The sequence below is a fragment of the Myotis brandtii genome, unplaced genomic scaffold (genome assembly GCF_000412655.1).
Source record: "Myotis brandtii unplaced genomic scaffold, ASM41265v1 scaffold185, whole genome shotgun sequence".
Taxonomy (NCBI): Eukaryota; Metazoa; Chordata; class Mammalia; order Chiroptera; family Vespertilionidae; genus Myotis; species Myotis brandtii.
Genome location: NW_005356870.1, coordinates 4,309,194 through 4,374,282, shown reverse-complemented (window position 1 = coordinate 4,374,282; position 65,089 = coordinate 4,309,194). Strand labels below are relative to the sequence as shown.

At 40.5% G+C, this 65,089-nt stretch overlaps 3 protein-coding genes across 3 annotated transcripts; 2 read left to right on the top strand and 1 right to left on the bottom strand.

Moving 5' to 3' along the window:
• Window positions 1–2,342: 2,342 nt before the first annotated feature.
• Window positions 2,343–7,185, top strand: LEPROTL1 (leptin receptor overlapping transcript-like 1). The gene is made up of 3 exons (XM_005864053.2): window positions 2,343–2,439; window positions 3,862–4,048; window positions 4,918–7,185. The coding sequence occupies exons 1-3, from the start codon at window positions 2,402–2,404 to the stop codon at window positions 5,032–5,034; spliced, it is 342 nt and encodes a 113-aa protein (XP_005864115.1). The 5' UTR covers window positions 2,343–2,401; the 3' UTR covers window positions 5,035–7,185.
• A 7,373-nt stretch (window positions 7,186–14,558) lies between these two features.
• On the bottom strand, window positions 14,559–19,561 carry MBOAT4 (membrane bound O-acyltransferase domain containing 4). Its single transcript, XM_005864052.2, has 3 exons — window positions 19,394–19,561; window positions 18,451–18,675; window positions 14,559–15,598 (listed from the first exon to the last, which is right to left on the bottom strand). Exons 1-3 carry the CDS (start codon window positions 19,510–19,512, stop codon window positions 14,635–14,637), a joined length of 1,308 nt encoding a protein of 435 aa, XP_005864114.1. The 5' UTR covers window positions 19,513–19,561; the 3' UTR covers window positions 14,559–14,634.
• Window positions 19,562–23,345: 3,784 nt separating this feature from the next.
• On the top strand, window positions 23,346–45,092 carry DCTN6 (dynactin 6). The gene is made up of 7 exons (XM_005864051.2): window positions 23,346–23,457; window positions 27,409–27,473; window positions 38,211–38,316; window positions 39,676–39,764; window positions 40,932–40,979; window positions 42,811–42,953; window positions 44,618–45,092. Exons 1-7 carry the CDS (start codon window positions 23,435–23,437, stop codon window positions 44,714–44,716), a joined length of 573 nt encoding a protein of 190 aa, XP_005864113.1. The 5' UTR covers window positions 23,346–23,434; the 3' UTR covers window positions 44,717–45,092.
• The last annotated feature ends 19,997 nt before the right edge of the window (window positions 45,093–65,089 follow it).

Genomic DNA, 65,089 nt, shown 5'->3' with positions numbered 1-65,089 from the left:
GGGGCGGGTCCCACGGGATCAACAGGGCGGGGTTAGCAATTATGGCTGCTCTCCTTGCTGCCCTCAGAGACTCTGCTTCTTAGTGTCCCATTAATCGCTGCAAGCCCCTTGGAGAGAAAGCTGCCCTTGGGTTCTGACTGCCAGACAGATTATGGCTGCTCTCAGACTTGCCCTCAGAGACTCTGCTTCTTAGTGTCCCATTAATCGCTGCAAGCCCCTTGGAGAGAAAGCTGCCCTTGGGTTCTGACCGATGCCAGACAGTCCCGCTTCTCCCGTATGAGTCTGGGTCCCTAGAGACTCGCCCGGAACTGGAGCTCAGAGCCTGAGACTCCCTCCCGATTGAAAACGACAACTGCGCCCTTAGCCGCCAGCCCGCTCCGCATGCACCTCCGCACCTTACTATTTCACCTCCGCACTGCGCCTCCTCTGAGTCTCGGTATGCTTTTCTCTTTGCTTCTAGTTGTAGAATTTCCACTCAGCCAGCCTTCCTGTGGTTCTGGATGATGTCCGTTCCATCTTTTAGTTGTATTTTTGAAGTGGTTGTGCGAGGCAGCAATCTCCGGTGTTTACCTATGCCGCCATCTTGGTTTCTCCCCTTATCTCATTTATTAACATATCCCCAGCCCCTGTTACCTATTTGGTGCTCAGTAAATATTTTTTGAATGAAATGAATGAATAAAGCTGTGTCTGAGGTAGGAGAGACAACATGTGCAACGACCACATAGACGAGGGAACCTGCTGATTCCCAGAAAAGGAGAGAGTGCCAGTGTCACTGGAGTGCAGAGGGCAAGGGTGAGCAGCCTGTTGTGATTGATATGTGTTCAGGGGACATACACAGGACAGATTTTGAAGACCTATATTTAACTGAACAAAACAGATGGTAAATTCAGTATTTCCCTAATCATTTACATTGCATTCCCTTGTAAACTTCCTCATTTACTGTAAAATTAAAATGCAAAGTTTTCTTTCAGTCACTGAAAATATTATTGCATTAAGGACTAAGTCAGCGGTTCTCAACCTGTGGGTCATGACCCCTTTGGGGGTCTAACGACCCTTTCACAGGAGTCGCCTCAATACATCCTGCATATCAGATATTTACATTACGATTCATAACAGTAGCAAAATTACAGTTATGAAGTAGCAACGAAAATAATTTTATGGTTGGGGGTCACCACAACATGAGGAACTGTATTAAAGGGTCACGGCATTAGGAAGGTTGAGAACCACTGGACTAAGTAAATGTGTTCAGGGTTGATATGCCCTGCATCAATGATCTAAATGAAAACTAAATGTGGTAGGCCACCATGTCCATGGGATTCCTTGATTTTGCTCACTTTAATTCAGAGAAGTATATCAGTAGTACTTGGCAACATCTAACCCAGCCGTGGGCAAACTACGGCCCACGGGCCGGATCCGGCCCGTTTGAAATGAATAAAACTAAAAAAAAAAAAGACCGTACCCTTTTATGTAATGATGTTTACTTTGAATTTATATTAGTTCACACAAACACTCCATCCATGCTTTTGTTCTGGCCCTCCGGTCCAGTTTAAGAACCCATTGTGGCCCTCGAGTCAAAAAGTTTGCCCACCCCTGATTCTAACCCCTTTATAATTAATTTTGGTTTGTATATGTTAGATTTTTGTCTTGACAACTTTTAGGTCTTCTGCAAATCTTTGGAATTTTAACTACATCACTAAAAAAAAGACATGTTATTCTTTTAGGCACATAGTTGCAGAAATACCTATTATATAGAACTGGAAATAAATTGATCATTTATTTATTTGCTTAATTCTAGGCTATTGATTAACTATTCAAGGAAGTTGTTTCTATTTACTGATATATGTGAAAACCCTTTATAAAATACAATGCTTTGTATAAGTATCTGTGTATAACTTTAGAAACTATCTTACCAGTTTTGTGTACATTTGCAATGTATAAGAAGCAAAAGCTGAGCCAGACAGATTTTCCCAGAGGACAAGTCCAGTAAAGCTGACAGTGCGGAGTTTCTCCACATAATTGCTTTTCAAAACTATAGTGATCTGTGGAGTAAATATAATACTAATGTCTGGAGGAGCATTGATCTTGTAGATTGAGAAGGGAGCCAGGGAAGTCAGTGGTGTGATAGCAATTTGAAAATCAATATTGCTTCGTTTTGCCTTGAAGATGCTATAGAAGACATATTGTGTGACTAGGTAACTTACACTTTGAAAGATAACTCACTTTCAGTACATTTGGTTTTGTGTGTATTGTTTTGCTTTTTACTTCTGAGATTACAAGTAATGTTCAGACTGCTAATAATAATAAAAATAATAATTGATTTAGTTTAATTACTATTTCTACTTGACTTTTTATTTACTTTGCAGCTTTGATTAGTTTGTCCTTTGGAGGAGCAATTGGGCTGATGTTTTTGATGCTTGGATGTGCCCTTCCAATATACAAGTATGTAAAATGTTTGTGGGGGGTTTTTTGCATATATAAGAATAACATTTTTCTGCTTTTAAAGCTCAAAAAATTTGTTTTTACTGCTGTAGAAGTAATCCTGAGAAACCATCTTAAAAAGAATGAGGAAGAGCTGTAATTGCTAATATGTAAAGTTCAAGATATATTGTTAAATGGAAAAGTGCAGCGATTCATTCGTAATTTTAAAGTTTTTATCAAATAGAAAGATGGAACGATCCACAAGAAGCTTAATAGGAGAGTAGGAAGGAAAAAGCAGAGGAGATGTGGGCAACTTTGAGTTTTCTCTTTTTGTGCTTTTGTATTGTTTGAGTTTTTTTCTTAAGCATATGTTCATTTGTAATTTTTTTCTAGTCTCAAAATATCTAGGAAAAGATTTTTAGTAAAAACATAGATAAATCTTTGCTTAGTATAAGCCTGTATGAATGAATCTTCAATCATATGTGTATTTTATCCTTGTATTTTAAAATAATTATGGACTATCGGAATTTGCAAAAATAGTACAGAACAGTCCCCTGTACCCTTCACACAGTTTCCCCTCAGTGATACTGTCTCACATAACTATAATTTTATTATTATAACCAGAAAATGACAATACAGTAGCTGAACTACAGGCTAAAAGCCATCTATTTTTATTGTAATCAATTCTATATTCTGGCTTAAAGTTTTCAGTATTACTTTCAGTTCATTTTCTCTACTTTGATTTTTTATATTTGAGGAGTTCCTAGTGACCTAAAAAAAGTTTGGAGGTGTTCCAGCTCTATGCTGAGGCAGGATGTCATTGAAGTCAAGGGCATGACTTTTGAATTTAAAAATCACTGTGATAACATTCCCATTTTCCGTATGCCTCTGTATTTATAACCTAAAATAAAATATAGTTTAAGTTTTAGGCCTTGATTCCAACTGTTTTAATTTATAAAGCATTTTCTTTTTTTTTTTCTTTCTTTTTTTTTTAATATATTTTATTGATTTTTTACAGAGAGGAAGGGAGAGAGATAGAGAGCCAGAAACATCGATGAGAGAAACATCGATCAGCTGCCTCCTGCACATCTCCTACTGGGGATATGCCCGCAACCAAGGTACATGCCCTTGACCGGAATCGAACCTGGGACCTTTCAGTCCGCAGGCCGACGCTCTATCCACTGAGCCAAACCGGTTTCGGCAAGCATTTTCTTTTAATATAAGAAATATTTTACTAATTGTATCATAATTAACAATGGGAATACTATGATTCTGAATGTTCCTCTTTTTGGTGTTCAGGTTATAGCTTATGTTTAAGTTGTGTCATGTTTTGTACATTGCAATTATTATTCCTTTGGTCCTTATTTTTAAAAAGCATATTTTATGTGTTGGAAAATGACATAAATAGCAAAACTACCTTAACTTATTTTTTCCTTTTTCTAGCCAATACTGGCCCCTCTTTGTTCTGTTTTTTTACATCCTTTCGCCTATTCCATACTGCATAGCAAGAAGACTAGTGGATGATACAGATGCTATGAGTAACGCTTGTAAGGAACTTGCCATATTTCTTACAACAGGCATTGTTGTCTCAGCTTTCGGACTCCCTATTGTATTTGCCAGAGCACACCTGGTAAGTGAACACATTCTTCACTAATGAAAAGTTTTTTTCATGAAAAAATTTTTGTTAAAATGACATGAAAAAGTGATGAGACAAGGGAGCCTCTAGGATAGAGATTTTAGAAACGTACTTTTGTTGTTAACTGATAAAAATGGTATCGGAGAGCATGGCTCAGGTGTGCAGCATGGTTGGCTTACCGATACTTTGCTGTCAGAATTGGTCACAAAAGCTAATCAACCAGGTGCTGAACAACCGCAGACCTGTGCTGTACAGCTCGGAACAGGGAAGACCCAAGGAGAGCTTGTGTTCTTTGCAGGTGGGGAAGTACAAAGGAGAAGGCTGGGTTACCTATACTCAGCTCTTCCTCCCAAACTCCCCAGTCATAGGTTCACTCTTTCATCTCTAAGGAAGTAGAGAAGACAGAAAAGATGGGGACTGGCCACCCTTTCATACTGCTCCTGCCCTTTTAAAGGATTGTACATGAGTATGTTTTCACCTCTGATATTGTCAATGTAATCTGCTCTCTGTATATTGGGTTTTTTTTGTTGGTTTTTGTTTTTTAATCTCTCTAGATAAAATTTTAGATTCACTAAAGAAGAGTTGGAGCAAATTTCTTTATAAACAGAAAATTGTAGAATTCTATGCTGCCTCCTCATAGCCCAGAAGGCAACAAGCTTCTTTTGAATAGTTAATCATCTTTCCATGACTTTGTCTTTTTAAAGGAACTAGAGATAAATACAAACAGTAAAATAGAGGTACTATTAAGTGTTCAGTAGTGTTTTAGATCATGCTTGGCATACAACTAGAGCCTTGATTTGCTTTTCATTTTCTTTTTGTTTTCATATGTCTATTAACTGACTGTTTATATCTTATTTCCATAGATTGCGTGGGGAGCTTGTGCACTTGTTCTCACAGGAAACACAGTCATCTTTGCAACTATACTGGGCTTTTTCTTGGTCTTTGGAAGCAATGACGACTTCAGCTGGCAGCAGTGGTGAAAGAAATTATTGAACTCTTATCAAGTGGACTTGTCATTTGTTGGCCATCCATGCACACAGGAGATGGGGCAGCAATGCTGAATGGTATAGCAAGCCTGTTGGGGTGTTCTAGATACTCCCTTCTCCCTTTTATTGTAAGCATACTATTTTCACAGAGACTTGCTAAAGGATTAAAAGGATTTTCTCTTTTGGAAAAAAAGCTTGACTGATTTCACACTTATCTATATAGTATGCTTCCTGTGGTGTCCTGCTGAATTTAAATATTTATGTGTTTCTCTTGTTCAGTTTTTTTTTTATTAATAGGCAGTGTTAAAAATTTTTTTAATGTAATAATCATTCGCATTGGTTAGGAATTAGATTTCTGCTGGATATTACTGGGCTAAAGTATATCTTTTCTCTTAAGATTATTTAACCTTCATTATTACAAAAAGTTATAAAAGTAAGTTTCAATCAGTCAGGATGACATCACTCCCAATTTTATGCAAACATTCGGACTGTTGGCATACCTTATAGACTATATACTCAGTACGTATATAGCTGCATTTATACCTCAGAAGGGCCAAGCATTAATGCCCGTGCTGATTTTGCCAGTAAGCAGATGTTTTGTGAATTGAAAATTATTTTATGGAATTGCTACAAAGGAGTGCTTTTCTTCTCAATTGTTTGAAGAATTTTTTTGTTAAACTTTAAGGTAAGGGTGTAAAAACAGATTTTTGAGATGTGGTTTTTATTTATGTTTATGATAGTTAAAGAGTTGCATTGTGGAAAGAAACGATGTTGAAATTTCATTTTTTGAGTCCTGTTTCTATTTATAAGGGAAATTTTTTATCTTTTATCAGCCTTTCATATTTTACCATAGGTAAAATGGACATTTGTGGAACTACTACTGATATGGGAAAGATGTTTGCATCACATATACAGAAAACCTTTCCCTGCTCCCTCCTTTTAACTTATTTTATACAGTGAATATAGTAAGTAAAATAACTTCAAATATAGTTTAATAACACTTTAAATCAGAGGTGTTTAACTCACCTGGAAAGAAATTGCTATGCCATACATTCAGAGTGCCCCCTGCCCCACAAGGCCTTGGCATGATTAACAAGTGACTTGTTAATCCTGCAGATAATTCATGCATTAACAATTTAACATTTAGACGATGGTAATAGTAGTTCTTATTCTCTAATGTTATATGTAATTTAAAACTATTTAAGACAAGTTTCCTGTATACCTTTCAATTGTTTTCATTTTTATTTCATCACGATAGAGCTGCTGTTTCCTTTTAAATGGCATTTATTGTGTGAATTAATGCAAAGTAGCCAAATCCAGCTTCAGACACAAACCCAACTGAAAATTCCCAGTAACCAGGCATGATCAGATTGTAGTGGTTATTTGCAGCTCACCGTTATCAGTACTTTTTTCAGGAGCTAGTTATGAAAATGTTTAAATTGGTCTGACAGTATTTTGTTAAGGACATTTGTTTGTATAATCATTCAGTATACTTTCATAAAAAATTGTCTTGCCTTCAGACAAAACTGAGTAATCATGACAGATATCTTTTGTTATTTTATAAATTTTTCAAGAAAATGGGAACAAATTTTAGGTTTGGTCATCTTTTTACTAAAGATGCCTAAAGGCCACAGGTTTATACAGCGGCACCCAAGTTGTTACTTTTAGCTGTGAGATGGGAAGCAGAATGAAATATCTGCATGTAGTTGTCCCATTTACATATTAGGCTGAAGATGGCTTACAGTAGTGCTGTAGCCTTAAAGAGGAAGGTACAGCTTCACATGAATTAGCTGGTGAAACCATTGGGAACTCAGTGCCTGTAATCTCGATTTTTTTTGGCAGGAAGTACATTCTTTAGTCATTCCCCATTTTCTGTTCTAGAATGTCAGTACAGTGCACTGCAACTGTTTTAGTCACTTGGCCATAGACTCCTTTTCTAACAGCTGCATATTCTTTCTGTATACTGATTGCATTGGCGGCATTGTGTCTTTGATCTTGCACACTAGCTTGACATAGTGCTGTCTTTGATTTCTAAGCTAGTTACTTGAGGTATGAATTTTCCATAGAACATGCACTGATACTTCATTGCCATTATTCTATGGAAAGAAAACTTTTGATGATGAAACAATAAAGATTTTAAATATCTTTTTTAGTTTGTGGGTGTTTTTGATATGAAAATGTACTACACACTTCAGTTTCTGAAGTGCATTATCCATTTTAATAGTGTAATATAAAGCAAGTATGACATTAGTTACAACATTAGACTTATATAAGTTTCACTTCCAAAATTAAATTGAAATCATAGTAATAAGTATTACAATGAAGCCCTATGATTTTGAGCTGTAGTAAAAGGATTGGTAACCTGGGGAAGTAGAGTTTTTACCCACCCTTTTACAAAAACAGCAACAGAAGGTTTTGTTGACATGAAAAGATTACTGATAATCTAAAGTCACGGTTGTACTTGGCCTTAAATTTTCAGAACGCTTTTATGACTGCATGTTTTAATATCTCTATTACCACTTATTATTAGAGTATTTTGTTTTTAGTAAACATTTCAAACAGTTAAAAGTAAAAAATTAATCCGTGTAGTACAATGTGAACAGAGAAAAGTACTGTTCTCTTTTATTAAAATTAAGTCTTGTCCCAATTTATCCTAATTATAGTCTCATTATATACTTTATAACGTTCAGATTATAGGTTCTTAGTGTCTAATATGATTTGGGAGGTATTGTCAGAATAATCCAGATTTCTAGAGTAACTCCAGAATATTTATATAAATTTGACTAGATTTCATAAGTCTCATATAACTTTTAGTTAACGCATCAAATATAAAAAGCAGCCATGCAGCATTACTTTTAGTGAGATGTGTGTTTTAGATCTCAGGATGCTTTGTGATGTATAAAATTGGTAGGACATACACATTCATATTTCTTTCATATAAACATGTATTGTCCTTTCTCTCAGTAAAGACCAGGAAGCTCTTACTCTGTTACGAGCCTCCTAATTTTCTGTCATTCCAAGGAAAGAACTATCATTTGCTAATTGGAAACCTGAACAAAAGCAAAAGATGTTCATCGTCTGCCAGCAGTGGTGAGCAGGCTTTGGCAGAAGTGAGTTTTTTCAGGGGTGGACAAGATTCTGCTGCATTCCACTGCTTTTAACCAGACGTAGGAGATTTGTGACTTTGGCAGTGCCTTCCTGACCTTGGGGTGGTAGTGGAAACTTTCTGACCTCAGGGGTACAGGTATGGGGCCCTTCTAGTGGAGACCTCCCCCAAGCATTGCAATGATTTTTGTTGTTGTTGTTCTTATCTTTAAAAATCAACTTTAGGTGCCAAGACAGTTCAATGGGGGAAAGAATGGTATTTTCAACAAATGGTACAGACACAGCTGGATATCCACATGCAAAAGATTGAAATTGAAACCTTACCTTACACTGTATTCAAAAATTAACTCAAAATGAATCATAGACCTACATGTAAAAGCTAAACTATGAAAATCTGAGATTTACATAGGTATAAATTTTCATGACCTTGGCTTAGGCAATGGTTTCTTAGATATGACAAGCAGCAAGCAGCCAAAGGAAAAATATATAAATTGTGCTTCATCAAAAATGTAAGCCTTTTGTGCTTCAAAGGACACTATCAAGAAAGTAAAAAGACAACCTACAGATAGAAGATATTTTCAAGTTATATATCATAAGGATTACATATCCAAAATATATAAATAGCTCAACAGTGGAAAGACAACCCAATTAAGAAATGGGAAACATCCAAATAGCCATTTCTCCAAAGAAGATATAAATGCCAGTAAGCACATGAAAAGATGCTCAACATTATTAGTCATTAAGGAAATCCAAAGGCAAACCACAATAAAATACCATTTCACATCCACTAGGCTGGCTAGAATGAAAAAGACAAATAATAAGTTGGCGAGGATGCAGAAATATTGGAATCTTCATACATTATTTGGGTTTTAAAATGACTCAGCTATTGTGTAAAACATTTTGCAGTTCCTCAAAAAGTTAAACATAATTACCATATGACCCAGCAATTTCACTCCTAGATATATACCCAAGAGAACTGAAAATACCTACACAAAAGCTTATACATGAATTATTTATAATAGCTAAAAAGTGAAGTATGTTCTTTTGTGAAGTGTGTATTCAAATTTTTGCACATTTTTATTGTATGGCCTCACTGAGTTGTAAAGTCCTGTGTCAGATTATATGTATTATGATATTTTACTCCCATTCTGAGGTTTGTATTTTGCTTTCATAATGTCTTTTAAAAAGCATGTTTTTTCTTTTGATAAGTCAGTTACCAATTTTTTTCTTTTAAAAATTGTTACTGCTTTTTAAAGCATTCTTTGACTACCTCTAAAGTCATGAAGATTTTTCTTCTGTTTCCTTCTAGAAGTTTTATAAACTTACCTCTTATAGTAAGGCCTGTGATTCATTTCAAGATATGTTTGTGTGTAGTATGAAATAAGAGTTGAGGCTCCTTTTTTTCCCCTCATGAATTTTCACTTCTATCACTTTGTTGTTAAGACTATCCTTTTCCCTTTCAAGCACTTTGGCACTTTTGTAAAAAATTAACCATGTAAGTGTGAATCTACTGATGCTTTTTAGTAAGCCTGCCTATTCTTCAGTTTTTCCAAAATTGTTTATCTATGCTAAGTTTTTAGTACATTTATATAAACTTTAGAATTAGCTTTGTCAATTTCTGTTTTTAAAAAGCCTCTGGGATTTTGATTGGGATTGCATTGAATCTACCAATCAAATTGGAGGAGAATTAAAATCTTAAGTTAACTATTGCTGCATAACAAACCACTCTCAAAGCTATTGGCTTAAATCAACCAATTATAAAGCACACAAATTAGCAAATTGGGCAGGGCCTAACAGTGAAGGTTCATTTCTGCTCCATGAGGTCAGCTGAGGTGGCTCAACTTGGGACTGGTGGATCCTCTTCCAGATGGGCTACCTACGTGGCTGGCAGATTGGTGTTGGCTGTTACATGGGAGCTCAGCCAGGACGAGGGCCAGGCGCCTTTGTTTCACTTGCTCTCTGTGGACATTTGGCTTCCTCACAACATGATGGCCAGACTAGAACAGATGTCCCAAGAAAACTATTCATAAGTGTGTGGCAGTTTTATGACATACTTTGGAAGACTTATAGCATCACTTCTGCCATAATCTGTTGGTCAAGCTAGTCAAAAAGTCACCTTCCCCTCGCCCAGTTTCAAGGGAAACAGCCATAAACACTCAATGGGAAAAGTGTCAATGTTATTTTGTAAAAAAGCATATGGAAGGGAATATATTATGATATCCATCTTTCAAAAGTATAATCTGCCACATAGAGAGTGAGTGTTTCAGTTGATGAGCACAGTATATCTCAATCTATTTTGGTTTTTAATTTTTCTCAGCAAACATTTTATAGTTTTTACTGTACAGGTCTTATAGTCATTTTACTATATCCCTAAATATTTCAGCTTTTCTGATGCCATATTCCCATATTCTCTCTCAAACCTAAAGTACAAAGTATGTTTGCATGGTTTCCATGTCTTTCCTTGTTCCTGTTTAGGAAACTCTATCCAGGCCTTTATTTTATTTAACTATAGATAAACAGTAGATTTTGTTGTCGTTAATCCTCACCAGAGGATATTTTTCCATTGATTTTTAGAGAGTGAAAGGGAGAGGTAGAGACAGAGGGAAACATCGATGTGAGAGAGACACATCGATTGGTTGCCTCCCACATGAGCCCTGACCAGGGCAGGAGATTGAGCCTGCAACCAAGTTACGTGCCCCTGACCCGAATCGATCCCTCAGTCTGCAGTCCGACGCTCTATCCACTGAGCCAAACCAGCTAGGGTGAGGGCGTTTATTTTAGATGATGTGGTTCTCCCTGGTGAGGTGTCACTTGAGCAGAGACATGAGTTATGTGAAGGAGTGGCCACATGTAGATCTGAGCAAGAACATTCTAGATGGAAGAACAATTTTTAAAAGCTCAGAAACTTACTGTCTTGGGGAGATAGAGAGTAGGTCAGAGGTGTATAACTGGTCTGCAGTGAAGAAAATGTCAAAAGGTGAAGATGCTAAGATTAACTGGTAAACTGCATTATCTTTTGTGAACTAATCTTAGAGATGATGTACCATCACCTCTGTCAGGTAATATTTGTCACACAGACCAATGGTGGTTGGATGTGGGAGAATGTGAATTCCAGGAAGAGGATCATTGGGGGTTATCTTAGAGGATACTCATCACAGTGGTTTTTACAGTTTTTATTATTTTCATAAGATATTGGGGAAGGGAAATTCCTCTGCCATTGGTACCCAGTAGTCTTTTGCATACTTGTTTACATGTAAATTTTCAAACCTACACAAAAGTAGAATATGTTGAACTCCCATATCTCCATCACTCAGGTTCAACAATTTTTACCGTGTCCTGTCTGTTTTATCTGTGTGTCCCCTATTTGCCATACCCCAGATTACTTAAATGCAAATCCATGATATCATTTCATCTGTGAGTATCCCTAAAATGTGACCGTTTTTTAACAAATATTATTACACCTGAAAAAATTAAAAATAATGCTATAGTATCCAGTTAGTGTTCTAATTTCCCCTATAAATGCCCTTTTATAGTTGGCTACTTTGAATCAGGATCTAAACAAAGTCCACACATTTACATAACTGTATAAATAGGAAAAATTAGGAAATAAAAGGTGCTTAGGTTCACTTATAATTTAAGAAATGAGGAGGATTTTATCTTTGTTCTTTCCTTCTATCCTGAACAATGTGACCTTGAATTCAGATCATTACGAGTGTCACCCAGTAGGAGTCAACATAATGTTCTTTCTATAGGAAAATGCAATCTAAATTCCAAACAATTTAGAGGCAAAGTTGTAGAAAATATCCCATTAGTAAGTTGAGGATGTCAGAAAATGCCACCCGTATATCTTCACACTAGTGAATTCATCTAAGTCACTCGATTTAACATAACTCAGGTTGGCCATGCAACTAAACTAAGGTAACACCTGTATTATATACATAAATATATGGCTCTCAATTATAGCTTAACAAGTGGTTCTAAAAAAATAGATGCAGTAAAAACCAAGGGAGGCAAAGATACTTCCTTAGAAATAATCTGGCATCTCAAGCTATTCTTACACATCGTTCCAGGACATGAGGCCCAAAGCAAATTAATATTACTAGTATTCAACAATTATCTGCCAAATATAGACTGAGAAATTAAAAAACTATTTTTCAGGAAGGGAAAGTCAGAGTAGTTAATGGAGTTTTATTGGTACTAGAGAAATACTCTTTCAGGTTTTTAATGAGCCACAAAAATATGACTTTGTTATTTTTATATGGTGGGAAATAAGTGTTAAGAAATTTAATATGCCAGTTGTTTATAAAGACCTTAGGTACTCGGCAAGTTTATTTCTTCCTGTAAAATTCTTGCTGGTTAAGTAAATGCAGGTTGGGAGGAAAATGCTTTACTCTTTCCTGTGCTAAAAAATTGACAAAGCACTTACATAATCATAATGCCTTTGGGTTTGAGAGTAAAGGCTGCTATTTATCTGCCTCTTGTGTTGTTACACTAGGAAACTTGGGCCTGGAGAGGGTCACACAGCTACTTAGTGCTAGCTTGGGACTAAACCACACCCTCTGCCTCCTGGACAGGTGCTCTGGCCACTTCACCACAGGGCTGCCTTGCTAGCATCACAATGAACAATGATTAGGGATCAAATACTGAAGTGGCAGTACACATTTTACTAGAGCATTTCTTTTTAGATGCTTTGGAAATAGGCGAAGTTGAGAAAGGTCACATAAATATAATCACTGCCCCTTCACCTGTTAGTGCCAAACCCTGAAATCATAGGGAACCAAGTTTTCCACACCGTCTGTTGTTACAAACATGTAAAGGAGAGTCTGTTGGAAGTGACTTGAATCTATAGTCTAGTAATTGGCATTTTAATCCGGATAAATTACTAATGATTGCCATTTGTCCTTTTATAGCAATTGGTCATTGCAATGCCCATAATCTGTTGGCCTCTACAGTGCTCCTATGAGTACAGTGTCAAGTCTGTTCTTTCACACCTACAGAACCTGCTTCACCACCAAACTGGTCTCAGCAGCTGGCTGCCAGGGCCTCTGAGGTGACCAGAGAGACAGCTCACTGCTGCCAGGAGATCAGGCACCTGGGCTGAGTAGCATCCTTTGGGAAGAAGTAGAACTTGGCCTTCTTGGCACTTCCCTAGTGGGAAGATCTAATACTTGCCAGGACAAACTCAAAACTCTCCATCTGAGGCTCCTTTCCCATGTCGTGGAATTGAACAAGGATTGATGAGTCAACAGGCTGGATGTATATCGGTGAACTTTCCCTGTGTCTGCTTTATAAAAACTACTTGGGTAGGAAAAAACACGAGTGGATTGCCTCCTTCAGAGAAGTTTAACAGGTGGGGTGGATGCTAAGCCTGGACTACCTATTTAGAGCCACTGGCTGCCTCTTGGTCACAGTGGCAGCCAACAGTAAGGCCAGCACTGGCATGTGGCTCTCTGTGCATCGGGAAACAGAGCTGCCCTGTGAGCCTGGCTTATCCAAAGTAATAGGTCAAGAGATGACATGAAGTCTTCATGGAACATTTACTAGGCAATGCCATTTCAGGCGATAGAAATGATCCCTGAAAGTATTGTCTTGCCAGTGCCATTCAATACACAAGTGGTCTCTATTGTTCCTTGGTCCTCTTAGGAAGGCAAATTTTGTGACTTTGTCAAATGTTTTCTAATTAACCTTTGCTAGCATTCTGAGCCTTTCAATATGGCTTGTCCCATTTTGAGATTTTTTAAAAATATTTTATTGATTTCAGAGAGGGAGAGGAAGAGAGAGATAGAAACATCAACACTGAGAGAGAATCATTGATTGACTGCCTCCTGCATGCCTCACACTGGGGATCGAGCTTGCAACCTGGACATGTGCCCTGACCAGAATCGAACCATGACCTCCTGCTTCATAGGTCGACGCTCAAGCACTGAGCCATGCCAGCTGGGCCCATGTCCAGAGATTTCTTAATCTCCAGAATCTCACACAATACTTTTAAACAACTTAATGAAATCCCTTGTGGGTCTATAAGGGTCCCTAGCAAACCCTTCAGGGTAATTTGGCTGATAAAAAGTGGGAGGCCAGCGATCAGGACAAATCAGTATAGTATGACTTAGATACTGTTTTGTTGTTGTCTTGCTAAACTCACATTCCAGGATCAAGCAGACCGCTAGCACTCAATTTTTGGATGTCCATGCATATACCATTTGCCATTTGGCTCACAGTAGCTTAAGTTTTTATGTATTGCTCTAACTTTGCTTCTACACCAAAACTGTAAACCCTAAGGGGAGAAACCATGGCTTTTTCTTTTGTGGATCCATTATAATAGCTTGTTAAAGCAGATACACAAATTTCTATAGCAAGACATCAGGTATATTTAATATTTAAAAAAAACTTTTATTATGAAAACGTTCAAATATTTTTATCATCAACAACCATCTGGCACTTTGTAAATTCTGTTTCATGGATGTCTAAAATGAAGGCTGGGGAAAGATGTCAGTTAACTTTATGCTTTCTCTTTGCTAATAGAAGAAGCAAAATACAGTACACCATGGGAAAGACACTGTTGTAAGAATTACACAGCAGCCAGAGAGAGGAGAGGCTCCTGCCCTCCACGGCCAGCATTATATAGGCAATGATGAGCTGGGTGTGGGCCCAGGTGAGGGTTCTGTAGAGTAGCCGCATGGGCCAGGATCTGATAAACAAATTGGCAAAGGTGTGAATCAGGTAGTCAGCTTTCACCATCAGAGCCCAGCAAAGGAAACCAAACACCTGTCCTGGGTGGAGTCCGTGCCACCAGGCGGAGAAGGTGAATGTCTGCAACAACGGCCAGGCCCTGCCCTGTTGGAATATGAGGCGTCTGAGCCACCGAGCTGTGCTTTGGTTCCATTTTCTTGTGAACAGGGATATTCTGTGGGTTGTTTCTAGCATCCAAATGTCCGCATCAGGGAGGTATCCCTCCTCGCCAGGGCTCTCGCCAAACTCAGATCCAAAGCCCGCAGCACAGAGGAGGGAGTCATCCAGGAGCCAGTGGGAGTAGTAGGTGAGTTTGAAGAGCCCAGCGGTGGACCACATGACATAGATGCACTGGAGTTGACAGCAGTCGGCCAGACCGGCTCCTGCACTCACCACCCACCTCATGACCACCATTAGGCACTCCAGTCCCAGAATCTGCAGACCCTTCCAGATGAAAGCCCAGAAGGAGTACCTGGGACACACAGAGCTGAACCCTTCAACACGAGCCTGAAATCTCTGGAAAGAACACAGAGGGCCTCCTAGGAGACCAGGAAAAAAGAGCAAGTAGCTGAAATAGGGCAGTGCCCTACACAGATGCTCAGACAAAGAGCTCCTGCTCCTGATGTCTCGTGATGCTGCCTCCACCTTCCCCTCACAAATGTCCAGAGAGAGGGATGTTACCCTCTGGGTCAAGAGCATGAGGGAAGAAAGAGTGATGCAGAACCTGAAAGAGATAGCGTTTTTCATGTAAAAAACATTCCACATATATTTTATCCCATTCCAGCCCCTCACACATGACCCCACAAGCAAATAGGGGGTTCTGAACAATTAAGACCAATCTCATGGCCTGGAATACCCCCACAAAGACTCTTGAGTTAATTCAGAACCACAAGCTACTCCGGGAAGAATCAAAAGATAAATGGGGAAATTAATCGGTGAAAGAGGCAGATAAGAGAATGACAAGGAATATTGTGGGGAGGTATTGATTACAATATTTCTAAGAATGGCTTATAAAGATTAGGACCAGGGGCCTGGGAGAAATTTGCCATAGAAGCAACAAAAAGTAGTGAAAAGAATATAGAAAGTTGAAGATTGTAAAAATGAAACAACCGTGACCTTTTTAAAAAACATGTGTTTACTTATTTCAGAGAGCAGAAGGGAGAGGTGGAGAGAGAGAGAAACATCAGTGATGACAGAGAATCATTGATCAGCTGCCTTCTGCACACCCCCTACTTTGGATTCAGCCTGCCACCCAGGCATGTGCCCTGACCCAGAATTGAACAGTGACCTCCTGGTTCATGGGTTGATGCTCAACCACTGAGCAACACCGGCCAGGCCAATCCCTGACTTTTGCTGGCGATCTGTGCTGAGGAATGGTGAATCGAGCTAGAGGTTCAGTGTGTGCGCTGAGTCATTAACAACTGAGATATGTTCTTAACCCAGTGATGGCGAACCTATGACACGCGCGTCAGAGGTGACACACGAACTCATTTTTTTGGTTGATTTTTCTTTGTTAAGTGGCATTTAAATATATAAAATAAATATCAAAAATATAAATCTTTGTTTTACTATGGTTGCAAATATCAAAAAATTTCTATATGTGACACGGCACCAGAGTTAAGTTAGGGTTTTTCAAAATGCTGACACGCCGAGCTCAAAAGGTTCGCCATCACTGTCTTAACCAATCACTTGAACTGTCCCTGCTTCACCATCACAAAGTGGAGAAGATCCCACTGGCAAGATTGTTGTGGAGAAAATGAAAATTAGTGACATACTTGACGATCAGGAATGCTGTCCTATGGAGAGAAAATAGCATGTTTCCTAATCACTGTTGTTCTTATCTGTGTGTCAGGATTTAAGGACCACTGACCTCATTTGATTTATCCTAACAGTAAGCCAAGTAGCCTCCAAATGCCACAACCCCTGTTCACTCACTTTCTGGTAAGTGCTGAATGTGTGCCCTACAGATTCACATGTTGAAGTCCTAACCCTGGCACCTCAGAATGTGACTGTTTCTGGAGGTAGGGTATTTAAAGAGGTAATTACGTTAAAATGAGGTCATTAAGGTGGGCCCTAATCCAATATGACTGTTATCCTTCTAAGACAGTGGTTCTCAACCTTGGCTGCACATTAGAATCACCTGGGAATCTTTTTACAATCCTGATTTTTGGGCCTCATCCTCCGGAAATTCTGTTTCTTTGTTATGGGGTGGGGCCACAACATTAGTAACAAAGAAACAGAATTTCCGGAGGATGAGGCCCAGAAATCAGGATTTTCAAAAGATTCCCAGGTGATTCTAATGTGCAGCCAAGGTTGAGAACCACTGTTCTAAGAAGAGGAGATTATGACACAGACACACAGAGGGAAGACCATGTGAAGGCACAGGGAGAAGGTGGCCCTATGCAAACCAAGGAGAGAGGCCTCAGAAGAAGCTGAACCTACCAACACCTTGATCTTGGACTTCCAGCCTCCAGAGGAAATAAATTTCTGTTGTTTAAGCGACCCGGTCTGTGGTATTTTGTTATGATAGTCAGCGCAAACTAGTACACCTTCCCATTTCAGCTCTGGCCCAGCCTTGCTCCTGTCGGGCCAGATCCTGCTCAACTTGTTCCTCCTACTGCAATCCTACTCCATCACACCCCCATCAGTATCTCCCCCCACCCCCACCCCCCCAATCCACCTGCCATCTTGCCTTTTCTTCAGAGAAGCAAACCCTGAGGCTTTGGTAAAACAGAAATAAACAAAAGGATTCTGAGTTTGGTAGGGTTGGCAAAGTGAGTGAACCAATGACAGGCTGGAATCAGAGAGGTGACCCACCTCGACAGGTCAAAGCCCCATTTCTCTGACTGACCATGGACACATATCGATTGTGCTAACAGAGGGAGCCCAAAAAATAGGCCTCAAGATCGCAGCGATATTCTTCCCCCTAATCTTGGTGATATCACTGACTCATGAAAACACTTCTCTAGGCTGTAATTAGCACCAATTTTTTCTTTTCTAGATTTTTTCTTTCCTTCTTCTGAGAGGATGGAAAGGTAAGTCCCAATGACAGTACAACTCTTGCACAGCAGGTGCCATGGGAAGGCGGCAAAGGATTTATACCTTCCCTGTCCTGCTAAAGGGGAGGGCAGGCTGCTGGCTGCGTGTCTAAACCACCCACACGAGGTGAGCAAACTGGGCTTAGTCACTTCCCGGCAGCCTCGTCTGTGTGCCCTGGGACTCCTGGGTCAGCCTCCTTCTCTGGCACAATGGTAATTACTGCTAAGTGCCAGACTATGCTTCATAGGTGACACACGGTAGTTATTAACAGTCATATAATTACATTTAATTCATTATCTCTAACATAAGAAAGGGTCTTGCAAGATAGGGGTTTTTTTTTACACTCCACCACCACCACACACTTTTTTTTCCTTCAGAAAAAGAAACTGATGCCGGGAGAGGTTAAATGACTTGCTCAAGGTCACACTGCTCCAATGTGGAAGAATTTGGATTCAAGCTCAACACCCAGTTCTGCTACCACAGTGCAAACAACCCCCTTGGACGGCTCAGTACAAGCACATGGCTGAACTGCTTTACCTTGTGGAAGGAGGTTCCTGCAGATAATACTCAGTATAGTGCAAACCCAGGTGACACAGCGTCTGCCAGCTCATCTGAAAGAAGAAAGTCCACCTGTGGACCTCCTGTGGGCCGAGTGAGTAGATCAGAACCACCGTGCCCAGAGCAGGGATGAAGACAAGCACAGCAAAGGAACCCATAGCAGCCAAGGCCAGGGCCCCTCCTCCAGCCAGGAGAAAGAGGTGCCTGAAAGAAGGACAGACAGCCCGTGAGACTGACTGAGAAGAGTGCGACACATGAGCCGCTTCAGATGTCACTCTGGGTGACTCAGTTGAAGCAGGCCTCACAGAACACCTAACGAAGTCATACTGTTATCACTCCCAAACCTGCCTTTGGTTCTTCTGAAGGCAAGGACCACGGGAGAAAGTGCCAGAGTCCATTTGTGAACGATTACCCCAGGAGATCAATCTTGACTCCTGCTTTAGTGACCTTGGGATATACAGCATAGGGAATATAGTCAATAATATTATAATAAGTATGTATGCTGTCAGATGGGTACCAGATTTATTGGGGTTCTAACCTAGTGAGTTATATTATGCCTAATCACTGGGTTGCACACCTGAAACTAATATAATATTGTATGTCAGCTGTAATTAAAAAATAAAAAAATATTTAAAGTACAAAAATGATTCTCTCTCATCATTGGTGTTTCTATCTCTCACTCCCTCTGCCTTCCTCTCTGAAATCAATAATAATAATAATAATAAAAGTGTGATTATATTTAACTAGAAGCCCAGTGAGTGAAATTGCGCAGCCCCGCCCACCTACGCCAGTCTTTGGTCATTATGGCGTTAGGGCTACTGGGTTTTTATAATATAGACCTTCACATCTGCACTGCAATCTATGCTATTTGACCTACTCTAACATTCATAGATGTATGGACAAAATCAGCCATCACACCTACCTGGCATGAGTGGAAAATGAATCCATACTGCAGAGATAATTAAATAGAAGTGCAAAGGGAAAAGCAGTCCCTTGATAAAGTGAGACGGGATGGAGGAAAAACAGCCGAAGCCAACCCATTATGAGCTGGCACAGAAGACACTGTCCTTTCCAGAGTCCTTGACTGGTGCCGTCCTGCAGCAGAATCCTCGACCAGGCTCTCTGGTCTTTTTATAAGGTACAGGAAGGCCTGGGCGAGCAAAAGGCAAACAAAAGCACTAGGGGTAACAGCATAAACGTTGGTTTTCTGATAAAAGGAACTGCACTATAGAAACCAAAACATTATTTGTGGTTATCTTACTTAATAATGACATGTACTAAAAACACTGCTTTCAAAAGTTCTGGTTTTGTTTAGTTTACATATCACAGTATTTGTCTTTCCAGCCATCTGACTGTCATATTTTCTTCACTAAGTTAAGGAAAAATCTTATTTTCCAATTGTGAACAGACAATTCTGCAGACTGGGGCAAGGGGAACAAGGACATGAGTATGAGGAAGGGAGGTGAGTTCTCAAAGAGTAAGAAGATCCCCCCTCCCAACTCCCACTGCCCTCCTTATGTTCTTTTTTCTTTTTCTTTTTTTTAAATCCTCACCTGAGGATATTTTTTCCATTTTTTTTTAAGAGAGTGGAAGGGAGGGGAAGAGAAAGAGAGAAACATCCATGTGAGAGAGACATATCAATTGGTTGCTCCCTGCATGCGCCCTGACTGGTGCTGGGGATGGAGCCTGAATCTGAGGTAGGGTCCTTGACCAGATTGAACCCGCGACCCTTGGGTCTGCAGGCCAAACCGGCTAGGGCTCTTTTTTTTCATAGTATCTGTTACCACCCCTTTATAAATCTACTTCTCAGTTTATTACCTGTCCCCTGCTACAAATGGGAGCTCTACAAGGAAAAGCCTTTGTTTTGCTTATTGCTGTATCCCCAGCACATAGAACAATGCTAGGCACATACTATGTACTCAGTAAATATTTGTTAAGAAAAAGGCAGAGAAGCCTCTAACTCAGTGGTTCTCAACCTTGGCTGCACAGTAGAATCACCTGGGAATCTTCTTAAAATCCTGGCCCAGAAATCAGGATTTTAAAAAGATTCCCAGGCGATTCTACTGTGCAGCCAAGGTTGAGAACCACTGCTCAACTTGTCTGCTTCTGCATTAAACCACCTGCCTACACTGTTTCTGCCATCTGAGTCAGCCCTTATAGAGGAGTTCCAGTCCTGTTTCAACCAATAAGACTGAGACTTTCCCACAGTTCTGACCAATCAGAGTGGCTCCATTCTGACCAGGGGCGGGGACTTGTGTCTATATAAGCCAGCTCCCCTCTGGCTCCAGGGTTTCAATTTTCACTGAAGACTACCTTTCCCCAGGTGGAGCGGAGCAGAGCTGCCTAGCTGAAAGGGGGCCTGACCTCAGGGCCTCCTGGCCCCGAAGCAGCCTCACGACCTTGCTGTACTACTTAGCTGTTTCACAGTAGTGCTGTTTTTACTGGTACAGCCATGCTGTATTGCCCTGGAGCTCCATGAAGTTTCCTTCTTCACCGCACTCCAAACTGAGAATTCCTGTTGGCTTTGAATTGGCACCAACTACCTTTGACAGTAGCCATAAGGGGTCAAAGGTTCTTCATCCCCCACCCTTTTATACTTTCTCTTCCCAAATCATATGTCCAGGATTCTAGTAAATTCTGCTTTACTGACACCAACTGTAATGAAAAAAGCCTGAAACACGGAGTATGTGACATCTGAGACATAAAGGGTCAAAAGGGAGTGGGGCAACGGACAGGTGGAAGCCATCTGGGGTGGAAAGTCAACTTGGCTTCTTTGAGAATGAAAGTGTGATTAGAGAAAGAGGAAGAGGATCATGAAATTAAAGAAGAGAGAAGTAGGCAAGTGTAGGATCTAGGCCAGAGATTGGTTATGGAAAGAAGTTTGGATTTTATTTTTAATTTTTTTTTTTCAGAGAGGAAGGAAGAGGGAGAGAGAGATAGAAACATCAATGATGAGAGAGAATCATTGATTGGCTGCCTCCTGCATGCCCTACACTGGGGATCAAGCCTGCAACCCAGGTATGTGCCCTGACCAGGAATCAAATCATGTTGGTTCATAGGTCAAGGCCCAACCACTGAGCAACCCAGGCTGGCCTGGATTTTAAAAGGAATAGGAAGTAAAAACCAAACTGGATTTGATTTTTAAAGGATGATTTTAACTACAGGCTTGGATGGGGTGTAGGTGGGCGTGGTGGGGTGACTTTAAAGGTGAAGGATGGAAGGAGCAGACAATAGGGGAGCTGAGATTACATTAGAGAGGTGATAGAGTAAATGATGCAAAGTGGAAGCATGACAGACACCAGATATAGGACCAGCAGAACTTGCTGGTGAATTATAGATGGAGAGGTGAGGCGTGCCTAGAACAAGCATGTCAAACTCGTGGCCCACGGGCCGCATGCAGCCCACAATGAGTATTTTTGCGGCCCAGCCAATATAACGGTATGTAAGAAACATTTTAATAAAAATTTCATAACTTAATTTTTACAATATCCTGTTATACATAATTATTAATAACGAACTACAATGCTCGCTAATGACTGATTACTAGAATCGTATTGCATTCATTTCCCTTCTGTGCCTTCTGCGCAGGCGCACCATTTCTCTCTACTAATACTAGCAGCAAATATTTTAGCAGCCAACTGCCACCTCATTATGTTACAGAAAAACCGGACAAGAACCAAACAGCGCTCTGAGAGTTTGGAGTTACACTTTATTCACCGCGGTGGGCTCAGGGAAATGAATCCAAATTCTAAGCAAAGCTACAAGCAGAACTTCCCTTTTTATGGAAGAGCCAGCCCTTTGTGCGCTTGCTGGCGGCGGCCTTGAAAACTATACAGTTCTATCAATTAAAAAATGCACCTGACATGGCCTTGGGTGCATCTAGTCTCTGGCCTACAAGGTCAGACAGCTAAGTTTATCTCCCCCATTATTCAAGCAGGCTAGAAAGCAAAGTTACTTTTTTTCAGAATTAGATAGAGGCCGTCCAAAGAATAGCAGAGAATTCCAAACAGTAATTTTACAGAATAGGGGTTTTCCTTCACAATTAGTCTTGTACTGACTTGCTTGGTGTGCACAACACGAAATATTTCGCTTTCGGAGAACAAGAAAACTGGTTTACTTGCGTTACGCTTATTAATTTGTGCAGCTATTCAGTGCCTGGTAAGTTAATGTTCAAGGAAAAATATTCATTTTTATTAAAACGTTCTATTATTTTATGTTAACGATTACTCATTTATTTCAGTCCTTTGTATTCAGCATGTCTCTATTGAAATAAACCTACGTTTCTATGAAAATTGAAGCTTTTGTTTTTTTGCGGCCCACATAAACTTAAACCTTGTTTATTTGGCCCGTGTTAGCCTTTGAGTTTGACATGCTTGCTTTACTGAGATGGAGATCAAAGGACCAACTGGTTGAAGAGAGGGCTAGACATAAATCCGTTCTGGACTTTCCAGGTTTGATAAGACTTTGAGGCAGTAGGCAATTGAATAATCAGGCGTGAAGTGCAGTAAAGGATTAACCCGAGAAAGCCAGCAGGTAAAGGTACTTAATTTATAGGATTGATGACCTCATCGAGGAAGAGGTAAACTCACTGAACAAGAAAGGGGCCCAAAGGTCTAGCAGGAAGAATCTTAAAGAATGGAGACTGGAAAGAAGACTGAAAATGAATGGCGGGGTATAATGAGGTCATAATGATGATTGTTGGATTGGATTAAATGACCGTTTTAAATCTGAGTCTATCGATCCCTAGATTGAGTTGAAATCAGCGGGTGACCATACACCTCCTCCCAGAACAAGCCGACTCACCCAGGCAGCAGAGGAGGGGCGAGCCCCACTCTGGCCCCGCCCACGCGGGCAGGCCCCGCCCCCTTCCAATCCTGCCAGGCTATCCAATCGCTTGTCGAGATCATCGCTTTTCTCAGGCGCTTGTGTCGATCTGGGTTCCAATTGGAGAGGGGGCCAAACCATGGCGGAGAAGACTCAAAAGAGGTGGGTCTGCTGTTTGAGAAGAGCCTGCTCTCGGCTCTCTGCAGAGATGGAACCTGTTCTGACCGCCAGTGGTGGGGACTGAGATGGAGTCTTATCCCCGGCACTCGGCCCGGATGGTTCCTAAAGCCCAGGCCTCGCTTCCGCGGACGGAGGAGGCGACCGAATAGGGATCGGGAGGCCTGGGAAGAGATGCGGAAGCGGGGCCGGGAAGGGTCGGTTCTTCCATCCCCGGCCCACCTCGCCGTCCCTCCTCCACGCGCCTGCGCGAAGGGGTCGGGGCGAGGGGCGTGGGTGAGGCAGGCGGGGGCCGTGGGGGGAGCGGGGTCGCCTCTTCCCTTCCGCAGCGCTTGGGGCCGCCGATCCCCGACGGCTCGGAGCTGCCTTCTCGGGTGTGTGTTCCCAGACGCCCACGTTGGCGCTGGCCGCACCCCGGCCCTGCCTGCCCGTCGTGGGCGGTGTGTTGGTGTAAACCGGTCCACGGTCACTTGTCCGAAAGGGGCCGCGCCTGGACTAGAGCTGAGCCCTGCTGCCCCCGTGGACCAGCTCCTTTGGAAACGCGGGGGGCAGGCATTGTGGCTTCTCCAGCAGTCGCGTTGATAGGAGCTGCTGGTGGAGGAAGGCAGCAGCTTGGGTGCGACCAATGCTTAACTGTGTCCAAAAGCAGCCTCTGCTGACTCTTGAAAAAGAAAGCCGACAGACTTAAAACGTAGCTTGTTCTTCTACTTAAGCAGGTAACTAACTTTTTTCATGAGCTACAGAGGAACAGAGCTATGACTGTTACGTGCCGTCTACAGTAGTGTACGGTGGAGATGCAGGCATTTCTTGTTGACTTATTTTAATAGATCGTGGCTAAGCCTCCTCCCAGCTGCCTGCTGCTCCTCTGCCCCGCCACGCAGGGGCAGTGTGTCCACCCGGAGACGTTTGGACCATGTTTTAGTTGATTTAAGGGTGAATTTAATTACTTCCTGCCGCAAGAGAAGTATGCTGATTGTGACACAAACTCCACCTGGGGCGCTGAGGCATGAAACTGAAGACAGAGGGGGACTTGTGAATTGCTCCTGTCTTCACTTGTCCAGGACAAATCCAGTGTTAGATAATGCTCTTGTCATAAGAAATCATAGAGGGAGGCTGAGGGAATGGAAAGTTGGAATGGGAAGTAAGCTCTAAAACAAGAGACATAAAGCCTAATTTATTTGACCAAGGCCTAATCAAATACATAGTTTAGCACACAAACCCACTCTAAATGAAAGGCATTAGAGAATTACCATTTACAAATGGTGATACATTCAAGGATCACATCTCTCAAAGGAAAAATACCCAACACGACAGGTTCTTTCCAGAAAACTTTCAACAGGAAAGAGGTGATTGGTGCCAGGATAATGATGCCCCCCCCTCCCCCCCAGTGAACTTTGCTTCAAGAAATGTCTCCTCTCTGGGTTTCAGTTTCCTCATCTGCAAAATGTGAGATTATTTTCTGAGTTAGTTTACTGAAGTTTTTCTTTCTTCTCTTCCTCAGTGGAACGGTTCTATATTTTCTGTGATTTCAGCAGTCAAGTGGCACATAGTAACCCAGATAGATCGTTTTTCAGATTTCATTAACTTGAGCCTTGAACAAAGTCAGTGTATGTCCAAATGATGGAAATACATGTAGCTGTGTCTTACCTCACAAACACTTTTTGAAGTTAGACCCAGGGATTATTCGTTTTTTTGTTTGATATATAGACCTTTTTGCTTAGAGCTTTAAAAATATTTTGTGGTAGAAAGTTTTTTAAAAAAAATATATTTTTATTGATTTCAGAGAGGAAGGGAGAGAGATAGAAAGATAGAAACATCAATGATGAGAATCATCCATCAGCTGCCTCCTGCACTCCCCCTACTGGGGATCGAGCCTCCAACACAGGCATGTGCCCTTGGCTGGAATCGAACCTAGGACCCCCCAGTCCGCAGGCCAAGGCTCTGTCCACTGGGCCAAACCGGCCAGGGCTGGCAGAAAGTTTTGTTCACTGAAATTTGTAGAAGAAAAATTTGTGTATGTCTTTCTTTACTTTATCATTAGTAGGGAAGTTGATGTGATTTAAAATATTTTTGGTGTTACTTTGCACTTATATTGCAATATTTGGGGGGACTCTGAAATATGAATGATGGAGAGACATGTTAAAGAGTTTGTACCCTGCATGCTTATACATTAATATTTATAGAACTTATAAAATAATATTGAAATGAGTGATTCATTGCAATCTAGATTTCTGGTCCTTGCTGGTGGTAAAATATTTGCTGAAATGAGAAAAGAACTTTTTGAAAAATTTATAAATCAAGGCAGTGACATTTTGGTCAAGAAAGCTTCAATGGTTTCACATACAGGTTTTAATAATTTTTTAAAATGCAAAATTCATGGCTTAGAAGATAATTTAATAGCTTTTGTTGGTCTTATGAAGCTAGAACAAGGCAAGGCTGTCTGGTCTCCTAACTCCTTCTTAATATTGTCCTGGAAGTCCTAGCCAGAGCAGTAAGAAATAATATGCATACAAATTGCAAGAAAAAGAAATAATATGCATACAAATTGGAAAAAGAACTAAAACTGTCCCTATGCACCAAACACAAAAGTTTTTACATGGAAAATTCCAGAGAACCTACCAGAAAAGCTACTTGAATTGAGTGGGTTTAGCAAGGTCACAGAATACAAGGTCAATATACAAAATTATTGTATTTTTATAACGTACTAGCAATGAACAACTAGAAATCAAAATTTTGAAAAATCCAAATAGAATTCTAAAGTCAAAATATAGTATCTAAAATGGTATTATTTCACAGAAGCTGAGAGTAGATTTAATACCATGAATAATAGCATTGCCACTAAGAAAAATTCTTTGCATAATGTGAACAAGTTACTTAATGACTGCCAATTTAATGGGAAAGTCATTTGGTGCAGTTTATATCAGCACAAGACTCGGCTAGGGCAGCATTTAGCTAGATTCAGCTGTGTCAAACAAAAGATCAGGGCAGAATATCAATATTTGTTTTAAACAGTTTGAACTATAAGTTATATAATTCAATAAGCAGTTTTATATGCAGTTAGAAAATGAATAGGAACATTTATGCATTACACTGATTTTTATATTAATATTACCTTGCTGGTTAAATAATTTGAATATACATTCTTTTCCCCCCTTTTTTACAAAAATAGTGGCATAGCATATAAACTGTCCATTTTCTGGCTTTGCTTTTCTTTTTAGCTTTTATTTTATTATTATTATTTTTTTAATCCTCAAGGATATTTTTTCCATTGATTTCCAGAGAGAGAAGAGGAAGGGAGGGAGGGAAGGAGGGAGGGAGGGAGGGGGAGAGAGAGAGAGACAGACAGACAGACAGACATTGGCATGAGAGAGACACATTGACTGGTTGCCTCTCGCATGCACCCCTACTGGGGCTGGGGAACCTGCAACCAAGGTATGTGCTTTTGACTGGGCATCGAACCCAAGACCATTTGGTCTGCTGGCTGATGCTCTAACCACTGAGCAACCAGCCAGGGCTGGCTTTGCATTTTTTACTTCATTTAGTCTGGAGATAATTTTAAATCTTTACATAAAGAATTGTTCTTTTTAATGATTGTATATTAGTCCATAGTATACTATAATTTATTAACCAGCCCCCTACTAATAGATTTCTATGTTTTCAGATTTTTGGTGCTGGTGTTGAAAGAAAAGGATCCAAAGTCTCTTTTTCTCTCAAGCATTGTAATTAATAATAAGGGCTCATATATGATTTTAGCCTAATGTATAGTATGCCAGCTGGAAAGTTGATAATATATTAAACTTTACCCTCTTACAATTTACTTTGCATTTATCTATCAATTTTTTTCTTAGCCTTTTTTCATCACAGTGTCAGGATGGCTTCTATAACAATATTTGTAAACCTTACCCATGCTAAATGTTACCTTTTTTCTTTCTTCAGTGTGAAGATTGCTCCTGGAGCAGTTGTGTGTGTAGAAAGTGAAATCAGGGGCGATGTAACTATAGGTAAGAAAATAGTTTCCTAGTGTTGTTTCTCAAGAAGTGATGTGATTTAATTTCAGTATTTTACAGTAATTTGGTAGTTTATTTGTCTTGTTTCGCTGATGTCCTACTTTTGACAAAACAATGTATTTTCTCCCATAAGTGTTTTATGTTTCTAAGAGAATGTAATGTGATGGAGTCTCTATTTAAACTTCTATCTGAGAAACTAATGAAGCAATTTAAGTTATTCAGTTTACATCTATTGTGTGCTAGCATAGGGATACAGCAATGAATATTGCAGAAAAATTTACTGCTGGTTTTGGAGCTTACATTCTACTGGGTGATTATTAACAGTGTGAACCATGAAGTGTGACAGACAGGTGAGCATCCTTGCACTTGACTTGTTGGGTTAACTTGGACATATTACTTAACCTCAGTAGCCTTTATTTTCCACATGTGTGTCTCAGAAGGGGTTCAGCTGCATGTAGGGGTGGCTTAAACATGCAAAGGTTTGCCTTCACCGGGTGGCTCAGTTAGTTGAAGTGTTGTCTCATATACCAAAAACGTTGCGGGTTCAACTCCCGGTTAGGGCATATACCTAGGTTTCTCGGGGTGCTTATGGGAGGCAACCAGTCGATGTCTCTCACATCAATGTTTCTCTCTCTCTAAAAATTAATAAAAACATACCCTCGGTGAGGATTAAAACAAAAACATTGAGAGATAGGTAGGCAATTCAGGGCTGGTCAGTTGATTGTCCAGGAGTCCCAGCCTTGCAGGCCAGGATGTGATGACTTAAAGTATCAAGTGTGACGTTAAGAAAGGGGAGGAGTGGAGACAAAAGAGTGTACCTCTCAGCTGAGTCGGCTCCCTTTAAAATGTCATTCTGAAAGGTCACCCTTCTTTGTGGTCTAATGCCTTGGACTTAGTCCTATGGACACATGTAGCTGCAGGGAAGGCTGGGGAATATAGTCTTAACTCATCCTTTTGCTTCCCGTAATAAAACAGGATTCTGTTACAAGGAAAAGGGAAGAATGGATATCCAGTGGCAACTAGCAGTTACTGTCACATGCAGAATAGGAGTTCCTACCTCCTAGGCTTTTGAAGGATTAAGTAAGAGAATATTTGGGCAAGTGATTACATGGAGCCTAACACATAGTGAGCACTCAATGAAAGTTAGCTAACATATCAAACTGATAAATCTTATCAGTGTAGCCTTGCTGGAGGTCAATTCCAACATTTAAAACAAATGAACAGTTCAACCTGTGACGACTTGTACGCACATGACTTAAGTTCCCCCAGGTTCTTTTACATGTTTTTACTGGATATGGTCCCCAGAGTAGAGGTAACGTGAATTAAGTACATTTTTAGAAAGAAAATGTGCCTTTTTCCCTTATAGTAACAGTATCTTTCTTTAATAGGAAAAAAAACATAAATTTTAGTAAGATTAATCTTTCAACCAGTTTAGGCATCATGTCGTATAAAACTAGTAAAGATTGTGCCAGTTTTAAGGAACATCATTAGGAATTTGCCAGGTTGGATTTATCTTAAATTGACCGAATTTCAAAGTTTAGAAGGTGACCCTGTTTATTTTCAGGGCTATGTTAACTCTTTGTTAACTCTTCAACCACCTGCAAACTCTGTATGAGGAAAAATTATGAGGCCATATGTTTATGAAAACACTCTTCTGCATTATTTCTATTCTGGTATTTTTATGGTTTCATCATGATTTGAGGAATAACATCTAATATTAGCTCACAAGATAGTCTATAATTAGGAGGATAGTAACACTAAAATAATGTAGTTATTTGTATAAACTTTTCCTTTCATTCTACTTGTCCATTTTAAAGAATAAGTATACAAAAAATTTTTAAAGAATAAGTATATAATATCTACTATTGTCTATAGATATCTCTACAGGCATACATGCACAGACAAGTATACCTATATATATTTGTGTGTGTATTTCATATTTGAAATAACTCCTATTTTTTGCAGAAGCTTCTCTAGAATAGCAGTAAAGGCTTTATCCCATGAAAAGGAAAGGTCGACCACTGGACCACTGCGTAGGACTGGGGCATGAGGGTCTCAGGAGTCAGCACTCCCTCTTCTGTTTCTCCTTCTCTCTTTTACTACTTTGTGCTCCTCCCCTTTCTTTATCCCTATTATCCTCCTACTTCCCCCCAAAGGTTGAAACTGTGTAAGTCAATACAGTGATTAAATCTTTCCATACAATATTTGACCACTAGCTGATAGGGTACAGCTCTGATGGTTAAAATATAAAATGACAGTTCAACACAGATTTTCAGTGATGGATTATAACACAAGAAGTAATAATTTTTTAAAAAATGGATCTAAGTTAATATTTGTTGTGTTTATTTTTGACCCACTTTTTTAAAACAAGAAAATTTGCTCAAATACTTTATAGAAATATATCTACTTTAAAAACTAAGGAAAAGATTCAGAAGTGATATAGTTACCCATTGTCCTATCTTCCACAATTCTGGTCTCATTTTCATTATACGTGTTTCTTACCTTTAATTGTACATATAAATATGAAAATTTTCCAGAATTGATATTTAGATAGTCATTTCTATCATTGTTATATTTGGTATAAAATATCTTCATCCTAAAAAAATAAATAAATAAAATATCTTCATCCTTTGGCTACTATTTTTTAAATAATTTTTAAAATTGATTTTAGAGAGAGAAAAAAAGGGGAGAGGAAAAGAGAGAGAAGCGTTGATTTTAGAGAGAGAAAAAAAGGGGAGAGGAAAAGAAAAAGAAAGAGAGAGAAGCATTGATTTGTTGTTCTATTTATTTATGCATTCATTGGTTGCTTTTTAAAAAATTTGTTTTTAATCCTCACCCAAGGATATGTTTTTTTAATTGATTTTTAGAGAGAGAGGAAGGAAGAGAGAGCAAGAGAGAAACATCAATTGGTTGCCTCCCATATGTGTCCGATCCAGGTTCAAACCCACAGCCTAGGTATGTGCCCTGACTGGATTCGAACCTCAACCTTTTGGTGTATAGGATGCTCCAACCAACCAAGCCTCCTGGTCAGGGCCATTGGTTGCTTCTTGTATGTGCCCTGACCAGGAGATCACACCCACAACCTTGACGTATCAGGACGATGCTCTAACTGAGGTAGCTGGCCAGGGCATCCTTTGGCTACTATTAATTCATCTTTCTGATATAACACATCAGATTAGAAAGCTCCTGGGCAATCTATATATATAAAAGCCTAAGCAACCATCCGACCATTTGACTGTCCAACCGGAGTTATGACGCACAATGACCACCAGGGGACAGATGCTCCAACTGTTAGCTGTGATGCACACTAACCACCAGGGGGCAGACGCTCAATGCAGGAGCTGCCGAGCTGCGGTGACTTGGCAGCTGCAGTTTTCGGGTGACACACCTGGAACCAGAGAGGAGGGAGCCTGATTCCAGGGTGCATCACCTGAGAACTGCCCTCTCACAAGCCGGGACCCCTCGGGGGATGTTGGAGAGCCGGTTTCTGCCGATTCTTACAGGCCAGGCCAAGGGACCCCACCGGTGTATGAATCCATGCACCTGGCTTCTGCTATAATTATAGAGTTAAAGCAAAGCACAGAGTAGAGATAAGTTATCTAATTAAAACTCGCTTTCCTTGCCATGTTTTATTTTTCACTTTATGGCTTTTATTGTTTTTGTTTTGTTAGAAGAATTTGCCAGAAGAATTAGTTTGTCTTTTTTCTGTTGTGCTGTGGGTATGGAGATTTGAGCACTTAATACAGCTGCTTTCTGGGTTAAGTGGCAATAAACTTAAGTGTAGTTTAACTAATAGATTTTTCAGGATGTTATATACACTGAGTGGCCAGATTATTATGACCACCTGATGTTAGTAGGCAAATTAGCTATAATTTCGTGCTGAAGTTGCTAGAGGGCCAGATCATTATAAACGTCTGAATAGCACAACATACCTAAGTATCGTTGCTGATCAAGTTCATCCTATCATGTTGATGGCGTATCCCAATGGAGATGGCTTCTTCCAACAAGACAATGCGCCATGCCACGGTGCTTGTATTGTGCAGGAGTGGTTTCAAGAACATGAGGGAGACTTTACCTTGCTTAGGTGGCCCCCACAATCACCAGATCTCAATCCAATTGAGCATTTGTGGGACGAAGTTAAAAGAGCCATCAGGCAGCTGGTTCCACAACCATCAAATCTCACAGAACTGGACAGTGCTATTCATCAGGCATGGTGTCAGATTCCTCGCATCACCTTTCAACATCTCGTGGAGTCAATGCCAAGAAGAATCGCCGCAGTATTGAAGGCAAAAGGTGGCCCAACGAAATACTGATGGGGTGGTCATAATAATCTGGCCACTCAGTGTATAACTTTTTATCCCCTTGTTGGTTATACTCTTACTATATTATACCATTCTGAAATATTTTTTGGAAAAAAAATTGTTTTCCTTTGCTGTGTTTCAGTGTAGTAGGACCCAATCTTCTATTTCCCTAGAAAATCAGGTATTTGGTTAAACAAAGAAACTAGTCCGAAGCTTTGAAGTGTTTTCCTTAACCAGAAACCCCATGACTCGAGATTGTTCTGGAGCTGCTTCATTAGAGGCTGCTAAGAACAGACCTTGGGAAAAATAACAGCTCTCTTGTTAATTGTAATTTGGGTAAATAAGGTTTCATAACACCAAGCCTGTTTTTAATTAGGCTGCTTTGATTTATGGGCCGTGCATTATTTCCTGTAGATTTTATTTTGAATGATGAAAATATTTCAGAAAAGTACCACTAAGCACAGTCCTGTAGTCCCATAATAGGGTGAAAGGCCGTCTCCTGGGTCAGAACCGGGCTTGGTTGGGACATAATCGTGTGAAGGCAGAACTTGGCACAGTGGGAAAGCTCTGTGATGGAAGCACTTTGTCCCACTTTATTCTGTCTTTCTCTTCATTATAGTTTTTAATTTAGATCAAAAGCTTCCCTTTTATTGTGGAAATCTTTTTCCATAAGGCAGAACAGTGGCTTTGACTTGAGAAATTCATGGACTACAAAGCAGTTCTTACAGGTACTTCAGCTTACAGGTCAAAGGAATCGTTTTAATTTTCAAAAGAAAGCTTGTGGCTTTTTCAGCTATTTATTGACATATGAAAACGAACTCAAAGATTGCTTTCTGTGGCAAGGATAGAGAGGAAAAATGTCCTTAACCATATGAGGAGAATGGAAATTTGATGCAAGGAATGTCTTTCTGGCTATGCTGCATCAAGCCCAGCCAACCATTTAGAAAAATATTTCATCGGCCAGTAGGGCAGCTCCAACTCTAGACACGTTTATCCAAACAAGGAGATAAGCCAAATAGGGTTTCACCACATGTGGTAAGAAAATAGACAAACTACTCTGCCAGAAAGAGCCCAAGAAGGTTCACAACAGTTTAAAAAAAACCCAAAACTTTCCATGGTGACAGATTTTTATTTTTAAAGCATTTTAACCTCAAGACCCTTAAACTTGGTTTGAATTCAGACCCATTCTAGGTAAAGGTGCTTCTTGTATTCAGAAAAGCATGGAGCAAACTGTGTCCACAGTTCAGCACGCTGTCGCTGTCCGGGTGCCAGCCTCCAGCACAAAACCACGCGGGGACAAAGTTGCATTGGAGGCATCACTCACCCGAGTCAGAGCGTTCCTTTAAGAAGTTCACCACTCCAACATGTCGTCACTGGTCCGAATGTACTACAGTAATTGATACCATATTTGCTATCAGTTTATCAGCTGGAATAGAAACGCCCACGAGCCCGGTGAGAAGGAAACACAGTCTTATGTACTGGACAACAGTAAATCCATGCTTGGGTTTGCAGTCCTCTCCAGCTGGCCCTCCACAGTCAATGCAAGAGCTCTGCTCTCTGGGCATGCCACACAGGGCAGACACGGACTGGCTCGACAGTTCTGAGCACAGACTTTGCAGAACTGGTAACACAAGGGGTGGTGACTGACACCTGGAGTGTTCACTGGTGCATGCCTATTTTGGGGGTGGGGGGTAGGGGAGAGACAGGGCCTGTGCTCCATGCAAATTATGTTGTACATGGGCAAATTTGGACTTTCTTTCAAAACAGGAGAGACCATTTAAGTTTTCTTCCCAAATACGATAAGTGCATACAGCCAGTAAAAAATTAAAGAAGTTCACCAATCTGATATTTTAGCAGTCACATTTACGGAAGTTCATGTATTCTAACCTTCCTAATCTCTGCCCACAAAAGACCTACAAGAGGCTTAGGGGAACTATTCAGTTTATTGTGGCCCACGACATTTGCTGTTACTTCACAACTCAAAGTTGGTAGTTTGACCTTTTATGTTATTTCAGTCCTGAAGCACCAGGACTTGTAGTTTGTCTGTGCTGCCGCCAGGTGGAGGTAGTGTCTTGAGCACAGATCTCACCCAAGTTTTTGATAAAGCTCTACTCCCAGGGCAAGGCCCTCAGATTTAAAACCAGCTTTCCAGTTATTTACTAACTTATTAAGAATGATTAAACATCATAATAAGAAAACACCTGGCTAAAATAGTTCAGGCATTATTTTTAAATATCATGTAAGAAGAAGACATGAGATGGGATTAGTTTAATTTTTAAAAATTTGTGTTTCTCTGTCTTGTTTTTTGTATAATTAGGATGTTTTATATAATCTTTGAAAGGGGAAAAAGCAAATTCTGAAGAAACACAGGTCCCAGTGGTACCTTTGTCTTGTTAGTCCATTCTTGGGAATCTTCTTGCAAGCCTGCTTGTTGTCAGAAGCTACCACTTGAGGACTAGCTGAATATCCAGTGCTTCCGGCTACTTATCTCAGAGTGGCAAAGGATCTGCTTTTTATCACAGTCCTGATGATCTCTTCGTCCTGTCTACCGTTTTTAATACCAGTGTAAAGATACCTGTATAACTTTTTTTACTATCTTAAAATAAGGGGCAGAAATTTCTCTCCTGGTTAAAAGGAGGTATTGCCCTGATGACCCGGGTAAGGGAGTAGAACAGACCCTTTTCTTCTGTGTCCCTGACCAGGAGTTATTTTGCTGACTGTGATGAAGCGATTTGCTAGCTCTCAGTGTCAGATAGGGATGAACCTGTTTTTTAAGAACTATGGAGACCAGACCCCATGATCTCCCTTTCAAACAGCATTTCCTGTAATTCACACTTCAACCCCATGATGTGGTTGTAGATCTCATCTTTTTGTAGATGGGAAAACAGGCTTTTGAGAGATGAAGCTCATAGCCTTTAAGTGATAGAGGCTAGAGTCCAGACTTCCTAGACAAGGGGTGGAGTGCTGGCTGGGGCTTTAATTACAAAGGAAACTCAAAATAGGTTGTGTTTACCATATTACCTTTACCAGAGAGCATTTTGAAGTAAAATGTAAATCTAGGATTGTGCAAACTACAGGTTTAAATTGGTTCAGACAGCTGGAATATCTCATTTCAAAGAGACCCAGTGTTTGTTTCAACATTGTTTAGCACTTCTCCGCCCAGAGTGATAACATCTACATGCCCATTATGAAGGAATTGGTTAAACAAATTATGGCATATTAATATGATGTGAAATACTATTCAGCCATTAAAAATAATATTTACTTGGGTGTACTTATATGGGAAATGACCATGACTTATTAAGTGAAAAAAGCAAATTATAGAATAAGTACTATTCCTTGTTGTTGTTTTTAAGTATGTGCTAGTAATCCGTATTTTTTCTCCTTCCAGTTGAATTTACTTTTTTTTAAAATATATTTTTATTGATTTTTTACAGAGAGGAAGGGAGAGGGACAGAGAGTTAGAAACATCGATGAGAGAGAAACATCGATCAGCTGCCTCCTGCACACCTCCTACTGGGGATGTGCCCGCAGCCAAGGCACATGCCCTTGACCGGAATCGAACCTGGGACCTTTCAGTCCGCAGGCCGATGCTCTATCCACTGAGCCAAACCAGTCAGGGCTTGAATTTACTTTTTACCTGTCTAACGAGATATGGTTTATATACAATAGTACTTAAGTCTGGAATATACCTCAGACTTTTAAGAATAGTTACCTCTAGGGAATGGGATTAGCATGAGAGGATCTTTGCACTCTTTGCTTTGTTTGAATTTTTTTGTAATGAGCATGTATTCCTTTAATAAATTGGGTGTATTTTCTTTTAATCCTCACTCAAGAATATGTTTTTTTGTTGTTGATTTTAGAGAGAGAGAAAGTGAGAGAAACATCAATCAAATACCTCCCATACATGCCCCAACTGAGGATCAAACCCATAACCAGATTGTGTGTATTTTTTAACAACAACAACAAAAAGGCTCAGATGTTCACAATCATGGTCAAGTTGAGAAGCTTCCCAGGGATCTGAGAGACACCATCTTCTATCCTGAAATCTATCCTGAATACGGAAATTTACTTAAGCAGCTGAAGAGTTGGGGAGCCAGGGGTTGATACCGTTGTAATTAGCTAGTTATTAACAACAGGAACGTAGCAAAGGGAAGGCCAGACGTTATAGGAACGTTCCCTGCAAACCACTGGGACTGGGCAAAGGAGAGATAGACACATGCCCAGTGAAGTTGGGGTGACAAGGAAGGTGCTGTGTCAGTCACACCTGGGAACAGAGGTCATTGACCAGAATGGGCGTGGCCACAGCAAGTGTGTGAAGAGTTGGGATACTTAATTTCCTGAAAAAGGAGTTCACTCTCTACTGCTCTTGGCTCTCTTGGGACTCGTGTTACTCTGTGCTGGTGGGGCTCTTTTGCTCCCGCTTTCCTGCCTTAGCCCACATGACCCACAGCCATGTGGACCCCACACACAATGGACTAATGGACTATAACTAGCCTGATGTTGAACTGGACCCAGCTCCACCATGGAAAGAAAACTCTGGACACTGGCTGTGGTTTATTACTATTTTTTAACTCTTACCCAAGGATATTTTTTCCATTAATTTTTAGGGAGAGTGAAAGGGAGGAAGGGAGGGCGGAAGAGAGAGAGGGAGAGGGAGAGGGAGAAAGAGAGAGAGAAGCATTGATGTGAGAGAGACACATCGATTGGTTGCCTCCCACACGCACCCCGACCAGGGCTAGGGATAGAACCTGCAGCCCAGGTACATGCATGCCCTTGACCAGGAATTGACCCTATGACCCTTTGGTGCCCAGGCTGACACTCTAACCACTGAATCATACTGGCCAGAGCTGGCTGTGGTTTTAGTTCTACTAATTCCTTAGCGGCACATCTCCCAGGACTGGGAAAAGGAACTTTGGAAACCCACAGGTGTAATTCCATGGAAATAAAGCTTTCTACAGTATCTCATCCTCCTATGGGGGCCTCCAGATATGATTATTCCAGTGGAACCCCAAGAACCCCACTCCCACTAGCAACGGGGGAGACAGGCCACATTTTCCTCCCATAACGGGGTGACAGAATAGCAAAGCCACTCTCATGTTACATCTTACCAGACTGTGTCTCCTTCGACTGTGCATCCTCTTATAGCTCCCGCAACCCCTTTATCAACCTCCAGCTCCTCGTTGTTAGGGAAAAAGTAAGCTGAGCTGAGGTTCCTTCCAAGGCTTCGGGCACCTTCTTCATTCTAGGACACTTGTGCGTGAGTGCGTGAAGTGCTCCCAGTTTTCAAGATGACAAGTTCAAAGGGCAAAAATAAAATGTCCTTTTGTTTCCCCATAACATACAGCACTGAATCTTGCCTGTCACAAGCAGATAGTGATTATTGAATAAATTAGCAATTTATACAATTGAATTTCATGGCCAATGTCTCTCTCCCCACTTTCTGTCAATACTCTGCCTCTCTCTTTTACTCTCAGAACCCGTTACTTCCTGTCTGCTGGTTTACCAATAAAAATAGCTCTGGAATTGGGGACGGGTAGAGCGGGTGTTGGAGGGAGAGGCTAAAATGAGGTTGTTTGCTCATCAGTGGTTTCATTATCATCAGCATGTGGGGACTGTGGGTAGATGAGAGCCGGGAGAGGGAGTGTGTTGGCATTCCAGAGCCTGTGCTTGGGCGGTGCCCTGCGGCCACCAGCTGGTGGGGAAGTGGATGTGTGAGAGCCCTTTCCTGCCGTTTGAGATGGGAGTCACTGCCTCAGGTTTCCCGGCATCAGAGTACAGGGCTTCAGTAATCACATTTGGCTCCTTGCACTGTGTCCCTCCAACCTTTTACTGGTTAAAAATCACGTCCTAGACCAGACAACAGAAGCTCTGCTTCCTCCCCATGGGTAAACTTGTAATAGGGATAGTGGCAAAGTAACAAAGCTAAGGTTAGTTTCCATATTTTCTGACTCCCACCCCACCCGTATTCCCTCTTCATCATTTAATAGCAAGACTGACCCTGTATTACACTAGCATAAGAAAGTGTTAGGTGGTTCACCTTTATGAAGGAAAGGAAGGAAGAGAATTAACTTTTATTGCCAACTATGTGTCAGAGTACAAGCATTATCTCATTGAATCCTTACAACAAACTGCAAGACTGGTATTTTCACCACCTCCCTTTCGCCGCTGAGATAACAGGGGCTTCAAAATAGAGGGCGATCCAGGGCTGTCTGGCTCCAGCGCCTGGGCTGTCTCCACTCACCTTGGTTTGAGATTTGGCACTAACTACTAATGATAACAGCTGAGGAGATAACATTTGCAAAGTGCCTTGTGTGGTGCCTGGCACATACTTTAGAGAATGTTCCTCCCAGCAGCCTCCTCCCTTCCCTCCTATGCTGCTTGAGGCATAGGCTCCACTGATCATTTCTTCCCACCATACTTTTAACAGGACCTAGGACAGTGATCCACCCTAAAGCACGAATCATTGCGGAGGCTGGACCCATAGTGATTGGTGAAGGTAACCTAATAGAAGAACAGGCGCTGATCATAAATGCGTGAGTAAGACCCTTACACATACTCTGAACGAAGTACCACAGAGCGTGTTTTTATTAACTTCAGCTAACTATAGGAACCTTTTATGACTGACTTCTGGAAAGCCCATGGTTTTAGAACTAGAGAAGCATTAAGGATCATTTTCAACACGAGGGATTAGTAAATGAGGAAAGTGAAGACCAGAGTGAAGAGACTGGTCCGAAGTGAGGTGGCTCCTTGGTGGGTTGGAGCTACTAGACTCTCAATCTGATAATCTTCCCCTTACATATCACTACCTCCTCTATTCCTTAAGCGAACATTTCCCAAGTACCGCCAGGGTCCAAGTGCTATGCTGACCACCCCGAAGAGAGTCTTTTGGTTGGATTTCTAGGTTCTAGCTGAAATGTTATCGTCAAATTCTTTGTAGGGGTTTTATTTATATTTGAAAAAGTTGGGGTCCTAGAGGCAATTTTAAAGATTAAAAAAATAATAAAATATTAGAACATGCACATGATCTTAGTGAGCTAGACTGCAATACCTATGAAAATTTCATAGGCATTTATAAAGCTTTCTAGAAAAATCTTGGCAGGAAATTCAAGCTTATACCTAATATATAGCAATAATGTGTGGAATTTTTAACAAAGACCTTGGGAAAATATTTAACTGATAAAGAGATTGGAGGGGGTGCGTCTTAAAGCTTACTTAGGGTTTGGGAGTTTCTTACTATATTAAGCAATTTCTTTTTAAAATATATTTTGGCACCTTTATCATGAGTCAGTTAACAATAGCTATATTCTGCAGTAACTCAGCTGTCAGGGATAAATCTCCATTTTAAAATGACTTCCTCCTCTTAGAGCACAAATTGTGCATGTGTGTGTGCACCCTGACCCAAGACCAAACCCGAAACCTCTAACCAATTGAGCCACCCAGGTGACCAGGGCTTAGACCACAAACATGTTATGTTCCAGTATTTCACCTAACTACCTGACAGCATAAAGTAATTATTTTATGTGAATATCTGTTTATGAATGAGTATTAAGAATGGAAAATGTTCAACTTAGGCATGATTTTGATTCCAATTCAACAAGCTAAAAGTCATAGCCGGTATCTTTCTTACCTTGTCCTGGAGAAGGCCCTCTGAGCTTTGAGTTTAAAAAATAAAAGGAAGGCTGTCCTCCTATATATACACCTGTGACTTCTTTACATTTCAGTACTTCTTTTTTAACTCCAAATTAAGTATAAGGAATAAATAACTCACTTGGGTTAAGAAGTTACTTGTTTTAAGCTTGATTAGGTAAAATTGAGAGAATGAACCCAAATTCTAAAACTGGAGAATTACATATTCCATTACTGACTTGATGATTTGTCTCTTCTTTTTATAGTCACCCTGATAATATCACCCCTGACACTGAAGATGTGGAACCGAAGCCTATGATCATTGGCACCAATAACGTGTTTGAAGTTGGCTGTTGTATCCTTTACAGTAATTTAGGATAAACCATTCCCGGCTGCTTTTTAATTCCTAAGACTTTGTAGAAATTATCATAGTTTATCTATCAAATATGTTTATTATGTATATATTAATTACATTTTTAGGGCTTCACTATCCAGTTCTTTGAGAAGATGCAGTTGCAGTGTATCAGAAAAATGATTCCTCCTTTTCTACTGAATGACCCAGGAGAGTAAAGGAAGAATGCCATTTTCAGATGTGCTTGCACACAGGTGTACACACACAAACACACCTTTAGCTCAGCCTTTTGAAGGCACCATCTGTTCCTGTAACTTGTTGACAGGTAGCAATGACTAAGTGACGGTAGACACGGAAACAGTAAAACTGGCTTCTGTCCTGATTTAAGAACCACAGTTGTGTCCATTTGACTCCTATATAGTTTTAGGGTGACAGTACATTGTCTGAGGCAAGGAAATGATGGATGGGGATGAAAATATTTCATTCTTTGTTTTCCCCCCCAGTGTCAGCATTTCTTTCACTTGATTTTTTTGTATTCAAAAAGATGGTAAAGATTTTTTATGTTGTCAGCAAAATACTATTTTATAATGGAAAATACTTGAGAGGGAAAAAAGCTTAATGTTTAACAATAGCAAAATATTTACATAAAACATAAAATGGACTATTGTGACCATTAAGCAGTCACTTAAAATTATGTTTTTAACAATTTTAATGGTATATAATAATGCTCATAAATTTAAAGGGACCAAATAAAGTGAACTGCAAAAGTTTATCCAGCTTGATTTTATAGTTTGATGCCCAGTTATATAAAGGGAAATATGCATAATTATATAAAGATATAGCAAACTATCAACAGTGTTATCATTAAGTTATTGCGTGATAGGTATTTAACTTTTTAAAAACAATTATGGAAGTATGTTACTCTTAGAATTGGGGCATGAGGTGCTCATTTCTTTAAAAAACATAGAAGTCATTTATTTATACTTAGAGATATTTATATTGAAAGATTAAAACGTTACTTTCAGTCACCCCGAGCAAGGAATTTTGGCCAAGCTGAGCTTGCATGGCCCTTCCCACGCCTGTCCTCCGCCCCAGTGCAGGATAAGGTTATAGTGAATTGGGGGGGTGGGGGAGGAACATATTTAATATTTACTTAACTCTGGCTTACAGATTCCCAAGCCATGAAAATGGGAGATAATAATGTTATTGAATCAAAAGGTAAGCTATGTTGGCAGTTTTATTGTGAAAAGTGATTACCTCCTTTCTCTTTTGTGGTATCTGGAATGCAACCTAAGTACAGGCAGACCTCGCTTTATTGCGCTTTCCAGATAGTGGGTTTTCATTAACATCCAGGCAAGACCCTCCACCAACAAAAACATTACAGCCTGCTGAAGGCTCAGATGATGGTTAGCAATAAAGTATTTTTTAATTAAGGTGTGCACATTTTTTCTTTAGACATAATGCTGTTGCACACTTAGTAGACTACATTATAGTGTAAACATAACTTTTATATGCACTAGAAAGGCAGACATTTTGTGTGACTTATTTTATTGCAATATTTGCTTTCTTGTGGTAGTCTGGAACCAAACCTGCAATATTTTCAAGGTTTGCCTATACAAACTATGGCAAAGTGGTATGCATGGAAGTGGACTAAAATAGCTGTGAGACTAATTCCACTCGTTGCCTTTAAGGAATCCAATCTAGTAATGCATTTAATACATTAAATTAAAAATTCAGCTGTGTATATTTAAATCAGAATTGAACTTTATGGAAAGTTTAAATGAAAGTTTGGAGAAAGATTTCTACTAAATAATGCATTGATGTCAATGATAATTTAGTGGGTTAATGTTATTGTAGAATTTTTAAAATTCTATATAATTCTCTAAAATATATAGAGAACTACATAGACTGATGAACAGGGACAGATCCAAAGACAGAGAAACAGCGATCAGACTATCAATTCCCAGAGGGAAAGTAGGGGAGGGTGGGGGTAAGGGGAAGAGATCAACCAAAGGACTTGTATGCATACATATAAGCCAAACCAATGGACATGGACAACAGAGGGATGAGAACATGAGTGGGGGGTGGGGGGTGGGGGTTAATGGGGGGATGAGGACACATTTGTAATACCTTAACCAATAAAGAAATTTAAAAAAAAATCAGTTTGTCTAGCCATTTGCTTTATTTTTAAATTTTTTAAAATATTTTTTTTTATTGATTTCAGAGCGGGAGAGGGAGGGAAAGAGAGAAACATCAATGATGAGAGAGAATCATTGATTGAGTGCCTCCTGCACGCCCCACACTGGGGACCGAGCCTGAAACCCAGGCATGTGCCCTGACTGGGAATTGAACTGTGACCTCCTGAGCCACTCCTGCCAGGCCATAGCTTTCTATAATTTCGGGTCTACCCTAGCCAATCAGAAACAAATCTAAGCTACATATCATAAATGGGGCTAGGCAGGGGTTCATGTGAAGCCACCACCACGACTGGGAAGCAGCTCCAAGAACTTGTCCCATGAAGGTCCAGAAAGACCCTGAACAATGAGACTTCTTTAGAATAATGCTTTCTCTTCCTTGGTTCTCACTGACATGAAATAAAATGCTTCTCTTTTTAAATAATGAAATTAGACTTTTGTGACTCTACTTAGTGGTTTTATTTTAATTTGGTTGCCAATTATTATTACCATTGTCATTGTCATTTTCTATTTATTATATACTTGCTTTGTGTCAAACCTGTGCTCAGCCCTATACATTTACTATCCCATTTATTTCTTACAACAAAATGAAAAAAGTTTCCATTTATTGATAAATTTGATCGGAGAATTTACAGTGACTGACCAAGGTCACACAGTAAATCAGCAGCAGAACTCGGTTTTGAATACTAGTCTGGTACCTGCCTCTGTGTTACACATATTCTGAAATGAAGTGTTTTCTTTCATTTTTTTTCTTAAGCCAGTTTGCATTTTTATACCCAAATCATCATAGGAAAAAAGAGTGTTCTAATCAGTTGATGTCTTAAATTGTAATTCTTCCTTTGTTTTTCCTGCAGCATATGTAGGCAGAAACGTAATATTGACAAGTGGTTGCATCATTGGGGCTTGTTGCAACCTAAATACATTTGAAGTCATCCCTGAGAATACAGCGATCTATGGTGTAGATTGCCTTCGTCGGGTGCAGACTGAGCGACCACAGGTACTACAACCTCTTTCTAGAGAGTTCTTTCTAGCTGCTAATTTCCCCAAAATACCACATAATTGTTTTAATGGGACAGCAAGTCCACTATTTAAAAAAGCACATGATTACAACAAAACATCATAGAAACATTCCTAAAACTAGAATTTATCTGCGGTGAAAATATTCACTCTTTAATTAATATAAAAATATGCACAATATGACAATGACAAACTGATTATAGGAAAAGAAAATTCAGAGATGTTATTCCCGAATGTATTTTCTTATGTATTTTCACTGAAGATTTATCGTGAAATCTTAAAATGTATTGATTTCTCCTAAAATATCAATCTTCAAGGGTTAGGAGTGACTCTACTGAATTTACACTGGACAGCCAGCTGGGGTCCATCGATTAGTTTACTAACAGAGGTTGAAAATAAATACAGCTTGTGAATATGCAGGTGTGTTTGGATAATTTCCTGGCTTATGAGAAATTATCCCCTCCTAATAATCAAGAATAACGAAGAGCATGTATTTGGAGTTTCTTGTTAGAGTAGTAGATGCATAAGAAAGGGCATTTGAAACTTCCTTTTGACAGAAGACATTCTGATCTAAATCTGGCGCCTCATTGGCTGGCACACTCAATATGCTTTTTTAGTTACCCAACCTCCTTCCACTCCTCCAAAAGAAAATATTTTTCAAGATATTTATCACTTTGCCTCTGATTCTTAGCCATATTTTATCAGAAATTTAAACTCCAGTGTTTTGGGGTTATTCTATTTCTGTAATGTTTGGCTTTTATTATTACTACTAGAGGCCCAATGCACAAAATTTGTGCAAGGGGCTCGGCCCTCACAGCCCTGGCTGCCTTATGGCCCTGTGGTCCCACGACCCCTGCCCACTGGTCATTCCGGAAGGTCATTTGGAAGGTCTTGTTCCGCCGTCCGGTCTAATTAGCATATTAGCTCTTTATTATATAGGATTATTGTTAGAAGCAAGTATTACTTTTGTAGACTAAAAAGGAAATAAGAACCAATCTCGTATTTTTTCACTATCTTTCTACATAACAGCAAAAATGATTAAAGGGGAGAAATGCAGCTGGAGCTGGGGAAGGGAGATTAGAATTGAGTAAGAATATCTGATATTTAATACACAATGGTGTGCAACACTGTGTTTCAAATTTCAGTAATCATAAAGATCATGTAGAAGTCCTCATTGAAAAATGATTCCCCAGACTCAGTGAATCAGAGTGTCTAGGGCAAGGGCCTAAAAAAAAATCATATTTTTCACAAGTACCCCTAGGGAGTTCTACAACAGGGAAGCTTGGGCAAAGCTAGCATATGAAGAGTGAAGATCAGATGAGTATTGCAGATTGTTATGTAGGTCTTGTGGAAAGCTGTGTACTCTGGGAATTTTACTTATGTTGTCTTCTGTAACTGGAATTTTTTTAACATTTTAGAGGCCAGCATTGAAAACTGAGTCATACACATATTCTTATATATAAAATATTTTGGCTTTTCTAATTATCAAATTTAATATATGTTCACTGTAAATTTTCTTAAAAAGGGGGTAAGCAGTAATAAGTCAGTGATAATCATCTGTAATTCCATGACCTGGTGATCATCATTTCTATCTGTACTCTTAACTTTGCTTTCTGTTAGTTCTTAATGATCTTTTCATTTCAGCCCCAGACACTACAGCTGGATTTCCTGATGAAAATCTTGCCAAACTATCACCACTTAAAGAAGACTATGAAAGGAAGCTCAACTCCAGTTAAAAACTAAGAACAAGCTGTGACATCAAGATAACATTTTGTCTTTGACCACTGTCTTTTGAAAGGGCCACAGTTTTTAGGCCCTCTTAGCAGGTCACAGCATAATACAGGTTGATTTTATTTTGTAAAACAAACTTAGAAAGGAAAGTGATGGATTTTCATTGTAACTGTCCTCTATAATTTAATTAAAATGTGTTATTTTCCTATATCCCTGTTCCTTTTCTGATAATTTACAGATTTTGTTTCTTTTGTTATATAAAATGTTAGCTACAAATTTTAGTTACACAAAAGACTACCAGCGATAAGAAAAGACATATTGTTATGTATTTATATTCTGCCACATACTAAACTAAACAAAAAATGTTGATGACAGGACTTTTAGTGAGCATATTTTAATCAATTGTTCTGTTTACATTAGCTTTCCCCAAAATAACTCTTTTAATTTCTATTATGTACTGGCTGTATTAAAGCTAATGTGTTTGCCTTTTCCTTTGGTGGATTTGTAGCTTTTTAAAATTTCAGGTGAAATTTTAGCAACTATTTAATTAATTCATTTTGTTTCCAAAAAAAAGTATTTATTTTTCTTTTTAGTAAAACAAAAATGGTCAGGAAAAGATATAGTATTCAATAGAATACAAAGTCAAAAAGAATGATGTCTGATGAAAATGACAAGTGACCATTAATTGCAGGGTTTTCTTGGTTTTCTGAGGACAATGAAATCAAAAGAGATTTTGATATATTTATGAAATTATTTGGCATATTACTAATTATATCATTATAATTCTATTTAATTACAAAATGGGAAAAACTGAAGATTTTGTTGTAATTCCAAGTATTTTTAATAGTTCAAGTGCACACATTTAATGAAACATACTTTTCAACTTTTGAATCAATAGATATTAACCAATACTATTAAATACTAAGAAATTTTCTCTTGACATTTAATTTTTAAATGTGGATAGTAAAACCTATTTTTGAATTTCTGAAACTGACAGGTACAAATTAGCCTAATTGTTCCAAATTTGAATGAATTGATTTTGCTAAGAATACTTATGACTCAAGTTAGAAAACTTTATGACTATATACAGTGTCTGAAAAAGGAGAACATCAGATAAAACTCTAGTTTTGATAACTGGTATTTATTCATTTTCAGTTCCTGGTGCTCAACTCAGGATTTTGTTGATCATGAAAATTATGTTAGATAAAAGATCCAAAATTACAAAACTGCCTTTGAAATGCTATGCCAATTCTAAAACACTATGTCTGGGCAAGCTTTGATATGCTAATAAGTAACTTCTGGTCCAAACTATCCAAGATTTTAACCTAGTCTTTAAAGTTGCACGCCATCACTTCCACTTCATTTTATTTGTTAGAAGCAGGTCACTAAGTCCATCTCACACTCAAGGGGAGGGGATTAGGCTTCACCTTTTGAAAGGAGATGCATCCAAGAATTCATATTCTAAAACCACTAGCATATAAATCCATTTAAACTGGGTTCCTCCCAGTGTACTGTTGGCATCTCTTAGGGGTCTCCACACGGGAAGAGGGCTGTTTATTAATGGGCATAGCCCATGATATCAAAAGTCTTCATCTTATAACCTGTAAACCCTATCTTCTTAAAAACATATATTACTCATCCCTAAATATAGGGTGTCCCCCCAAAAATGTATATACACACTAATTATAAAGGCAATGTTTATTAAAATAAATTTCATTTTCAGAATTAACCTATCAGCTGTTAAAGTGTGTATACATTTTTTGGGGACACCCTGTATATATTTCATTAAGCATCAGTTTAACTCAGCTTAGTTACAATTATTATAAGTAAAAATTTTGAAGGATAAGAATGCTAAATGAATGTTGAAAATAATACAAAAACTATTCTTAACACTAAAATATATAAACTTACTGATATTTTTAAAATTTGCACTCCTTTATTAAACTTGTATAGAACCTACTGCATGCCAGGCACTGTTAAAAGCAGTTTATACATAACTTATTAATTACACATTAACTCATTTAATTCTCTTAACAGTCAGCTATCACTATTTTATAGATGTGGAAATTGAGGCACAGAGAGGTTAAGTAGCTGTCCAAGGCCACTCAGCATTTTGACTCCAGCATTCATGATTTTAACCCCATTCAATTCTGCCTTTTGGAAGACTCACGAAACCTTTTAAGCTAAAGATTCCATAATTCAGTGGGCTTCCTAAATGCTAGTTAGGAAAAGAGCTATGGATTTGCATTGCTTTGTCTTTGCTTCTCTTAAAGTTCTTAAATTGCATGAGACAAAACAATAGGAAAATCGTAAAAGAATTGTTTGGTGTTCCCACTGAATTCAATAAGAATTACCCCAAGGGGTCCTCTGTTGAGGCTATAGGTCATTCTGCCTAAAACTTTAAACTGGTTCTGTGTATTATTACTAATGAACTGTGGTGGTAAATTATGGTGAGTTTTTGTTGTTTTTACTTCTAAAAGTAATATAATTTCATTTTAGATCATTTAGGGGGGTGGGGAGGAAGTATTTCTAATTCCATGGCCCACCCTCAAAGCACCACCACTTTTATCATTCTGGTGGCTAATTCTTTGTGTGCAATCCAACCATTAACGAAGGTAAATGAAGATCTCTTCAGATACTTTAATCTTACAGCTATGTAATCCCCAATGTAGACCTGCTGTTTTACCACAGGAGAGCCCCAGGACACAGGGTAGGTTTTCCCCTATTGGTTAGCAAATGGGTTCTCTTGGAAATTTATTATCCTTAGTAATCTGACCCATATTAAGGCTACTTTAGGCTTCGATATTTTATTAAACACAAACTAGGAACAGTTCCTTCCCTGCCTCCTTCAAAGGGAGATATATTTTAATATTTTAGAGCATTTACCAGGAGTAGAGCCAGTGACACTAATCATATCCACATGGAGGCTAAGGCATTACACCCTCCCACAGAGAAGCATCGCTGGTCCTACTAGAGCAGTGGTTCTCAACCTTCCTAATGCCGCGACCCTTTCATACAGTTCCTCATGTTGTGGTGACCCCCAACCATAAAATTATTTTCGTTGCTACTTCATAACTGTAATTTTGCTACTGTTATGAATCGTAATGTAAATATCTGATATGCAGGATGTATTTTCATTGATACAAATTGAACATATTGAAAGCATAGTGATTAATCACAAAAACAATATGTAATTATATATGTGTTTTCCGATGGTCTTAGGCGACCCCTGTGAGAGGGTCGTTCGACCCCCAAAGGGGTTGCGACCCACAGGTTGAGAACTGCTGTTCTAGAGACTCAGCAAAGAAGGGTTCCTTAAAATCCTTTTTGTTAGCATTCTTCCCAGAAGAATTTCAACACTACCTTCATGTACATTTGAGTGCTGAATTTAAATTTTTTGTTGAACTCACCTTTTCTATGGTTCAGACCTTTGAACCACTCTCTGTTCTGTGTGAATAATATGCCTGTAGCTCAAGGCCCACCCAATTTTTACAACTAGGAAGTAGGCCAGTTCCTGATGAGTTAACTACTTTTCTCCCTAATTGAGTTGTGTGTTTTCCAAAAGTCAGTTATTTGTTCCCAAACTTGTTCATTCAAGTTGTATTTAGTTATTATAGAATTTAAGTCAATATTACCAAAACCATGTAAACATGAGTGTAAAGAGAATGGTAATCTCTATGAAAATAAGTTGAATGCTTAGAGACAACATGATAAAACCAGGTCTTTCTCAAGGGAAAAAGAAAAAGGCTATGGAATTAGGTATGAGTCGACACACGTGAAAGTTTGGGCGGAGAAAGGGTTGTGAAAATCTAGAATTCTGTCAGCTTCCCTGGCAGAGTCTGGGGAAGGGGCGGAAGGCGTCATGTCCGGCCATGAAGGTGGCAAGAAGAACCCCTGAAGCAGCCCAAGAAGGAGGCCAAGGGGATGGATGAGATAAAACGTTCAAGCAGAAGCAAAAAGTGGAACAGAAGAAAACCGAGGAGCTCAAAGTGAAGGCCCAGGGGAAGGGCCTCCTGGCCACAGGTCGAATGAAGAAATCTGGCAAAAAGTGAGCTGTTCCTTGTGCCTGGGCAATGGTGACCCTTAGTTCCATTCCTGTTTTAACGTCTGGGTTCCCTGTCGTAACATCTCTTGTCACCTATAGCTAGAGTAACGTGTTGTCTTGGAGCCTGTTACACACTTAAGAATGAACTTTGTATAATTAATAATAATAATAATAATAATCATGCAGTGGCTCATCTCTTCAGTTCTTCTCACTCTGCCATTTCAACCTTATCTGTGAGGTCAGAGTAAACCCAGCCCAGAGTCCTGGCAAAGTGTGTTCTTCAGGATTTGTTCTATCCCGAATTCTGTACCACCTGGAATTAAATCAACTCATTTGAAAACAAAGCAAAACAAAACAAAATCTAGAATTCTGCCCGCAGTTTGCTCTACAAGCATCTCGAGTCCTCAACCCACTGAAGCTGAAGTGAACAATGCTCTTTGCTGTGTTAAGGGAGGTCTTATGTGTAGTCCCCATTCAAAGAAAAGGCCTTAGCCTGGTATCAAAGGAATGATGGCTGAATGGACTTGTGTATGTTTTAAAATAAAAATAAAGTTGTAAGGATATTTATTATAATTTTGAGATTCCCTACTTTAACTGACCAACTACAGACTTTGACTACATGGGGGAAGAGAGCTCCTTCAGTAAAATCCAGGAGCTGCCAAACAGACATGGGTGTGGGGCAATGACTTGCCTGGACCACAACACTTGCCAATGGCTCACATACTTGCAAATGGATAACCTCACATTTTAAAGATAACCCAAAGTGTCCCTTATCTCCGGGTAAATGTGCTTCATTGTTAATACAGCAGATTTTTAGAACTTAATCACCTATAATGTGTCTCAGCCTATTAGATGAAAGAATGGTTCTAGGTCTTTCAACTTACCCTGTAACTGTGCCTAAAATGTCTCCTTTCGACTTAGGGCTGGCTGGCACCATTATAGATGTGTGATATATATCGATTAACTGCTTAGAAGCCAAGAGGGAAGAAGGGCTGTTGTCTTCCTTCCTTCTAATTCTTTATAATTTAAGACAGACTGATGCCTTCTTATTTAACCACTCTTTATAAAAGCATTCCGAAAATGTATTTCATTAATCAGAATGCTGCCTCTTTCTAAGAGAAATTGGAAGTGGGTTAAGATAAAGAATGCATATGTGTTAAGACTAATAAAGTAGAAATAAATACAGCAAGCAGAAAAATGAGGAGAAGCAGATGTGCTAACCCTGAGACCAGCTAACCACTGTGACTGAGCATCAGGTTTGGCTTGGGGAGCAGGTATACAAAGCAGTTAGTAGGAAACTGGAGCCTGGTAAGGCTACTACATGGTGGCTAATATTATTATAATTCATAATCACTCTTACATTTCTTGTCTCATACCCATGTTATTTCACCACATGAAGTTGCCACTACATCCATTTTTAAAGCTTTAAAGCAATTTTGGAACAAGAAGCCATCGGATTGGAATCTTCTGTACAAGTCCAGCACCGAGCTCTACAGGGCTGTGTGTGAGCTCACTCAGGATCATTTGACTCTTGTGTTTCAGGAAATAAAAAAGAATGATTAAACTGGCAATGTGTTTTTGCCATATGTTTAGCTCTTTCATCTCTGACGGCAAAATGTGGAGGCAATAAAGTCTCCCATATTTTGGTCTGAAACACATCTCCGTGACTCTTGGTGGCCATGACAAATAAGAAAAAAGGGTAAGTTAACATTGTTCTCATCACATATAATGGAAGGTCTCAGCTAGAAGACTCAAAAAGCATTTCTAGTGCCGGTCAGAGAGACTGGGGAATCCAACCAAACAGGATTTTCCACTTGTCCCTCATCTGAAATGGATGCCCTTGAGAACCAGCTTGTAGCCCTGTCTGGTATTGCTCTGGTTAGAATGTCAGCCCGAACACTGAAAAGGGCAGCTTCTATTCCCCATCGTCAGGGCATGTACCTGGGTTGCAGGTTCAATCCCTGGCCAGCCCCACAGGGCAAGTGTGGGAGGCAATCAATCGATGTCTCTCTCTCTCTCTCTCTCTCTCTCTCTCTCTCTCTCATCAACGTTTCCCTCTTCCTCTCTCTCCTTCCATACCTCCCTCTCCCTCTAAAAAATCAGTGGGAAAAATAACCTTAGGTGAGGATTAACAAAACAAAAAAAGAGAACCAACTGGTGCAGTCCCTGAGGGTCTCCAAGAAATGCCAACGGTCTGGAGAGTCCCATTGCTATAGATGATGATTGGTACCAATGGCACAATTGCAGACCTTAGAAAAACTAGCAGATTTCATTTGGGCACAAAGGCCAACCCTCTTTTTATATGCCCTCCTTTAGCTCCTCCTTTTTGCCTTCTGCCAAACCCTGAGGCGATTCCATTTTTATATTCACTTGAGATGATTCCAGAAGGCAGTGTATAAAATCATTACCGCCTCTCAGTGCTCCATAAGTAAATGAATGAGAACCAAAAAGCATCTAGAACAAGAATGACCCTAATGGTTCAAATTCAGTTCAGAAAATATTTTTTAAAGAGGGGAATGGGTTGTCAACATTCTCAAAATGAGACCCCATGGATTTCCCCATAGGCAGCCTTCTCCTTTGATCATAACTGTTAAAAATCCCCCAGTCTCTATGATTATTGAATTCTCATCTTATCAGAAACTATCATCAACTATTATTTAGCAATTCTGTCTTACAAGAAATTAAGAAGATTTGGGGTGAGGGAAGGAACGGCAGATGGTGCATTCTATTTTCTCAGTTGATAAAAAGGGAAAGGAGGAAATGTGGACATGATCAAATTCCTTCTTGAATTCTTCTGGAAAAATTTGCATTTGGTCTCAACCCACCAAGATGAATATAATTTTATTGAATTTATCTCAGGCTCATTACTATTCTGACCTGCTTCATTCATTCATAGTTAAGAATCTCTACAACTACCTCCCATCCATTGGAATTTTTATGTAAACAAAGAAATAAGCATTATGACTAATAGATGTATCTTTACACTGTGATTATGAAAAGTAGAAAAAGAGAATGATTTGACTTGTAGAGCCTTTTATATCATTGTTAAACTCTCCAACCCTGTCCCATTTTTAATTCGTATATTAAAAATCTTCAGATGATTATAAAACTGAATACATGTATTAAAAAGTCTAATTGTTGGCATATAGGATAGACTTTTAATAGACATGATTCTGCTTATTATGTGAACATAAGTACACAAACTTTTTATGGCATGATTACATATTGTTGCTTATTTCTTTGGTTATGTAAAATTTCCAGCTGACACATGGTAGTTGTTAGAGGTGCTTAACCATGAAGATAGCAGCTGGCTCGCCAGGATTAGAACATGCCAGGCGGTTCTTCTGATAGTGAGGGGAGTGCTTTTTCCCCCTAACTGCTGAGTGTCGTGACCTTCATCAATCAGCCCAACACCCAATCTCTCAGCCAACAAGCACCAGATTCTTAAGAAGCTTTTTTTCTTATTTTTCTCCTGGAATGTTCCTACACAAGATCAAAGCCATGTGCAGAAATATCTCTGCATGGTATCAAAGCTGATATTTCTTCTCAGTGCAAAGCAAGAAAGAACAGCCTTCGCCCAGTGGTCCAGAGATCTTATCCCAGAGATAAGTGAAGGGAAGTTATAAGTCTCTTCTTGCTTCACCTCTGATTCCGGCAGTCTGAGCCCCCAAAGGTCAAGATGGTGGCCTTCCTTAGAGCCAGGGTTTTATGAGCCAAGAGCTAAGTAAGCTGGGCCTGGATTGAGAGAAGTTAGTACACAACAGTTAGGAGCACAATGGTCATATGTGACTGCCTCACTTGCAATGCACCCCAGCATTGACGTCCTGGCACATGCCGCCTCCCTGCCCTGCCCAACTCCTTTTGCCCTGCTGTGCTTGTTTGCCCCATAGCCTTTACTGGCTTTACGTGCCCTTTAACCAGCCTACTCCATTTTACCGCAGATTCCCAGCCTCTGCCCTCTCCTTGTCCTCTTCAGACCTCAATTTCCACTACCACCTCTCCCCAGATGCTCCCTAAATGCTCAGGTTCCTTGGGTTTCTGCCCTGGGCCACCCTTGGCTGATTTCACCTATGCCCGGAGCTTCAACCGCCTCCGGTATGCTAATTATTTGCAGCTCACATTTCCACCCAAGTTATCTCCTGACATCCAAGCTCCGGCTGCCTTCTAGAGAGTTCCACCTTGATGTCCTTCTAGCATGGTTTTCAACGTGTGCTTTTAGCCAATGAGTCTCCCAGAAAATGCCTCACGTGTGGAGGTTTGGAGTGAGAGCCCCACTGCATGTAGCAGACAGTGGTTGGCACCAATGGCACAATTGCAGATCTTAGGAAAAATAGCAGATTCCACCTGAGCACAAAGACATATGCCCTCCTTCAGCTCTTCCTTTTTGCCTTCTACCCAATCCGTAGGTAATTCCATCTTAGATGCATCTGAGATGATAGCAGAGGTCAGTTTATAAAAGTGTTACCTCTCCTCGGGTATCCTACACAGTGCATGGGAGGCACCTACTTTCCCAAACTAGCAACCTTTCTATCATACTTTCCTCCTTCCTGCACCATTAGCACACAGCTCAGTTCTATATCCTTCATATCTCTTGACACTGTCCTTTCTCTCCATCCCACTGCCTGAAGGAGGCTTCATCATCTTTATTTTCTAACAGCTTCCAGGTTCATTTTTATACTCCTCTCTCTCTAGTCTATCTAGTTATTTTCCAAAAGCGCAAAATGCATCATGCCTACATACATTTCATGACTTCCAGTTGCTTGTAAGTAAAGCCCGAATCCAGTCTGGGCCTTTGCAGTGACTTTCTAACTGCCTCTCAATCACTCCCCTGAGCACCCAGGCCTCCAGCCACGCTTAACTCCTCCCCGCCCAACACACCATTCCCTGCCATGCCGTAGGTCAGGCTTCCCCATCCACTTGGCATGTGCTTGTCTTCCCCTGTCAAACATCCACTAACATTCAAAAGCTCTGTTTCTGCCAATAATCTGGTGTGGTCTCTTCCCCTCCCCAGACTTCCTTCTCCCCAGTAATTTAAGGAGAGCCTTCAGGGTCATCTGGAAGGCCAGGGAGCTGTTGGGGGAAAGGTTGGCAAGAGACAGAGAGAGAGGAGGCCACGGAGAGGAGATGGAAATGTCACTGGGTTTGGGAAACAGTGTGGTGTGGAGCCTTCTCCTCCCCTCTTGGAATTCAGGCCCTGATTGCCTTTTTCCTGCATCGCTTTCCCTGGTGACTGACCTCAGCATCCCACTGCCACCATCACGCCCACCGTCAGTCTGGTCTCCAGGCTGCTGCCAGAGCTGTGTCTCCTACAGGCTAATCTAACCATGTCTTTCCCCTGCTTCCCAGGGTCCTGTTCTGTTAAAGGATTAACCCAAGTGCCACAGCCAGCATCCACGGGCCTCCAGTCCTAAGCCTGGCCTGCTTCTTCAGCCTCGTCTCCTGACCTCCCCACCTCACATCCCTGTTTTGGGGTCTGTGTGTGTCATCTGTTGCCTCAGTGCACTTGTTTATGACTGCTCTTTGCTTGGGATCTCCTTCCAAGATTTAGATCAGGAGTCTTGTTTTCAAGGAAGATATACACACTGACACATTCAGATACGCAGATACTCAGACACACTCACAGACACTCACAGACACATACAGACACATGTACACACACACACACACATACACACATTACACCACACTGGGTAAAACCCTTCTCTGGGCTTTCATAGCACCTTATCTGGACTTCAGTCACTGAACTGACCAGCTTTTACTGACAAATCTGTCCTCCTATCTCAATGGTAAATTCTTCAAGGTCAGAGATCATGCCTTTTGCAACTTTAAACACCCTACCTTCACCCACACACTATCTAGTTCATTGCTTTTCAACCTGTGTGCCACAAGAATTTTTAAAACATGCAGTACCTGCTATTTAGTCAGAGGCACTAACCTCTTTTTCCCTTAGATTGTCAAATACAAAATTGACAACAGCCAACACAACTATAGCCATCTGGTGTGGATAAATCAAAACTATACCTAGTTTTTGTTATATCATCAAAAAAATATAATATATTGCCCTAGCCAGTTTGGCTCAGTCGGTAGAGCGTCGGCCTGCAGATTGAAGCATCCCAGATTTGATTCAGGTCAAGGGCACATGCCTGGGTTGTGGGCTCGATCCCCAGTAGGGGGCGTGCAGGAGGCAGCTGATCAATGATTCTCATCATTGATGCTTCTATCTCTCTCTCCCTCTCCCTTCCTCTCTGAAATAAAACAAATAAATCAATTAATAAAAATAATATATATTTTGGTGTGCCGCAGAATTTTAGTCATTACTTTATGTGTGCCATGAGATGAAAAAGGTTGAAAATCGCTGATCTTGTTCACAGTGGACCATCAATAAAGGTTTGCTAAACTGAACCCAACAGTAATTCCAAGGCGGGCCAGAAGGTCAGGAAACAGAATGGCTTCCTCAGTGACTAAAGCCGAAATGTATTCTCCTCTCCAAATTCGGGGGCAAGGACAGATTGCAGCCTTACATGGCAACTGACAGTCATAGCATCAACTCACCACCCTTCAAGTCTTAGCCTCACCCCTGAAAACACACACACAAAAATGTGCTCCTAACACTTAGGGGTTGGCTGTTACATTCAAGGCCTTTCTCTGGCTTGAGATTCAGCAGAATAAACGGAGTCCATGCCACTTCTAGACAGCCGAAAGGAAATGGCAAAGACGCTTGCTTAAAGCTTCATTCATCACTTACTCCACCCCCATTTGTTTCCCTCTGAAAAAAACCCTCCGAAGGCAGAAGCCATGTCCGATTATTCCTTATATTTCCCGCAGCTCCTAGCAGAACACTTTCAGTATGAAGAGCAAAGCATTGGAGAAGAAGATGGGGTAGAATAGACACCGGCCCTTTGGATTTTCCAGAAGAAAAGGTCACATGTAACTTGAAAATGTAATGAAACCTTGAAAGTGCGTGACACTACTTTATGTAATTTGTATATAACTTGCTTAATGTAGTTAAGCATCAATTCCAGCATCACATGAATTCAATTATTCTTTTAAATTTTAATGAACTCAATTAAAATACAATTGTTCTCTTAATTTTTATTTTGATAATTTTATTTAATTTTAATTTATTTTAATTATTTATTCGATAATTTAAGTGTGACATAGTAAGTATGTACTTTACTTGATGTAAAGTTGGGGAACTCAGTTGTGTTTCTGTTTGTTCCACAGCTGTCTACACAGCTGTGTGGTCCGTTCACGTGGGTCACATCATAGTCAGGAACACAGGCTTTGGACCAGACAGCTCTGGTCAGAATCCCAACTTTGTTACTTATCAGGTGTCCACCCTGGGTTAGCCTCTTCACTCTCAGTGTCCTCGCCTGTAAAAAGGAACATAGCACAGACCTCACAGGGAGGGCGTTGAGCATTTAGCCCAGTGCTGGGCCCATAGATTGTGGTCTAGAATCAGTTGCTATTTTGTTGTTGCTATTGTTATTTCCTCCGAAAATTTAAAATGAGAGCAGAGACTCTAAATTAGAGCAGAAAGCTATTAAAATATTGGTGGGTTTGGCAATTTGAAGACAGAGGTCACATCTGAATATATATCTGTAAAAACAAATTAGTAGAGCAACTTGTTAAAGCCCAAGTCAGGCACTTAGGCAGGACTATTTCTTGGCAAAACAGGGCTGGTGGGGAGCTGGGACTTTAGGCCTCCCCCAACCTGCCCACAGCTTTCCCCAATCCGACTTGGTTCAGTCCCAGCTTCTGGTTTCAGCAGCTGGCCTCTTGGTCAGTCACCCCAAGGATTCTAAAATCTATGAGGAAGTTCCAGGCTGGTCTCCATCCCCTCTCCCCATGCTCCATCCCACCGTAGTGGCAGCTCTGCAGGTCTGAACATGCGCCCTCATTTCTCCCATCTGGTCAATTTTATTCCATCGAAACACTTGATTTGGGTCTTGTAGGATGAATAGGAGTTTGCCAGTCATAACTAAATGATTGCTTTCTCTGGAAATTATATTCATTTACCCCATTCTATGGACGCCGATCCATCTTCCTAGGCATTTTAATGCTGGACCAAGAGCTGGGTGACATACTGATTCTAGTGGAACAGCCTTGTGGCGTCAGGGCCCCGGGACTCGCGTGTGACCTACAATCTTGGTTTCAGTGTAACATCTTCCAAAGCAATTAAAAATACTTTACTCACAGATTGGCACTGGATTCCCTTCTCTGCACCCAATTAAAAATATAATACTAACAGCCTTATTAGATCTAAAACAAGCCCTGAATAGAAACAGCCTGTTTTAAAATCAATAAACTGTTCTGAATCCCGGCAGTGGAAAAAGAGACAGGCTCCTCTCTGTCTTCCCTAAAAAGTCAGTATTTATACAAAGCATTATGTTGCCGGCTTCGGAGACGCGGAGGTGCCCCGGCTCCCACTCGGCTGCCTGCACCCTCTGAATCCTGCATGACTTATTTGGCTATAAGTAATCTCCGCTCCAGGCTTGCTTACATTTTTGGGTTTCCCTTTCGCCTGGAATGCATCTCGATGTTCTCATTAGCGCTGTCTGTCTTCCCGGTCTGGGCCCTCGCTCTCCTTTTGTTGCTGTTACTTTCTGTCCTGCCATTAGTAATCTTGACTGCTCCCAGCACGCAGCCAGGCCCTGGTGTGTTCCCCATCACGCTGACACTCTGTTCCCGCCAGACCAGGGCTCAGGCGCCTTACTCTTCCCCTCCCCCACAGCCAGGCCGCCCAGGCCCTTCTTCATACTTCCGGTAGGAATTGTTTGAAACGCTTTCTTTAAATATATTGTACGCTTTTTATAGAAGACTATAAAGAAAAATATTGAGAAAACCCTCATAATCCAGAGTGAAACACTGGATTACTTTTCTAGCATGATCCTTATTTAAAATATATTTCACTTAAAAAGTAGTGCATCTCTCTCTTTTTCTTAATCTTCACCCAAGGGCATGCTTAGAGAGAGGGAGGGAGAGAGAGAGAAAGAGAGAAACATCGATCAGCTGCCCTCTGCATGTGCCCTGACCAGGAATCGTACCCCAAACCCAGGCGTGCGCCCTGACCAGAATTGAAACAGCAACCTTTCGGTGCACAAGACAAACCCCAACCAAATGAGCCACTCCAGCCCCGTATGTATCTCTTAACGTGATATGATGAGAATGTCACTTAACTTTTGTGGTCTCTTTCCCAATAAATCATCACTCCAGTCTAGTCATGAGAAAAACACCAGGCAAACTCAAATTGAGGGACATTCTACAAAATATCTGACCAGAACTCCTCAAAACTATCAAGGTCATAAAAACAAGACAAGTCTGCACTGGCTGGCTGGCTTGGTTGGTTGGAACGTTGTCCCATACACCAATAGGTTACGGATTCGATCCCAGGTTGGGGTGCATCCGGGAAGGAACTAATCGATGTTTCTCACATCCCTCTGTCTCTCTGTCTCTCTCTCTCATCAATAACAACACATACTTGGGGGAGGATTAAAAAGAAAAAAAGAAAACCAACCAAGATAAATCTGAGAAAATGTCATTGTCTAGAGACCCCTACAGAGACATAATCACTATTTGTAATATGGTATCCTGGACAGGATCTTGGAAAAGAAAAAGGACATTAAAAACTTTTAAAATCCTATCAAAGAATGGGCATTAGTCAAAAATAATGTATTACTATTGGTTCATTGCTTGTGGCAAATGTTAAGATGTTAACCATAGGGGAAACTGGATACTGAATACATGGGAATTCTCTGCATTATCTTTGCAACCTTCCTATAAATTGGAAACTATTTTCCAATTTAAATTTATCATTAAAAAGGGCTGCGTGATCACTGGGAGGAAATTCAGACAATACGGAAGTCTATAAAATGAGAGGCAATAGCCCTTTGCTTCCATCTCCCCTTCCCACGGTTGGCACCAGCCTTATTTTCTGGGAATGCTTTCTCTTTATTGCATAGTTGAGCTCATGCTGCAAATGCAATTTTGAATCCTGGCTTTTTGTTTAGCCTTAGAGCATAAGCATTTTCCCATGTTCTTAAGAACTTCTTACAGACCATTTTATAGGCTGTGTAATATTCATTGCACTGTTTTCTTGCCCAAATTAGCTGTGATCCAGCCCTTATGTTTCCATGAGATTTGCTTTCATTACCCACGCCTTAGAATGTTCCCTCCTGCAAAGAACGGCTCTTCTGCTTTCTCCAAGCTACAAGAGCTTCATCCATGTTCTCCCGGAAAGTTCGTTTAGTCCAATGTGCTTCAGCAGAGTTCTATGGAACAGCCTTTCCTTTCTTGACTCCTTCCCTTGCCTTTCTCTCTCATGATGTAGGAATTTATAATCCATTGTGATAACCCCGGTGTTGTCATTGCCGATGACTAAAATGTGGAGTGTTTGAACCTTGATGTAGTTGGTTGAATAGTGTCCCTCCCCCCAAAATTCATATCTATTCAGTCCTCAGTCTAATCATGAGAAAAACATGAGTCCTTATTTCAAAATACTGGTAGGGTCTTTGCAGATGTAATTCTTTAAGATGAGGTCATACTAGATTAGTGTGAGCCCTAAATCCACTGATGGATGTTTTAAAGAAGGCCACATGAAGACACAGGGACACAGAGAGCAGAAGGCCATGAGAAGACGGAGACAAAAATTGGAGTCCCACATCTAAGGATTGCTGGCAACCACCAGAAAGTAGGAAAGGGTTCTCCTTCAAAGCCACTAAGAAGAGCCCTGGCCTGCTAGCTCATTTGGTTAGAGCAGTGGTCGCAAACTGCGGCTCGCAAGCCACATGCGGCTCTTTGGTCCCTTGAGTGTGGCCACGAAGTTTCAATCACACTGTACGTGCGTGCCCGCATGTGGTATTTTTTGTGGTCTCTTTCCCAATAAATCATCACTCCAGTCTAGTCATGAGAAAAACACCAGGCAAACTCAAATTGAGGGACATTCTACAAAATATCTGACCAGAACTCCTCAAAACTATCAAGGTCATAAAAACAAGACAAGTCTGCACTGGCTGGCTGGCTTGGTTGGTTGGAACGTTGTCCCATACACCAATAGGTTACGGATTCGATCCCAGGTTGGGGTGCATCCGGGAAGGAACTAATCGATGTTTCTCACATCCCTCTGTCTCTCTGTCTCTCTCTCTCATCAATAACAACACATACTTGGGGGAGGATTAAAAAGAAAAAAAGAAAACCAACCAAGATAAATCTGAGAAAATGTCATTGTCTAGAGACCCCTACAGAGACATAATCACTATTTGTAATATGGTATCCTGGACAGGATCTTGGAAAAGAAAAAGGACATTAAAAACTTTTAAAATCCTATCAAAGAATGGGCATTAGTCAAAAATAATGTATTACTATTGGTTCATTGCTTGTGGCAAATGTTAAGATGTTAACCATAGGGGAAACTGGATACTGAATACATGGGAATTCTCTGCATTATCTTTGCAACCTTCCTATAAATTGGAAACTATTTTCCAATTTAAATTTATCATTAAAAAGGGCTGCGTGATCACTGGGAGGAAATTCAGACAATACGGAAGTCTATAAAATGAGAGGCAATAGCCCTTTGCTTCCATCTCCCCTTCCCACGGTTGGCACCAGCCTTATTTTCTGGGAATGCTTTCTCTTTATTGCATAGTTGAGCTCATGCTGCAAATGCAATTTTGAATCCTGGCTTTTTGTTTAGCCTTAGAGCATAAGCATTTTCCCATGTTCTTAAGAACTTCTTACAGACCATTTTATAGGCTGTGTAATATTCATTGCACTGTTTTCTTGCCCAAATTAGCTGTGATCCAGCCCTTATGTTTCCATGAGATTTGCTTTCATTACCCACGCCTTAGAATGTTCCCTCCTGCAAAGAACGGCTCTTCTGCTTTCTCCAAGCTACAAGAGCTTCATCCATGTTCTCCCGGAAAGTTCGTTTAGTCCAATGTGCTTCAGCAGAGTTCTATGGAACAGCCTTTCCTTTCTTGACTCCTTCCCTTGCCTTTCTCTCTCATGATGTAGGAATTTATAATCCATTGTGATAACCCCGGTGTTGTCATTGCCGATGACTAAAATGTGGAGTGTTTGAACCTTGATGTAGTTGGTTGAATAGTGTCCCTCCCCCCAAAATTCATATCTATTCAGTCCTCAGTCTAATCATGAGAAAAACATGAGTCCTTATTTCAAAATACTGGTAGGGTCTTTGCAGATGTAATTCTTTAAGATGAGGTCATACTAGATTAGTGTGAGCCCTAAATCCACTGATGGATGTTTTAAAGAAGGCCACATGAAGACACAGGGACACAGAGAGCAGAAGGCCATGAGAAGACGGAGACAAAAATTGGAGTCCCACATCTAAGGATTGCTGGCAACCACCAGAAAGTAGGAAAGGGTTCTCCTTCAAAGCCACTAAGAAGAGCCCTGGCCTGCTAGCTCATTTGGTTAGAGCAGTGGTCGCAAACTGCGGCTCGCAAGCCACATGCGGCTCTTTGGTCCCTTGAGTGTGGCCACGAAGTTTCAATCACACTGGACGTGCGCGCCCGCATGTGGTATTTTGTGGAAGAGCCACACTCAAGGGGCCGCAGTTGGCCGACCACTGGGTTAGAGCCTGGACCCAGTACACTAATGTGGGTTTGACCCCCGGTGAGGGTACATACAAGAATCAACCAATAAATGCATAAATAAATGGAACAACAAATCGAAGTCTCTCTCTCTCTTAAAAAAAAAAAAAAAAAAGCCCCTAAGATGAAGCCGACACCTTGATTTTGGATGTCCGGTGTCCAAAACAGTGAGAAAGTAAATTTCTGTTGTGTGTTTGTTATGTTTTTATGGATTTTAGAGAGAGAGGGGAAGGGAGAGGGATAGAGAGAGAGAAACATGGATGAGAGAGCTCCCTCCCTATTGGGTAGCCTGTAACCCCCGCACTTGACCTCTTGGTTCATGGGTCGGTGCCGGACCACGGAACCACACCGGCCGGCCGGGCTACCTGTCTGTTGTGTTAAGCCACCCAGTTTGTGGCTATTTGCTGTTTCGCTTTCCACCCTTGGTTACCCCCGATCAAGGTGGTAACCGAGTTTAATATTAAGTGGAAAATTCCAGAGACACACAATTCCTAAGTTTTAAATTGGGCGCTGTTCTGAGTAGCGTGATGAACTCTCGTAGGATCCCATCCCGTCATCCCCTGCTCCAACGTCCGCACGCACGCACGCACGCACGCACGCACGCTGAGGACGCTCGCCCAGCGTGGGTGACGTCACGCAGTCAGTAGCGGTCGCTGTTATCAGGTCTCCTGTCTCGGTGTCGATGTGTTTCCATTTCAGTCACCTTTATTTTATTTAATAATGGCCCCGAAGCACAAGAGTAGTGATGTGGCAACTTGGATATGCCAGAGGGAAGCCGTGAAGTGCTGCCTTGAAGTGGAAAGGTGACATTTCTCGACTTAAGGCATCTTATCGCCTCCCATCATCACAAGAAGGGTGAGTACAGTACAGTAAGATATTTTGAGAGAGAGCGACCACATTCACATTACTTTTATTTCAGTATATTGTTATGCTTGTTCTATTTTTTTTAATTTTTATTGCTTCATTCAAACTCTTATATCTTTTTTCATGTATTTAGAGATTTTCCTAGAGAATATGTTAATAATTTTATCTACTATTCAATTTTAATTAATAAAAAGAAATAACATAGGTTAGGCTTTTGTGCATGCATACAAATCCTTTTGTTGATCTCTTCCCCTTACCCTCACCCTCCTCTACCTTTCCTCTGAGGTTTGATGGTCTGATCAACGCTTCTCTGTCCCTGGATCTATTTTTGTTCATCAGTTTATGTTGTTGATTATATTCCACAAATGAGTGAGATAATGTGATATTTATCTTTCTCTGAATAGCTTACTTTGGCTTAGCATAATGCTCTCCAGTTCCATCCATGCTGCTGCAAATGGTAAGAATTCCTTCTTTTTTATAGCAGCGTAGTATTCCATTGTGTAGATGTACCACAGTTTTCTGCTTGTTCTCTTTTATTATTACTTACTGTTGTTAATCTCTTACCGTGCCTAGTTTATAAATGAAGCTTTATTATAAGTATGCTTGCATAGGAAAAACCAGAGTATGTAGAGGGTTAGGTGCTGTCTGCGGTTTCAGGCACCCACTGGGGGTCTTGAAACGGATGTAGATAAGGGGGGTTAGTGTGTCTTGCATACAGTGGGCTGTGGCCTCAGGGACCTGGGTCTGAGCAGAACTCTGGCGCCTCCATGGGCACGGGGGCCATGGTGAGGTATCTAGGGGTAGCCACAGAGACCACAGGTGCCAGGCTTTGAGCAAAAGTCCAACCAGACTGCAGTGTTTTGTGTCATTTTCCTTCTCTTCAATCATCCCCACTTGGTGGCCATTTCTTCCTGGTCAGACGGAAAAAACCCCACAGTACTATGGACCCTTTTATCTGCGTCCATAGTATTTCTAGAAGATTTATGTTGTCATTTGCCAGAATACGTCCTTAATATACAGAGCTTCCAGATTGAAAATATGTTAATTTCAAAGCTTTGGTTATGACAAAATAAATGACTTCAGCCCTTCATTTCTTTTAAACTACTTGTAGTGCATTTGCTTTAAGAACACGCATGCACACACACCAAAACCTGAACAGTGATTGCTGTATTTTCCAATTTTTCTAACATGAGCTTATGTTACTTTCATAGAGAAAACATTTTTATAAAATTTCCTTTAAAACAGGGGTGTTGCGTCTGCCACAGAAACTGCTTTGGGATGGAGAGATTCTCCTCAGAGGCAAGGCTTAAGGGTGGTGAGAAAAATGTAAGCCATAACCTTTTAATGTGTGAGACCTGGGGACCACTCAGGCCCAAGGAGTAATTGTCTTTACTTTGCTATGAGGTCCCATGGGGTCCTGAGGCGAGCCTGTGGTGAGGGATCAATTCTTCTTGTGGGGATGGGGTGGGGATGGTGCCAGAAAGCAAAGTCTTGAAGGAGTTTAATGACTTTCAGTACAATTTATGGTTGCATGTGTAGGAAAGACCATAGTATGTATAGGATTCATAGTATGTATAGGATTCATAGAATGTATCTGTGGTCAGAATGGCAAGAAAAACCACTTCTCAGTCTCTTGCTGGGCTGTTGTGAATGAAACCCGAGGGCGGAGGGTGAGGTTTGTCGGCGGAAGAGAAAGTGCCTGTGGTTCACCACAGGGAGGCGGGCCACACCTGCCGAGATGCGCTGTGGGGTCCTCTGGAGGCCCAGCATCCCTTTCGGTGTTAGGTATCCATTGCAGCGGAATCTCAACACTTAGTGGCTTAACACGATGGTAAACTTTGGTTACCTCATAGTTTTTGTAGGTAAGGAATTCGGGAGTGAGTTAGGGTAATTCTGGCTTTTGATCACGGAAGAGGTTGCAGTCTAGATGTCGGCTGAGGCTGCAGTCCCGTGGAGGGAGGATTGGCAGAGCCCGGAGGATCACTTCCCAAAAAGGTCACTCGCACATCTGACAGACTGGTCCTGGCTGTTGGCAGGAGACCTCAGTTCCGTGCCACGTGAACTCCTCCACAGAGGTCACACACTATCATTTCCACAACATCCTATTGGCTACACAGGTTGGCCCTGTTCTGTGTGGGAGGGGGCCACAAAACCCAGCAGTCAGGGTCACTGGGTGTCGTCTTGGAGGCTGGCTGCCACGCTCTACACAGAGCTATGCCATGCGTGTAGCTGCGTCATTGGGTCCATGGCTGATGAAGTACCTGGGGCTGGGAACTTCCAAAACCCAAGCAAAAATGTATTTTTTCTTAACCCTCAAAGTGAAGCATTCAGAATATGTCCAGCCATATTTGGAACCTGGGAAAGATCCCAAGGATTATCCCAAAGCAGTCACAACTCTAAGACAAACTTTATTCTATCCTTACTCAACATTTCCCCCCAACTCTTTTTAATCATATGTTTCTTTTGATGTGAATTCTACATATCATTAAATGCACAAATTTCTTAGGTATACATTTGTTCAGTTTTGAATAATGCCTCATACCTTCATAACCCAAACCCCTAGAGAAATACAGAAAGTTCCCTCACCTCAACAATAAAGATAAATACATTTTTAAAAAAAGTTACCTCATATTCCTTCCAGTCAACACACACACACACACACACACACACACACACACACACTCAGGCAACCACTGTTTTGATATCCTTCCACTGTAGAGTTTTATGTAGTTGAGAATCTACACTAATAAAAGAGAAACATGGTAATTGGCGTACGACCACTACCTTTCCCATTGGCTAATCAGCATATCCTTATGCAAATTAACTGTCAGCCAAGATGGCGGCCGGCAGCCATGCACTGAAGCG

Coding starts and splice junctions, on each gene's coding strand:
- LEPROTL1 (XM_005864053.2), top strand. CDS start 2,402: ATGTTTTTGATGCTTGGATGTGCCCTTCCAATATACAA. Junction 2,440..3,861: donor TGTGCCCTTCCAATATACAA/GTATGTAAAATG, acceptor TCCTTTTTCTAG/CCAATACTGGCCCCTCTTTG. Junction 4,049..4,917: donor TATTTGCCAGAGCACACCTG/GTAAGTGAACAC, acceptor TTATTTCCATAG/ATTGCGTGGGGAGCTTGTGC.
- DCTN6 (XM_005864051.2), top strand. CDS start 23,435: ATGGCGGAGAAGACTCAAAAGAG. Junction 23,458..27,408: donor GCGGAGAAGACTCAAAAGAG/GTGGGTCTGCTG, acceptor TTCTTTCTTCAG/TGTGAAGATTGCTCCTGGAG. Junction 38,317..39,675: donor CAGGCGCTGATCATAAATGC/GTGAGTAAGACC, acceptor TTCTTTTTATAG/TCACCCTGATAATATCACCC.
- MBOAT4 (XM_005864052.2), bottom strand. CDS start 19,512: ATGGGTTGGCTTCGGCTGTTTTTCCTCCATCCCGTCTCACTTTATCAA. Junction 18,676..19,393: donor TCATTTTCCACTCATGCCAG/GTAGGTGTGATG, acceptor TCCTTCTTTCAG/GCACCTCTTTCTCCTGGCTG. Junction 15,599..18,450: donor CAGGAACCTCCTTCCACAAG/GTAAAGCAGTTC, acceptor TATCTCTTTCAG/GTTCTGCATCACTCTTTCTT.